The 70,780-nt window shown below is 46.2% G+C and overlaps 2 protein-coding genes and 1 pseudogene across 6 annotated transcripts; 1 reads left to right on the top strand and 2 right to left on the bottom strand.

Annotated features, from left to right (window-relative positions):
• Positions 1 to 7,659: 7,659 nt before the first annotated feature.
• Positions 7,660 to 13,454, top strand: LOC118836200 (T-cell-interacting, activating receptor on myeloid cells protein 1-like). The gene is made up of 5 exons (XM_036743553.1): positions 7,660 to 7,693; positions 7,949 to 7,984; positions 8,203 to 8,475; positions 11,539 to 11,838; positions 12,856 to 13,454. Exons 1-5 carry the CDS (start codon positions 7,660 to 7,662, stop codon positions 12,957 to 12,959), a joined length of 747 nt encoding a protein of 248 aa, XP_036599448.1. The 3' UTR covers positions 12,960 to 13,454.
• A 16,573-nt stretch (positions 13,455 to 30,027) lies between these two features.
• LOC118837528 lies at positions 30,028 to 31,016 on the bottom strand (annotated as a pseudogene).
• A 9,231-nt stretch (positions 31,017 to 40,247) lies between these two features.
• Positions 40,248 to 51,020, bottom strand: LOC118837524 (V-set and transmembrane domain-containing protein 1-like). 5 transcript variants are annotated; one of them, XM_036744461.1, is made up of 10 exons: positions 46,904 to 46,996; positions 46,613 to 46,648; positions 46,122 to 46,394; positions 43,322 to 43,621; positions 42,868 to 42,897; positions 42,564 to 42,668; positions 42,339 to 42,366; positions 42,125 to 42,192; positions 41,998 to 42,035; positions 40,248 to 41,852 (listed from the first exon to the last, which is right to left on the bottom strand). In XM_036744461.1, exons 1-10 carry the CDS (start codon positions 46,935 to 46,937, stop codon positions 41,721 to 41,723), a joined length of 1,044 nt encoding a protein of 347 aa, XP_036600356.1. In that variant the 5' UTR covers positions 46,938 to 46,996; the 3' UTR covers positions 40,248 to 41,720. The 5 variants fall into 5 exon arrangements, 4 of the variants coding, with proteins under 4 accessions (XP_036600356.1, XP_036600355.1, XP_036600357.1 ...); XM_036744460.1 differs by lacking the exons at positions 42,339 to 42,366; positions 46,904 to 46,996 and adding exons at positions 48,833 to 48,998; positions 50,905 to 51,020 and having other exon boundaries at positions 42,564 to 42,897; XM_036744462.1 differs by lacking the exon at positions 42,339 to 42,366.
• Between the last annotated feature and the right edge of the window lie 19,760 nt (positions 51,021 to 70,780).

Genomic DNA, 70,780 nt, shown 5'->3' with positions numbered 1-70,780 from the left:
GTGAGGGAAGGCTCTCTATGGCCTCAGCACAGGAAGGGGACCAGTCACTGACACAGGAAGGCCTCACTTTCCCCTGATGTTAACATGACCACTCTGAGTAGGAGTATCGAGTGAGTATTTCTGGAAACCAAAGCACAGGCCTGGGGGTCACTGGGGTTCCTTCAGTGGAAACAGGACCAGGCTTTCTGGGGAGGGGGGATTCTCCTGTCACTTCTTCTTCCACCATTGTTCAGGGATCATGGAGGAGCCTCCCCACCACCATCTCTGTCCTGATGCTCTAGGATGGAGTAGGAAGGCCCCGTCTCCCCCAGGTCCCCCTGGGCACCCCTGGATACAGATGTGACTCTGAGGGCAGAGCCCCCCATGGTAGTGGGGTACAGGGCCTACCCATCCCAAGGACAAGTTAGGTCATGGTTGGAGAGCTGGCAGGGACCTCAAAGGTGATTGAGGGTTAGAGGCAGCTGGGGGTACAGCAGATAGAGCACTGGGTCTGGACTCAGAAAGATCTGAGTTCAAATCTTGGCTTAGACACTTGCTAGCTGTGTGGCCCTGGGCAAATCACTTAACGTCCATCTGCCTCAGTTTCCCCATCTGTAAAATGGGCACAATAATAACAGCACACACCTCCCAGGGTTGTTGTGAAGGTGACACGAGATAATTACAAAGCATTGGCATGGTGCTTGGCACACAGCAAGCGCTGTATAGATTTTAGCTCGGGGAGCCCGAGTGATGTGTCCAAAGGCATGCTCAAAGTCCCTGCCAGAGGCGACATTTGAACCCCAGCCCACGAGCCCAGAAGTCGTGTCCTTACCGTGCTCTGCTGCCCCAGGCCCACCCTTGTCCTCTGTCAGCCTGCTCTCATGATCCAGAGGTCCTGGCCGGGGGTTCAGGCCCAGCCCTGCTAGTGACACAGCCCATGGGAGTGTCCTGGGCCCCAGAGACCAGATCAGGCCTTTGGCTGAGCTCCCTGCTCTGCTGTGCTCAAGGCTTGGGGGCTCATCCTGCTGGTAAGTACGAATGGGTCGGCCGTGGGTACTGGAGGGTGAGCGCTCCTTCAGTCACCATCAGGGAGCCAAGATGGCCCCAGAGAAAGGCCGTGGGAAGGATTCTGGGCAAGGAGGGGCCCATGGCAAGGTCCTGTCTCCTACCGGCAGCAAAAATCACTGCAGAAGATCGGAGCAGGCAGTGGCAGTAGAGCCCTCCCCCACCCCGCCAAGGCTGCCCTCCTGGCTCATCAGGCCTATCCGGGCTTGGAAAAGCTCTGGGGTCATTCTGCTGGAGCCTATCAGGGCACAGCTGGGCTGTCCTGATTGTCCTGTTTGGCTGGGCATCGCTGCAGCTCCCTAAGGTATGGCCACCTTTCATGTAATGAGCAGTGAGCAGTCTCCAGTCTCTTTTACCGTGTGTGTGCGCGCATGTGTGTGTGTGTGCATGTGTCTTCCATGAAGACAAATTGGAGATATATCCAACCATGGTACAGAGAGAGACCAGACCTGAGGTTTTCTTGGTAGAGTGATCTCCCTGGGAGGAACTTCCCCTAGCAAGGCCAGCTGGCACCTTCTGTACCACCTAAATGCCTTAGAGAGTGACCTGGCGCACTGAGAGTTTCTATGACTGCCTAGGGTGGCACAGCCAGTAGAGATCAGAGACCAGGCTTGGGTTGGGTCTTCCAAGGGCAGTGCTCTGTCCACTAGGCTGCACCACCTCCTGGGCCCGAGCCCTCCTGCTCTTCAGGGTTTACAAATAAATAAATAATAAGACTGAATGAAAGAGGAAAAAGGCACTGCTGGGAAGGGGTTTGGTTTGGCTGGTATGGCAGACATCGGCCTCTGCAGCACCTGGCCTGACCACTGCATCTTTGTTTCATTTCCCATTTGCCAATAACTCCTCCCAGGAGTGAATACACCATCCCCTCTGCCCAGTGCCAAGTCCTGAGGACTCAGGGGCATTTCAAATGCTCACTGACTGAGCCCCTAACCCACCCCCTCATGTTACAGAGAGGGAAACTGAGACCCAGAGATGGACCAGGTGACAAGGGTCCTTTGGGCCCTGCCTCTAACACTGGAGCCAGTGGCCCTTGGATAGCGCTGGTCTCGTGACTGTTACTGGGCAATTGATTCTCTCCCCTTTGTATGGGGCCATGGGACAAAGCACAGAACAAAGATGCAGAGAGAGTTTACCAAAATTTTAGTGAGGCACTAGGGTCTCCACCGCTCTGCTCTTAGATAAAGAGCATGGACTCTGTGACAAGGCAGTCGGGGGCGGGGGGCAGTATGGAGCTGACCTACTGGGTGCAGGGAGTATCACGGATAGTTTGCAGCCGCCCACAAGCCCACAAGAAGGCTCCCCAATCTCCTCAATGATTCAGAGAGCTGGCATGTACAGCAGATGGAATTCTGGCCTGGAAGCCATAAAGACCTGAGTTTGAGTCCCACCTCTCACGCATCCTGCCTCTGTGACCCCCGGCACATAGTAGGTGCTTAATAAATGTCTTTTCTTCCACTTGTCTTCATTTCTGCTCTCTCCATTGAGAATTCCCAGAATCGGAGCTCAGAATAGGAGGATACCTGTCTCAGCCCCTCTACTAACATGGCGGTAAGGATGCTCTGGACCCCAAAAGGCAGTAGCAGAAAAGTTAACTCAATTTAATTTGACAAACATTTATTAGTACCTACTATGTGTCAGGCACTGTGTTAGACTTTGGAGATATCTAGAAACCAATGAACAATCCCTGCCCTCAAGGTAGTGACGAGGAGAAGGGTAAAGAGGAAGAAGGGGCTCCCTGCTGCCTCACACAGCAACCTTTTTTGCAAGCGTCAGGGACTCCTTTGTCAGGGTAGCCCAAGTTGTACTCTCTTCTCTCCATTTTCTGTCCCCAGCATCAATGCAAGCCACAGTCTGCGTTGAACTGGAAGAAGGGGGAAAGGGACTCACCCTTTTGTGCCTTGGCTCCCTGATCCAGGTCCAGCCCTGCAGGAGAGGCCACTGTGAGAGAAGGCTTCCCATTGTGTGACTTACATGTGTCCCTACTCCACCAAATATTTCATTCTTTCATTCTCTGTCAGACAGTGGAGACACTTTCCTGGATCCTGCTCCCTGTGGGGCAACCTGCTTTCAGCTCTTAATGTTGCCCACAGTTCCCAGAGTACACTGTCCAAAGGCCTTCCCCAAATCTCTCTCCTCTCTTCAGGCCTGACTGTACCAGAATCACAAAGTAAGAGAAAGGTCATCACTGCGGGAGGCATGGCACGATGTCCATTCTGATCAGAGCTGATGGGCCTCAGCTATAAGGAGAGGACAGAGCAGAGCCAGGGGCCAAGGCCAGGATGTGGTGACCAGAACTGCTATCTCCACCCCCTGAAAATGTGGTCTCACAGTTCCATCACGAACACTAGTGAGATCTGGAAGCTTCACTTCTATAACAGTTCTGCCCCAACATCTCTTTCTCAGGCATTCTGGGGTCATCTCAGAAGCACGTAGCAGAAAGAACAGTGCATTTGGAGTTGGGAGATGGGGGTTGGAATTCATGCTCTGCCCCCAACTCGCATATTCATGACTATTCTTTGGGTCCAGCCTTTCCACCAACTCCAAGTTTAAAGTGCCTACTATGTGCCAGGATTTAGTATTATAAATGCCTTACAAATGTTATCTCATTTGATCTATTCTGAAAAGCCATTTGGAATTACACAAATAAAGTGACTAAAATGTCCATACCCTTTAACTCAGAGATTCCACAACTATGTACACACCCTTAGGAGGGCACTGGTGTAGAGAAAGGTCCCATATGCACCAAAATATTGTTAGCCACACTTTCCATAGAAGCAAAGAATTGGAAATAAATTAAATTCCATCATCTTCTTTAGTCTTTGGTAATTTATTTTTTCTGAATCGTTCAATTCTGGGAGGCTGAGTAAGATTTTGCCCCTAATTTTTTATGTTTCTGTGATTGTTTTTCTTTGTTGATGCTTGTTTATGAAGACGTTGAAATGGCGCTGTGGAGAAAAGGTTGGATCTGGAGTCAGGTCCTTGAGTCCGGAAGACCTGAGATATTTACTAGCTCTGTGAACCTGGACATTCACTCTTTGTCTGCCTCAGTTTTGTTCTCTGTAAAGTGGGTAGAATAATAGCACCTACCTCCCAGGGCCCTTGTGAGAATAAAATGAGAAATTTTTAAAGCGCTTTGCAAATGCAAAAGCACCACGTAAATGCCAGCCATTATTATCATTAAATTTTAAAATGTAAATAAATATCATAAGGGGAGAAAAATGTAGGCAAGGAAAAACAAAAGTGAGCCATACAAATTTAAATTTAAAGAAAAGGTCCTACAAGTAGAATTCCTAGGGTTTGTTTTAGATCTAAACAAAAGTCTTCAGTAGGAGTGATTAAAAGAAGAGTCACCCATCAGCTAGGAAATGACTAAGTAAAGTGTGGTTCATATGTGGAGTGGAATATGACCGTGCTGTGAGACACAGAGGGGCACAGGGAAAGGCACGCGTGACCGATGCCAGGTAAAGTGAGGAGAGCCAGGAAAATGAGAGAGAAAATAACGTGATGTAATGGTAAACAGTCACCAACAATGGAAACCCAAGGTCAAGAGAGTCTGAAGAATGAGCTCAGCCTCAAAGGAAAGATATGAGAAGGCTGACCTCTGCCACACCCGAAGCCGTGGGCAAAGGCCAGGAACCATGATCCCACAGGGCTTCCCTTTGGCGTGTGCTCATCAGGCTTGGTGATTTTTTCCCCTCCTCTTAAGAGGGGAGATAGGAGAGACTTCTCTGACAGCTGGCATTTCTCATCCACTTGTGCTTATTCTGGATTTCTTTAACTTCTCCACCATGACCCTATGCTGGCTCCTTCCTCCCTTCCTCTCCCCCTTGGCTTTTCAGCTTTCTGTTGTGTGGCATCTTTCCCCACTAGGTTGTAAACTCCATGAAGGCAGAGAAACTCCATGAAGGCAGGGACTACCTTTCTGTTTTTGTGTTTCTATCCCCACTGTGCTTAGGGCCATGCCTGGCACATAGTACAAATGTTTGTTGACTACTACTAAATGTTAATTGGCTATGACCCAGTGACACTGGTCTTCTTGCTATTTCTGCTCTAAAATGCTCCATCTCCCCACTCTGGGCATTCTCCCTGGCTGAGCCCCATGCCTACAATGCCCTCCCTCCTCCTCTCCACCTCTTCACTTACTTGACTTCCTTCAACTCCCAGGTAAAATCCCACTCTCTTCCACAACAAGCACTTTCTGATCTCTCTTCATTCTAGAACCTTCCCTCCACTGATCATCTCCAATTAACCCTGTCTGTGCCTGCTTTTGTACATGGCTGTTTGAATGTGGTCTCCCCCATCAGACTATGAGCTTCCTGAGGGCAAGCCTTGTCTTTTGCCTCTCTTGTATCCCCAGCACTTAGCACAGCACATGGCACATAGTAGGTATTTCATAATTATTTACTGAATACAACTTTCTTTCCTCCTTCCCAAGGGACCCTAGAAGTCCTTGTTCCTCACTAACAGCAGCAAGGTTCTCAGCTGAAGTCACCAGGGCCTTCTGATTCAGGCAGGAGGGGATGCGTGTCTTGTGGGAAACCGTATGATGCTGCTTGAACCTAGCCCTGTGTGGCTAAGAATCCTGACCTGTTGCTTAGAGACCAAGCTTGTTTGATTTGATTTGATTTGTTTAATTGTTTCATGCTTAGCTCAGGTCCAAAGTTATGCTGACCAGAAACCCAGTGGGATCCCAAGATTGATGCAAGGAATGTAGACAATTTTCTCCTGTTACCCACCTCAAGTAACCCACATGTGCTGTCTGGGCTGGCCAATCAGCTACTGCCTTTGATGGAATCCTATGAAATATATAAGTTAGGACATGTGTTGGGATGGGGCTGCCTCCTTGTCAGCTCTCCCTTCTGCTGGACAACTTAATGAAACTTAAAAAAGAAAGTAATTTTAGTTTTGTACTCAGGCAACAGTCTCTTGGAGGTCACCGTCCCCACCCCTCTTTTCTAGACAGCCTCATACTGTTTTTCATCGTCACATGGACCCTCTGGGAATCACAGCATGGTTCCTCCTCACCCCTTCCCATCCTTCACTCTCCTGGCCATCGGTATGGACTCAAAGACGAAATGTGGTAGACGAGGCATTTCAAAGAGGCTGCGAAATGTGGGAGGAGGGGGAGTAATGTGGAGTCAGCCTAGAAAGATAGACTCGGCAGATTTTGGAGGGCTTTACATTCCAACCAGAGGAAAGTGTGTTTCATCTTAAAGGTGGTGGGGAGCGATTGAAGGTTCTTGAGGGGGCAGAAATCTTGTCAGAGCAATGCCTTAAGAATTCCCATTGGGCAGCTGTGTGAAGACGGACTGGAGAGTAGAGAGGCTGGGCATGGAAAGGTCAGAAGGAGGCGTATGCTGTGGTCCTGGTGAGAGGTTATGAGGAGCTATCTGAGGCCACAGTCATGTGAGCAGAGAGAAAGGGATGGAGGTGAGAGACGTCGATGGAGTGGGGTGAATGAGTGTTGGGACTGATTGGGGTTGGGGAGAAGCTGAGGGAGACTCCAAGATTCTGAACCTGGTGGCCTGGAAGGAGAGGGGGCCTGTGCTAGACACTGGACACTCATGAAGAGGGGGAAGGAGGATGACCAGCAGCGTGGTCTGCTTGGTTATGTTTTGGATGTGTTGGTTTGAGATGCCAACAGAGAGAATGTGGAGCAAGAAGAGAATCCACATTAAATCAAAATGACCCTGGCACTGGAAGAGGCAATAAGTACTGCCGATGACAATGGGGGTGGCTCTGACCGTGCCTGTGAGTCAGGTTAGATAGCTTAGATCCCAGCTCCCAGGCCTGGCTCCTGTGGTAGCTCAGCCCTGCACAGCCTTCCCAGCCCTTTCCTCCCAGGGCCCCTCCTTCAGTGTCTAAGCTCCCAGGCCTGTGTGCTGGGCTCACTCAGTTCTTCACAGCCTTCCCAGCCCTTTCCTCCCAGGGCCCCTCCTTCAGTGTCTAAGCTCCCAGGCCTGGCTCCTGTGGTAGCTCAGCCCTGCATAGCTTTCCAGGCCTTTCCTCTCAGGGCCCCTCCTTCAGTGTTTACTCAGTTCCCCATCCTCTTCAGCTCCTTCCTCTCACATGCCTTCCATCTCCATGATGCCCCAGAAACATGCCTTTCTCCTGACCATGCTGGCCCCCTTGGCACCTCTTCAGTACTGGGCAAAACTTTGCTTCCCCCTCACTGGATGGGAATGGGAAGGGAGACTAGGCAGCCTCCTTGCTCTCTAACACCCCCCTCCCCAGACTCTGTCTGTCAACATCACTCTGAGAAGGGGGAGGGTGCCACCAGGGGAGGGCAAGGTGGGCCCAGGAAGAAGGTGAGAAAGAATGCTTCTAGTGGGGAAGAAGATGAAAGAGAAGCAAGGCTAAGGAGAGGGGGAGGAGGGATGGATGCAGCAAGAGAAAGCCTGGAGCCGCTCCCACAAGGGCCAGACTCCCCTGCCTCCCCCATTTCCCTCACAGACCATGGGCCCTGGAGCTGGTGGTGTGACTGACAGTTGTGATCACTTCCTGTGGCTTGGGTCCCGGGAGGCACAGGGCCTAGAGGCAGCCCTGCTTCCTCCTTCTCCTTTCTTCATGACCCTTTGGCCAAGCAGCTTAGATCAGGGCTGAGGGGCCAGCATGGCCCCCACAGTCACCTCTCTGCTGTTCCTTGGTGAGTGCCAGGGCCCTAGGATGGGCTGGAGGGGAAGGAAGACTCTGAGAAGGGCCTTGGACAGGGGCTACATGGGACACACGGGGACAGTGAGGCTGGGGAGAGGTTGCCTGGGCACAACAGAGCACTGGTACCTTCCCTCTCCTTGTAGTTTGCCCCAGGATGAATTAGTGGGGTGGGAATGGTGTCCAGATGCATAACTATAGACAGTTGGAGCTGGGGCAGGATCACCTGTAACCTGAGCTTCTCCCTCAGGGCTCTGTCTGAATCAGAAGATCACATCTCCAGAGGGTGAGTCCTTCCCTTCAATGTGCCCCTGCCAACCTTCCAGCTCAGTACAGAAAACCAGCTCCAAGGCAGCCAATGCTGTGGGGAGGGGGCAAGGGACGAGGTGCCTTGTAGGTGCCTTTTCTGGACTGAAGGGGGTGACTCTGGTTGGAAGAATACGCTTTGGGGGCTGGAACAAGATCCAGGAGGGTTCTGATATCCAGGCTCTGATTCCCTTCCAGGGACACTCCCCAGACCCTCCATTAGGGCTGTGCCCAGCTCTGTGGTCCCCAAGGGAGCAGAGGTAAGCTTCTATTGCCAGGGCCCACAGGGAAGAAAGACTTTTCAGCTTTGGAAGGAGAAACAATTAATGCTCCAGATAAACACCTCCAAAGAGGAGGTTAGGTTCCACCGTGCAATTAAGAGCACTTCTGCTACAGAGAACTACAGCTGCCGCTACTTTCAAGACTCCCACTGGTCAGAGTTCAGCACCCCACTGCAGCTGGTGGTGACAGGTAAGGAGGAGCCCAGGATGACCTGGCCCTGGTGGGCCGGGCCTGGTCCTGACAGCTGAGTCCCAGGGCCCTCTCTGGGATGTAACTTCCCCCTCTTAGCCATGCAGTCCCTGGTTTGCCGCAGAGGCCACCTTTGCTTGGCCTATGGGTTCCCCTTCTCCTAGCACTCTCCTACCCTGGAGAAGAAGCAGAGCCTTATAGCTGATACCCAGGGCCCTCTCTGGAATGTCATTTCCCCCTCATAGCCCTATGAACCCTGGGTTGTTGGAAAGGCCACCCTTGCTTGTCCTGTGGGTTCCCTTTTCTTAGGACTCTCCTGGCCTGGAGGAGAAGCTGAGCCCATCTTGTTCTGGGCCCCTGGAACCCTGGACAGCTCTTGTGGTGCTAAGTCCTATGCTGAAAATGGGATAAAAGTGACACATATAAGATCATCCCTCCTCTCAAGGGGCTCACATATCCCAGTAGAAGGAAACAACACATATGGGGCACTGGTGGCCAAGGAGGGGTCTTTTGGTTTGGAAAGTTACAAAGATGGGGATTGGGCTGTAGATGACCATATTCCCTCCTGGAGAAATGGCACTGTGGATTTGATTATGGCTTCAGAACCAGAAGATTGTGATGTGGGGCTGGAGAGGAATAGCACACATGGGCCATCAAGGTTGCTGGTAAGAAGACAACTGCGATGTAATGTTTAGCATGACTGGAACCAGCTTCAGTGTATTGGGCCCCAGGCAGCAGTCAGCAGCCAGCAAAATGGGGCCCCAGGACAAGATACCAGAGCTGAAAGAATTAAATCCTTCAAGGGTTTGTCTCTGGTCTAGCGGTACAAGGTGGCTGTCAGGAGACTATCAGGGCATAAAAAAGCAGAGCTGTAGCAAAGATTCAAGGATGACTCTGAGATTGTGAGACTGGGTGGTAGGCAGGATGTTGGCGCCTTCAAAAGTGGAAAAAGTAGGAGGGTACATGGATCTAGGGGAAACTTCTGACAGCAGGGAGAACTAGGGAGGAGCTGTAACTATGAGGTAGAGGGAACAAAGAATGCCCAGGAGCTGGGAGCAGCCAATAGTATCACAATCTGCGGAGGCCAAGAAGAGGCAGGAATGGAAAAGGGACGTTCAGCTTAGCAGTAAAGGAATCGTGGCAACCTTGGAGAAGGCAGTGGCAGTGGAGAGGTGAGACCCGAGCCCAGAATGGAAAGAGGTAGGGCTTGAGTGGGAAGTGAGGCCATGAAGGCTTCAAGTGTGTAGACTGCATTTTCTAAGTATATGGCCAGGAAAGGGAAGGGAGATGGGGAATGATAGCTGGGGGGAGTGGCAGGGCCAAGTTATACTAATGGTAGAGGCATCTTGGCATGTTTGTAGGTAGTAAGTAAGGAGCCAGGAGATAGATAGGGATTCCAAATGAGAGAAAGGGAGAGGGATGACTGTGGCATGACCCCTTGGAGGAGAAAGGAGGGGAATAGAATCAAGGGCCCCATTGAGAGGTTAGCCTTTTCAAGGAGCCAAGAAGCAACAGTAAAGGAGAAGGTAGGCCAAGACTCAGAAGGGTTTTGAAGTGTGGTATTGTGGGGGATGGCCTGGATTTTGTCAGGAAACAAGTCTGACTTAAACTTTGTGCTTTCAATCCTCAGCTAGGACCATGAGGCACGATGCACAGAAAGAATTCCATACATATCTGGTGAACCTTGTCCAAGAGTAAAGGCAGGAAAATAGGGGATAAGACATTTCTTTACCGAGAGGGAACCCCCATCCACCTCTCCCTATACGCCCCACAGAGACTGACAAACACACAAAAGACACCCATGGTTAGAGGGTGTCGCCTGAATCAGGATCCAGAAAAGATGACTGAGGAATGGTCAGAAAGATAGAAGGAGAAACACGAGAGAGTGGTGGTTCAAAAACTGAGAGAAGAGAGTCTAAAGGAGAAGAAGGTGATCCACAGTGTTAAATGCCGCAGAGAAGTCAAAGAGAATGGGGACTGGGCTATTTGGCAATTAAAAGAACATTAGCAACTTTGGAGAGAACAGTTTGGGTGGAATGAGGAGGTTGAAGCCAGGTTGTAGAGACTTCAGAAGAGGGTGAGAGGAGAGGAAGCAGAGGAATCTACTATAGATGGCCTTCTCATGGAGTTTATCCAGGAAATGAAGGAGACATACAGGATGACAGCTCTGGGGGATGGTTAGATCAAATGAGGGTTTTTTTAAGAAGGGGAGAGATGTGACCATATTTATGGGCATCATGAAAGCAGCCAGCAGGTAGGAAGAGATTAAAGATTAGTGAATGAGTGGGGATGCTCGAGGGGAAGATCTGCTGGAGAAGACAGAGATCCCTTGTGCATGCAGAGGCATTAGCTTTGGCAAGGAGAGGCAGGCTACCTCTTCATGTGTTTCAGGGTACATGCTTTTCCCATGATTCTTTTTGGCCTTTCTTCTCTTTACTTCTCTATATATGAATGCTTCCTAATATTTAAAAATTATAAATTTAACTATCACCAAAAAAGAACATTTCTAGATATAAAATAGAAAAGGAAAAGAACTATGCAATTCTAATATATGCAGCTTTTTAAGTCTATTATAAGTTCAACATTTAATAAGCATTTTTTGCTCTTATCTCTTATCTCAGTTCCGAGGACATAAAGCGAACACCCTCTTTTCAAAGTGCTTCCAATCCCTTAGGGAGATACAAGACATGACCCACAAAGTGGATTGAAAAAGACATCACAATGAATAGGACATAACCTGGGAAGGCGAGAGGAGGCTCTGGGAGCTGGGATGATCTTGCAGGGGCAGTGTTTCAGCTGAGATTTGAAGGCAACATGAGTCTAAGAGTCAGGACTGGAGAAGGAGACATTGATAGCCCAGGGGACAGTCAGGCAAGAGTCAGCAGAAATGCTGTGGGTGAGGAGTGACAAGAAGGTTCATTTGGTGATGGTGGGGGGAGGGCTATGCAGAATGGAAGGGAGTGAGGAAAGCCTGGAGGGCTGGGAGAGGGAGTCCCAGCCGGGCCTCCAGTGTCTCGGTCCTTCTCAGATCTCTTTCCTAATTAGGATCCTTTTCTTTCCTAGGATTCTTCTCTCCACCAAAATTACAAGTACAGCCAGGCACCGTGGTGGCTGTAGGGGAGACAGTGACCTTTGTATGCCAGGTGTCAGGAAGAAGTAACTTGAAAAAGTTGACATTCTTTCTACTGAAGGCGGGGGTGGCTGGTCCAGTGCAGCAACAAAATCTAGAGGTGAAGATGGCCAACTTCACTCTCCCATCTGTGAAGGCTGAGGATGCTGGGAACTACAGCTGTGTCTGCTTAGTGCTGGAGGGCAAGAAGAGAGCATCAGATCCCAGTGAGGTCCTAAGGTTGGAGGTGACAGGTGAGAGGAGATGCAGGGAAATACATCTACCACCCTTTCCCCCATATCTGGGGCTATGGGGATCACAGATAATAGTGGTAACGTTCATACCTAACTTTTCTATGGCGCCTACCAGCCACTGTGCCAAGTGCTTTACAAACATTGTCTCAATTTATCTTCACAACAGCCCTGGGAGGTAGGTGCTATTATTATCCCCATTTTATTGTTGGGAAAATTGAGGTAAACAGAAGTTAAGTGACTTACCCAAGATCACATAGCTAGTAAGTGACAGAGGCTGGATTTGAACTCAGGTCTTCCTGGCCCCACAGTCTATACCCTGAGCCACCTTGCTGCCCAATGGATGCAGATGAGAGTGTAAGGATTTAACTTCAGGAATCCCCCACCCATTCTCTGTGACCTATACATCTTTCTAAAGGGTTTCCAATTAAAAGGACCGCATGTCCTCAAAGACAAGATAAGAAGGAGAGGCAGACATTCCAGAGACAGGAGGCTGAGTCTCCTCACCCCCCTGGGTTCAAGAGCAGCCCTCATTGCAGCCTGCTGGAGGATGGTGGTGATGGATGACAGGATCGATGCTAGTGGCTGGAGGGATGCACTGGGGGCAGTTTCTGTTTGGACATTTTCATCCATCAGAGCATCTTCCCTGGGAGGCAGGTTGCGAAAACTAAGGCAAATAATAGTTAAGTGACTTGCCCAAGATCACAGAGCTAGTTATGTGACTGAGAGCGGATCTGAACGCAAGTCTTTCTGACACCAGACCCCACACTCTATATGCTGAGACACCTAGATGCCCCAATGGATGAGAATCTCCAAATAGAAACTGGATGAATACTCATTGGGAGAAAAATAGAATGGAATTTGTTCAAGAACAACCCAGAATAGAAGGCTCTGAGGTCTCTGCCAGAAATTGCAGACACAGAAACAGGCTGAGGATGGAATCTGACTACCTGGGGGCTTGGGAGAGTCCTTGGAAACGTCACTGTCACTCTCAGTCTCTTTCCTTGTCTTCGACTTCAGATTACACCACGAGCAATCTCATCCACCTCGGCCTGGCAGGGCTGGTCCTCCTCATCCTGGGGGTCCTGCTGGCAGAGGCCTGGCACAGCCAAAGAGGCTCCTGAGAAGCAGCACCAGGAATGCCCTGCGGGAAGACAGGGGCTGGCCAGGCAGGAAGGTCCGGGTCGAAGGACTCTGGATAATCTCTCACCTGAAGACAAGATTCTGCCAACCTAGCAGGAGAAGGGAGTTCCACGTCTACTCCCCTTTCCTTCCAGAGGCCCCCACCGCTTCCTACCCACTTCTGACACCCGAACAATGTATGTTTCCTGGTTCTCCCAGCCCATTCCACTGGCTATCCATGGTCTCACCTGTACCAGAAAAACTTTCACAGCATCTGCTAGTGAATACAGGAAAACTGTTCCCCACATGGCCACTTCTGGAGAATTACAGGACATTTCAGGGCCTGTATTCTCACTGTTTTGTGTGGTACAGAACACAGAGTTCCAACTAGGGTGGGTCATCTAGCCTAGGTGGAGTCTAGGTTGTAAAGTGGGTAGAACTCTGAGCCTGGAGTCAGGAAGACATGAGTTCAAATCCTGACTCAGACACTTACTATCTGCGTGGCCCTGGGTAAGTCACTTCATCTCTGCCTCAGTTTCCTCAGTTGTAAAGTGGGAATAAAAACAGCACCTACCTCTGTCAGCATTGTTGTGGGAATCCATGAGCTAATATTTGGAATGAGCTTAGCACAGGGCCTGGCACATCGCAAACACTATATAAATACTTAGTTTCTTCCTCCTGTCATCTGGGTCTTTTCCCAAGGCACTGACATGGAGCTAGGTGGGGGTGGGGGAGGGCATGTCTCTTGGAGATCACCAGGGCCTCAGTGATCCTTGCATCACAGACCCTCATTCCACAGGGTCAGACAAACCCTAGAAAACAGAAAGCGTGGAGGCTGGACCGACTCCCAGGCAGGGTGCTAACACCCATAGCTACCTGTTCTCTAACCACATTGCCAGATGCCCCACACCACCACCCCTGTACCGACACATTGTTCCATTATCCCATCTGAGTCTCCTTGGATCCATACTTTGGATGATTGCTGCCTTCCCCCACAAACTCTGTCTTCACTGCTGCCTCTGGTCCTCCGAAAACGGTGCAAACATTCCCAGGCAGTCTTGTAACCAAGCCCTGCCTTCACCACAAGCCCCTAAAGCATGTAGGACGAATAATATCATCCTTATTTTACAGGTAAGGAAACCTCAGGGAAAGAAAGTGATTTACCCAATGTCACCCAGATAATACACAGTAAGCCTAGAAGCCATAGAGAAGCACAGAAGTTTATTGTGTGAGGGAAGAAAGTCGTCCAATCTACACTTAAGGAAAATCCCTTGTAGGGGAGCAAGGAAAGACCTGAGGCAGAGTCTGCTTTGAGGGCCACTGCACTAGGCCAGGATAGAAGTGATGAGGCCCTGATGTATGGGGGTGACCCTGTGAAGAAAGAGGAGCCACATGGGAGAGGGTGCTGTGCTGGTAGAAATGGCCAGTTGCTTGGACGTAGGGCTGAGGGAGAGAGAGGAGGCAAGAAACATGCTGAGGTCATAAACCCAGGAGACTGGCAGAGTGATGGCCCCCTTGGCAGAACGAGGGAGATTGGGAAGAAATCCTGGCTTCGACTCCAGGGCACACAATGCCCCTCCCAGAACGAGCTCATCACTTCTAAATTCACCCCCACACCGCCAACTCAAGCCTTGAGGGATGCCCCATCCCTCAGCCCCACTGCCCTCCTGTTGGAGGACTGCAGGGCAGAGTGCCAAACTCCTCCCGATGCCTGCCTTCCTTTCTTTATAAAGGGTAGAAACAGGGCTGAGAAGAGGCCATTTTGCAGTGGTGGTTCCCAGCATCCTTGGCTCTCAGGAGGACTAAGTCCCTCCACCTGGGCCTCTACCACACTCTGCTGCTAGAAGGGTGACAGGGCCTCGGGGAATTCAGGAATTCCACAGTACAAAGTTTTCCCTCCCACTGAAGGGAGAGCCACACTTGCCTCTGGTGGCACCACCAAATCTCCTCAAGGCATGGGCACTGGGCTTGGGGAGGGGTCCTAGGAAAGAGGGAGGCATCCCCTGGCTTCCCACTGCACCCCAGGCTAAAAGGGAGGGAGGGGCGAAATGCCAGCTGGGCTTCTGTTCTCACTTTCCATTCTGGGTAGCTCACCCTGGTTTGCATTATTAGCCCACTCCTTAGGTTGGCCAAACTGAGACTCGGACCCAGGTCCCCACCACCTCTTAGGTGGCATGGAAAGCAGTTTCTACACCCCAATCGCCCAGAATCCCCTCCAGGCTTCCTGAGACCTGGCTCACAAGACCAAGCCACAGGTCTCTGAAGGGACCTTGTGTCAAAGAAAGGGTATTGAACCCACAGTCATTCTCAGGCATTCTCTATGACCTTTAGCCACATGATCCAAGGACTGCTGGCTCCCACTTGCCTTGGGACAAGGATGTGGGGGGGCCTTTGTCTTAGCGGTGACACAGATGCATTTTCAGGAATGCTTAGCCCACACTGACATGAGGAGAGTTGACCCAGGTGGTGACCCGGTTCTGGTGTTTTAAGGGCTTCTGGGTAAATCTCTTGAGTACAATGAGCACCATGTTTCTAAAGGATGACTGAGAAGACCACTGGCACCAGGGGATAACTTCCCACCTTGAGCCATCCCTGGGCTGGTTCAAGTTCCTAGAGTGGGTGAAGGATCTCAGGAGAAGATATGGAAGCCAAGAGCAGGCAAGAGCTCTCCATAGTGCCATCCCAGGGAGGCAGAGCTTTCTGCCCAGTACTCCTCCTCTCCCCACTCCCACCCCTGATTTCACCTGCTCTGTTTATCCAGTGTACATTGGACCCAGTCATTTACACACTATCTCCCTCATTAGAGGAACGGGGACCATATTTTCTGTATCCCTATCATTTGGCACAGTGCCTGACTCATAGTAGGTGTTTAATAAATGCTTTGGCTGACTGTCTCCCACTTTATTCACTCCTCTCCCACAGGTCTGTCTCCTAGAAGGAACAGGTGCAGAACTCCCTCCATGCCCTGGGGCCCTTAGAGAGGAGGCAGTGTGGTGCTCCCTCTGTGATGTCCTCTGAGACCCTCAGTCATAGAGGTGGTTTCTCACATCTTCAGTCCCCATCTCAGGGACCACAGGCCAAAATACTGCACCCGCTACTCCCTCCCAAACTCCCATCCACATCTGGGAAAGTGCGCTCTACCCAACCCACAAGCAGAAAAATTCTCTGGACTGATGAGGGCTCTGGGTGACTGTGACCACTGGGGAGGAGGAGGAAGAGGATGGGAAAGACGTTATGCTCCTCACTGCACCTCACCACCACCACCACCCCCCAAATAAAAGGAAAAAACCAACAATCCACAATGAGCCAAACTCTGTCCTTATCAGCCTGGACTTCCTGTTCAGACCCACGAACAACACCGGGACTGATAGCAACTCTGTACTGAACCTTGTGTTTACAAGGGCCTTAGCTGCAAGCACCCTGTGATGCAGGGACTGCGTGCATCAGCTTCCTTTTAACATGAGGAAAGAGGTTCAGAGAGTGTGGACAATTTGCCCAGGTTCCCACGGCGAGCAGAGGCGTAGCTGACTAAATCCTGGGGCCTCAGGCCCTGAGCTCACCGAAGTCTGGTCATTGGAGACGCCTGCCAGCATCGGGTACCTCCCGTTCCCTGCCCCGCCACGCCTCGCCTCGATGTGGCGGGGTCTGGCAGAGGAAGAAGGGGACCTGAGAGATTCCCTTGCCCTAGTCTATCAAGAAGTGGCTTTTAATCCTTTTGCCCCCGTTCGGCAACACTCAACAACCATGAGTTGATCGGGCTCCACGCACAGAACCCTGGACTCCATTATCCAGAGAAAGAAAAGTCTTGAGGCACCTGGCTAGTGAATTCAAACCCAACCTCAGACACTTCTTAGCCGTGTGACTCTGGGCGAGTCACAGCAGCTCGTCTGCCTCAACTGTAAAATGAGAACGGCACCTGCCTCCCAGCACTGTTGTGAGGACCAAATGCAATGATATTTGTAAAGCACTTAGCCTGGCACATACTAGGTGCTATAGAACTGTTTACTCTTCTCCCCTCAATGAGGCTCAGCCCCGGCCCACAGAGTGAAGTGTTGGGGCAGAGGGACACTAACTGGGGGTGTGGCCCGAGGCTCAGCTATCCGCCTTCTCCTCTTCTCCTTCTATCCAACTTCACTAAGGAATCCATCGGCTCCCACGGATTCAGCGATCACTCCAGGTCTCTCTGCCCACCCCTCACCTCTCTCCTAAGGCTTTCTCCGGACCTGCATCATCAGCTCCCTGGTAGACACTTCCAGTGGGGTTCCGAGTGGCATTTCGAACCCAACACGTCCAAAGCTGACCTCCTTATCTGTTCCCTCCATCCTCCCCTCTTCTGAGCATTCTTCTTTTAGTCTGAGGATGCGCAACCCTCCCAGTCACCCAGGCCCAAGACTAGTCGCAATCCTTGACTCTGACCTGGTCCTGGTCTCTCCTATTCCATTCACACCCTATGGCCCATCAATACTTCCCTTTCTACGTCCACGACATCACTACCCTGCCTCATCCCTTCTCTCCTGGATGATTCTGATAGCTGCCTAGTCACCCCTTGCCTCCAGTCTCTCCCCTCCCTAGATGTCTTCAACCCAGGTTCTCTAATGGTGTTCCCACAACGGAGGGCTCACCAGGGCACTCTTCTGCTCAATATGCTCCATTGGTTCCCTAGCCTTCTGAGATAAAAAAAAAAAAAACAGATTCCTTTGGTTTTAAAACACTTCACAACCTGGCTATATACACAATAAGTTATATATTGATATGTAGTATATGAATTAGATATAAATAGTATGTATTATATAGAGATGGGCAGCTAGGTGGTGCAATGGATGGAGTGCTGGGCCTGGAGCAGGAAAGACTCCTCTTCCTCAGTTCAAATCCAGCCTCAGACACTATCTGTGTAACCATGGGCAAATCACTTAACCCTGCTTGCCTCAGTTTCTTCATCTGTAAAATGAGCTGGACAAGAAAATGGTAAAGCACTCCAGGATCTTGGCCAAGAAAACTCCCAATGGGACCACAGAGAGTCAAACATGATTGAACAACCACTGAGCTAGATATAGATATAGGTATGTGATATATGTACTTATGCTACATATTAATGTATGTTTAGGTACTTCACTCTCTACGTGCCCATCCTTGTTGTGATCATGTGACACAGACTTGTAGTGGGCCCAGTCAGAATGGTTGTGTGATCTCCTCCACCTTCATTCAGCAGCATGTGTTTAGGCACTAAGGCCATGATGGATGGGAGTGATCCAAGGGCTGGGCATAATCAGCACCAGGACAAGGGAGCCAGGCTGCAACTCAAGAGAGGAGGACAGGGTAGAGTTGAAGCACTTCACCAAAGAGTCAAGATGGGAAGGAGAGAAGAGGGAGGCCAATGCAGGGGAGATGGCTGGGGCCAGAACTGAGGGGTCAAGGGGCTGGAGGTCGTAATGAGGATAAAGAATTGGGTAAGAGAAGATAGAGGGAGGGATGAAAAGCAGAGCCATTCTGGTTGGATAAGGAGATTTCACAGTTCTAGAACATGGAAGTGGTATGTTTATGGGTGATGGCAAGATCAAGGGTATGAACATTTTAGTGCCTGATTGAGGTGGAGTAGAGGAATAGATTATGGCAAGTGAGTATGTTGAGGGACTGAGAGGTTTGGGTGTTTGAAGAAGAGTCAACATGGATGTCAAACTCCCTTGTTATGAGGGAGGGATTTGGGAAGGGGAGAAACATTGTGAGCTAGACATCAAATTCACTGAAAAAGGAAGGAGAATGACCTGGGGGCCTGTAGACAACCACTACCGGGATTTCTATTGGGTGATAGAGATGAACAGCATGAACCTCCAAGTAAGAGAGATTCCTGAGTGACAGAGGAAGGTGAGAACCAGGAAGTGGTGAAGGGGAGAAAGGAGGATTACAACTCCCCTGCCCCAACCTGTGAGCCAAGGAAAATGCTGGAAGACTCAGCCAAGATTGCAGAGAGGGTCAACAGAGGTTGGGTCAACAAAAGGGAGCCAGGTTTCAATAAGAGCCAGTAGATGGAGGGAGAGCCATAGGAGATTTAAGATAGAGAGAAGTTTGTTGCCTATGGAACATTCTCCTTTTCTGCCCAATGAGTTCAATATTGGATTCAGTCCTTCCTCCCCAACTGCTGCCCCCATACTGGGGGACTTCAGGTGCAAAATGAAACTCCCTCAAACACCCTAACCTCCCACTTCCCCTCTGGCCTCCATTCCCAAGATCTCCTCCCCCAGCCCACTTCAGCTACACACACAGATGATCACACATTTCATCTTTCCGTCACCCACAAGAGTTCCACTTTCAGCTTCATAAACTCTAAAATTATTTTACTTGATTAGAATTTTTTATTGTTTCATCTTTCTTTCAGCCTTGTGACTTGCAATCCATCCCTCAGTTCTTTTCAAGCCATCACCCCTGCACAAGCTCCTTTCTTCCCCATTTGGGCCTCTTGGTGAATAACTCCATGTAGGAATAATCTGGCTAGCAGCTACTGTGGCTGTGTAAAATCAACAACAACCAGCACACAGAGGGCCGCTAACACGGGTTCTTTTGATCTGCTTCAATGAGGAAAGTAACTTTAAGGAGTTAACAATCTTACTTTAATCCAACATATATATACACTCACTTAGTTCAGGAGGAAAATTCAGCAACCTAAACTTCAGAGCAAACACAAACAAGTTACAAACATACACAATATAAACAGACCAAGTCACAATTCATAGTTACCAGGAAAGCAACACGATCTAGGTTAACAAGCAGGGAAGGGGGGGTGGGGCTGGCTTTTAAAACAGCTGCCCAGAGTCCCACGCCACTCTTTCAGTGACTTAGAGCCCCCAAAAGTCCAAGGCCAACCTTGGATCTTACATACCCGTGTCAGGGCCCAAAGGATTCACACCTAATCAGCAAAAGGGTGTAGGCCTGGGGCTTTGCACCTAGTAAGGCTTAATCAAAGGCATTTGATTTCTTTAGCATTTCTAAAAGAGAAAACAGTAAAAAAGTCTCACCTTCATTACCAATACACTCCAACTCTATATAGTCCTCTATTCTCAAAACCCTTGCCCTTTTATCCAATTGTTCTGCCAGGTTCCACCTTTGGGTTATTCCTACCATCTACACCTTCAAGTCAAGCCAATGGTTATGTATTAAGCACTGTGGTGCAGTAGATAGAGTACTGGCCTGGGAATCAAGAAGACTCCTCTCCCAGAGTTCAAATCTAGCCTCAGACTCTTATGGGACAGCCACTTAACCCTGTTTGCCTCAGTTTCCTCATTTGTAAAATGAGCTGGAGAAGGAAATGGCAAACCACTCCAGTATCTTGGCCAAGAAAACCCCAAAATGGCATCATGAAGAGTCAAGACACAACTCACAACAAACTGTGTAGCAAACACCATGCTCTGCACTGAGGATATGAAGAAAGGAAAAATGGTCTTTTGTGTAATTAGTGTTTGATAGGCAAGGGCTACTCTGGTGAGAGTAAACTAAGGACTACTTTCCCCCTGTCAACCAAAAAGTTTGGTTAAAGGAGGCAAAGAGGCTAGGTGATACATAAGTTCATATTGTTTATTCCCCTAAAGCTAGCAGATACCTGATCATGGAGTCAAAAGGAAACTTCTGACTGACTGTATTGGGGATCCTTGAAGAGTTTGGCTTTTGTTACCTTTGATTAATTCAGTGGATTTCATTTCATTTCTTACTAGGTGCTAAGCCCCAGGCCCAAACCCCTATTAGGTGCTATGTGGGTGTGAATTGGTAACCAAGGGAGGCCTGATTAGATCTTTGCTCCTAAGTTTGCCTCAAACCCCTAATCACTATGTGGGTGTGAAGCTCCCAGGGTACTAAGGGGAGGTGCTAACTCCAAAGCCAATCATAGGAGCCTAAATTCTGGTCGCTCAGATGACATTTGATAACGTCTGAAACTGTATGAAAAAGGGAAGACAGCCATTTGCTCAGGGCTCTCACTCTTGGTGGTGTGCTGATGTGGAGACTCCAGGCAGCTGTAGCTAAGAGCCCTCCAGCTTATAAACTGGATGTTGGGACTTTGAGAAACTCTGGGAACTATGAATTGGGATTTGAATCAGACAAGGTCTGTCTGTCGATGTTTGTAATTTGTTTGTATTTGCTCTGAAATTCAGGGTGCTGGCTTTTCCCCCTAAGTGAATGAAGTCTGTATGCTGGATTAAAGTAAGATTGTTAACCCCTTAAAGTTGCTTTCCTTAGTAAAACAGATTCAAAGAACCTATGCTGTCACCAGTCTTGTTGTTGGGTTTCTGTTGGTTTTTCACCCCCACAGCAGCTACTAGCCAGATTGTTGAAACACTGACAGAAGAATGAGAAGGTTTAAATACTCTTTAGAACAATCCCAACTCCAGTTTATGGTCGCCATATCATGAGAAAGGAAGTTTCTTAGTTGAATAACTAACTCATAAATACAGTAAGACAATTGACAAAGTAGTGTCAGTTAGAAATTAGGATCCCAGGATGTTTGTGCTTCTCCTGTATATGCAAATGTCCCTAGAATGCCAAGATAAGAGAAATCCCCTATTCTGCTTGCAGACATCCTATCACCAACAGGAAAGACACTCCTTGTCAACCTTATCTGGTCTTTGAAGTCGCTGACACAGAAAGGGCATTTTTAGAGCAAAGTAAAGCAGTTTGGTTGATTAGTTCAGGCTTTGGATCTTATTGGGGTTCAAATAATCTGAAAGGATTGTCATTTCCTCCTTTTGGTCAAAGGTGAGTGAAGGCAACACTTGTAGACCAAGGAAGGTACAGGACTCTTCTTCAGGGGATGGGGAAGGAAGTTCTAAAAATCATTCCTTTGTTGACCAGAGAGATGAGCTTAATCTCTGCATCTGGAGTGAGCCCGGCAGAACGAGGGAAACAACCATGAACAGCATTATTTTGTTTACAAAAGTGGTGGAACATTTGTGGGTCAAACTCAGCCCAAGTCAGACCCTTAGTAACAGGAGAGCAAGTATAGTAAGCATTCCAGCAGCAGAAAGTAGGAGGGATCTGAGCGAGCTGCCCACCCTGAGGGAGAGGCTTCTGGTGGGGAGGGAGCTTTGCTTCTCACAGGCCTGGTCTGGACTCTTGGGAAAGCTGTATACATCTGATGGCTTCCTTTTCAGGCCCCTTTGGATCCTGGAGGGCAAGTTCTCCTATGGGTGCAGACGTCCACTTGTGAGCAGGGGCAATATTTAGATATCACAGATGGATCTAAGAGTCCATATCCACAAGTTGGCAGCTATGGGAGTGGTCAGACAGAGCTGACAGGGCTCCCAGAAGACATATGATTTGATAATTGAGAGAAAATAGCACAAAATAGCTAACATGGCTAACAGCACACAGAAATGGTTCCATTTCCCAGCCACACAGGGCTACATTCAGACAGTACAGTTTTTCTCACTATTCACAAAATTGCATAATTACATTAAGTCAGGTTCAGATTAAACTACTTACATGGCTCACAATACACTAGTTTTGATTTACATGTCACATGTTTACACTTATACATTACCTAACCAAGAAAACTTAAACATGAACCATACAAAGCAATGCAATCATTATTAACAATGTTAACTGACATTAAATTCCCTCTATCCCAGTTTTCTATTCCTAATGTCCATTTAAGCAGCGCTTTTTGAATCCCTGATGCCTGATGTAGTTATCTGGTCCCTAGATATCCTTTCTTTGATAATAGGTTTTATTCTTAGGACAGTTCAGAAAGGGAGTTCTGCTTCTCTGGTTCAGGTCTAGAAGTTCCCAGATAATTCTGACAATATAAATTAGTACAATCACTTAAATTTGGTTCTCTATTTTTGAAACATCAGAGAATTTCAGTTTATATATCATTTGCTGTTTCTATCCTTACCTAAATCTTTTAAAATGTGAAAGTTCAACCATAAAATGGGCTCATCTACCTTTTAAAATTATCAGACAGATACTTTAATAAAGGAGAAATAATCTCATTTTTACCACTATCTTATACAATTTTGTGCAAAAATCCAAATTTAAGATCTATTTACCAAAACATGATAAATTTTGGAAGCCAATCATATACATCTGTATATAATTCTTAGAGGAATCAGTCTGATCCTGTTGCTTTTCTCAAAATTTTGCTTTCCTATTTGATTAGACATCTGTCACATGGCATCTTTGTCTAATCATTTCCTCCTTTTGGAGGATGTTATTTCTATATTATATTTATACTTACAGAACTTCTTGATTATGGAAATTTGCTATGAAAGAAAGAGAGGGACAATGCCATATCTCCTAACAGAAGGAAAGAACTTCCTTAGCTCTGTTTGATTCCAAACATGTGTCATATCTGATAGCCAATCAAGTAGTTACTAGATGTTAAAGGCAGGGCTCAAGATTAATCAGGTGCCTTTTCAGAAAGGAAATAGCACATTTGGGAAATACAGTTAGGAAGATCCTACCTAGTCCGTGTCCAAGGTTGTCCTCAAAACTCTCCTCAGGCACAGACATCCACCTTTAACATTTCTCAGCCTACAGCACATGCCATTCTACTGTTGGCTTCATGACAACTCAGACAACTATCCCTATAATCAGAGCAGTCCCATAAAGTCTTAAATAGCAAATAAATATGGGCTTGTATCCTTCAGACAGGGCCATCTCAAATTTGATTAAGCTATTAATTATCAAATCAAGTTACATAATTTTTCTGTCTTCTTAAGATACTTCCTCACACTCTCTCAACATAACAACTATCTAGGGACAGGAGGGGCTTGGATAACCCCCATTTGTCCCCAAACCTTCTAAACTGCCTTAAACAAAAGCGATTCCTGACTTTGATCTCACTACTGAATAGATACACATTTTTGTTTCTCACTTTGTTTAGCCTTCTCTAATTATACTCAGGCTGGGAGAAAGAGAAAGTTCAGGAATAAAATCTTTTACATATGATAAGTTCAAACACTAATTTTAACCCTTGCTTAGGCCATGGAAACGTTTTCTCTAAAAATATTTCCCCTTTTTAAAAACAGCTAAAATTTATCCTGATATTAAGAAGAATAGTCACTAAACTTTTATGAAGAAAATAGGTTGGAAACCTTTAAAATGATAGATATCTCTTCCTTGCTCCTTCAAGCAAAAATAAACCTTTTAAAATTGGAATTCATTTTCAAAGTATTATAATAAATGAAATCCCTAGATATCACGAAGTGCCAAATTGTCACAAAACCCTTCTGTACATAATTGACAAAAATTACAAGAGGAGATCCTACAGAGTCTTAGTTAACAATCTCACAGATGCTGTAAGTGATAGCAAAACAATTTCAACTGAAACTTCCTTTTAAATAAAGACAAAATGTGGAAGTTAATGATTTCTTAAATTAAAGCATATGGTCAAATAGAGTACCTCCTTAACTCATTCATCATTTTTCTCTAACAGTACAATTTCTTAACAACATTTAGGTAAGAGAAATTGCTTTAACACCATTTCTACCACACAGTGGACTCTCAAATTTCACAATCTAAAAAAACTTTAGAAATACACTAATTTTAGAAATAGAGAAACAATAAACTTCAGATGATATCAATTTCATTTCCAGATTATCACATATAAAAATTATTCAACATATTACTTTGGGTATTTAAAACTACTTCAAAATGAACAATTACATTAAATGGGAGAGAGATAACAATAATGTTGTTTCTAACATATGTCAATCATTATGTTAAGCATTTTACAATCATTATATCATTTTGATCCCATAACGACAACTACTATTATTTTCTCTCTACAAATCAGGAAACGGGACAGAGATAAAATACATTTTTTTTTTTTGCAGGGGGAAGACAGGGCAGTTGGGGTTAAGTGACTTGCCCAAGGTCACACAGCTAGTAAATGTGTCAAGCGTCTGAAGCCGTATTTGAACTCAGGTACTCCTGACTCCAGGGCTGGTGCTCTACTCACTGTGCCACCTAGCTGCCCCGATAAAATACGTTTTTGCAACTGGAACAGACAAGTGTGAAGTTTACCAAGAGCAGAAGCTTGCATCGCATTGGTGTTAATTCTCGGAGGCGGGGCTTAGGGAATGTTAGCCACAGGATTGACCTATCCACCTTTCCCTTCCCTCCCCCCCTCCACCCCGCCCAACTACTTACATAGCAGCATTTACTGAGCCTGGGGCGGTGCGCAGCTGCTGAGACAGGGTGGGCAGAATGACATTTCCAAATTTTGCCGAGAAGAGTGCGTTACAAGGTGCCCAGGAGCACAGGACTGTTAAGATCACTGCCAGTCTGTGAGTACCATCCCTCGCCTCCTCTTGCCAGGTGGGGAAGGGTGATTTAAATTTTCCCTACAATTCTCTTGCACTATATTCTCTTAATCTCATCCGGGATGAGAAGGATTAACAGGAACGCTTGTGGCTGTTAAAAATCCCCACACTGAGATTACCTCTTAACTCTGGGGAGGGAGCAGGGAATGCTGAGCAATCAAGATGGGGGAGGGGGGAGATGTTTTAGCACGGCTGAGTTCCTGGAGTTACCCAAAGTCTCTGGAGGTCTCTCCCGTAATTCCAACTAATCCGTTTCCAAAACTTTTAATGATTAATCCCAGAATCTGCTAAAATGCTTTTATCTGTATCTGTTTTCACTGTAATTCCAAGTTGCTAGACCAGGAATCACAAGGAAAAGAGTCTTATGGTTTTGTTTGTTTGTTTCCTTAGCTGCAGCCCTTAGAAATCTCTGGCTGCCTGCACTTTAAATTTTACAAAGTAATAGACTTATTCATAGCACACATGACACAAACACAGAGACACACACTGACAGACAAATTGACAGGACACATGCAAATAGAAGCAGTGCACAGTTAATGATAGAAAGAGAGGGGATTAGAAGCTTGTTAAAAATCCCCACCATGAATTAGCCATTATTATGGGGGGTAAGGAACAATTTGCAAGGATTCAAGACCTGACAGGGTAGGGGGTTGGATCCTGCAACCTTTGCTTGAACACCTCTATGGTCTTTGGTGGGAGGGGAAGGGGGGGAACCTCACTGCCCTGATGTATCTGACTTTCTGTAACCTTGAGACGGGTCCTACATTCAGATTTCCAATGCCCTGGTCTCTTGCAACAGTGACAAACACCAGGGTTGTGGTCCATTATCATGTTAGGGGTGGGTTGTGGGTTTGGGATGGGAGCTGTTTGAAGATCTCTTTTTGCTTTAAGGTCCTCCTCAGTCTGTGTTGCTAACATCTGTCCAAGCTGGGAGGCAAGCTCAGCTATAAACTGTGGGAAATCCTTAAGGGAAAGCAGGGAGGGAGGCACAGGCCAGAGGAAGAGCAGAGATTGGAGAAAGACCAGCTGGAGTTGTTGGGAAAGGGGGAGAGTGGGGTGGAGGGAATTAGCCAGCACTGCGGGTGATGCTGAAGCAGCTTTGGAAGCCTTAAGGGAAAAGGCTTCTGCCTTTTGTTCTTGACCAGCCATCTCAGCAAACCCACGATGAAAACATTCCCACCCTTGGCTAGATGTTTTGTTGGCCTTGGAACTTAATTTGGTTTTAAGATAAAGTAACTTTGACCAGTCAAAAGAGTCCAATTTTAGAGTAGAGCAAAGCAGTTTGGTTGATTAGTTCAGGCTTTGGATCTTATTGGGGTTCAAATTGTGTGAGGTCAATAAAATGTGAAGACTTCACATATATGTATAAATATATATCTATGTGTGGTGTTAAACCTGAAAGTTTGGTTGAAGAAGGCAAACAAGCTAGGTGATAGAAAAATCCATGTTGTTTATTATTTTCCCTTAAAGCATAAGCTAGCTTACTTGTACATACAAGGAGTCAGAGCTTAAGCTCTGGCTGTCTGAACAAAGGAATGAGAAAGCTTATATACGTTATTTTAGCAGACCCAGCAAGCCTGTGTTACCTCACGTTTATGACCCCCATGTATGTTTAACCATGATACAAAAAGAGGATTTTCCTTAATGGAATAGGTTTGTAAAGAATGTTGACAAAGGTCAGTTAATATTCTCTCTTGAGGTTAGGGTCTCATCCTTTAATGGCTAACAGGTAAGAATGTCCTTAGGTCAGTCTAATCTCGTCTTGTTGACAGTGGTAAGAGTATTTCCTGAGCAAACTCTAGAGAACAAAGAAGCCCAGGTCCTGGATCTTCAAGTGGGTCATTAATGCAGGCTCTGGGTCTTATTGAAATGACAAAGATGACACAAAATAGTATAAAATGTTCCATAGTTGTAATCATTAACTAAGGGAATGGGAATTGGAGTTTCTGTCCCTTGATTTCCCACTTCTTTGTCTAGTTTTTCCTGCTCAGATTGTAAGCCCACCTCCCAGCCAATGGTGAGAACGGTCAGAGGTGGGCGGGAATTCTCTCTGTTAGGTATACTTATTGGTGCTTTGCCCCTTGTACTCTGCCTCCCTTGCTGGTTCTGTTCTGTGCTGGCAAAAGATGCCCCATTCTCGCAAGAACTGAATAAAATTCAATTTCTGTTCCCACCTTGAGGTGGCTCCTTATTAGTATTATTTGGTGAGGGTCAAATATCCCACACAAAGTAATCTGAAAGGATTGTCACCCCTTAGGAGTGAAAAGGAAAGGGCCTTTCCTCCTAAACCCAGACAGGGATCCCTAGACCAGAGGGTTGGCAGTTGGCTATAATTTCAGCCTGATAATTCTCTTGGAGTCTGGAGGAGATCCTGTTCACAGGCTTATCTCTTCCCTAATCACTCCTGGCTCCTTATTTTACAATTGGTTTTCTGGATTTTGTTGGGTTGGGTTTTTCCCCATTTTTAAATGCATTGCAATTTTAGCCTCAGTCCTTATTTTATGCAGTATTTTGCATCTGCAGTGGAGTCATTGTCTTTTTTTCAAATGGTAATCCTTCAATAGGGCTTTCCATGTGAATAGTGGCCTCTGGCTGGGAGCTGTCCATCCTCAATGGCAGCTTCAGTTAGCACCAGCTCTTTTCCTTTGTTTGCCATTCTTGGCCTTTCCTTTTTTCCCCTACTTAATAGTATTTTTTTTTCAATTACATGTAAAGATAGTTTTCAACATTCACTTTTTTTTCGATGGGAAAGAGATTGTATTGAATGGAAACTAACTATGCTGACTAGGAACCATTGCTTTGATTTCCTTTTGGCTTATATCACTTGACTTTGTAGAGAGAAGCATGGAAAAAACAATATTACAATGACAACATCTTGGAACGACCAGGACAAACTAAAACCTCAGATTAGGAATTAGTCTTTAGCTTTACAGGTTCCCCAGGGTCTCTAGTTTGACTTCAACAAAATATAAGTGACTTTCTATATTTAACAAGTTGTCCGCTGGCTCCATAAACAATAGTATCTGAATCCTGATCACACTGAATTGTGACCTGGCAAAAGCTGGACATGTAGTAGGAAAGACAATCAGCAAATGAGAAAAGCAGTGTCACAGATAAGTGACCATAGAGTTGGTTCCACCACTGAGGGAAACAACCAGAAAGGTGAAGAGAATGGTTATAAAGAGGAACCAGAGCAGGTCAACTGGTCTGACCAGTCTCCAAGCAAGACTAAAATTTCTCCTTCTGATCAACAGTGATTTGCCCTGTACTCTGACCGCCTAAGGAATGCTGGGTATCTCTAATTTGGGAGTGGTTTTTAAGAGTTCTAAAAGCAGCATCTTTACAAGGCAGAGCTGTAAAAAGCTTTGGGGACTTGACTGGTAAGAGCAGAGGTATTGAATGGGATGGATAATTGTGAAGACTTCACAGGGTATGTCTAAGGGAGTAGGAGAGGTTTGGGATTTGGCCTTGTGATTTTGGAAGGTCAGAGCCTGGAGCTGTAGGCATGCCCTTCCCCCTCTCTCTCAGATGTTAGAAGATAATGAACTTCCTGTGAGCTATTTGTTCTCTGCTCCAGGAAGGTCTCTTCTCTCCCCCCACCCCATTTCTTCTCCTAGACTTTCAGATGCCACCTCGGCAGTTGAGTTCTGATAGGTAAAAACCTGAATGGACCAGATCAACCTTGGTCCTCTGTGTAGATTTCCCACCTAGACTGTAAGCCCACCTCCCAGCCAATGGTGAGAAGGGATAGAGGTGGGTGGGAATCTTTTCATTAAAGAGTATAAATTAAGGCAGGTTCCGTTTCACCTCACCTCCTCCATTATGGAGGTGTGCCCAAATCTTGCAAGGTTTGTAAAATAAATTTGAAATGTTTCTCCTAATGATGTCTCTCCTGTTATTTAAAAATCCTGTCCCAAACAGTATAGAGCAAGCACTCTCCCATGGGGACTAAGAAGAAACTTGGGGATGAAAGGGAGCAGTACAATACCTGAGAGGCAGCTGAAACATAAGGAGGTGGCTCCCTCAAGCTACAGGACAGAAGATGTAGAGAAAAGGAGAAGGGATGAATTGGAGTGGTTGTGTGTAGGACAAAAGACCACTTCTCAAATTAATCAAGACAAAGACTTGGATACCTTGAAAGCAGAAAGGAATTTATTACTTTCTCATGAGAAAGGGTATAGCCCCTTGCTGCTCAGAGCAGCACCGGGAGGTACAACTTGGGAGCCATGTCTCTGCCTTATATCCCTAAGGCAACATTCCCTTCCCTAACTCTCCGGAATTTTCTAACAAAGGGCAGTGGAAAATTAAAGGGTCTTGCCCAGAGAAAAAGAACAAAGAAGGTTTTCTGCCACATCTCCAAAAACAGGCTCTTGTGCTGTATGCAAAGTATGTTTCTGCCAGGTCAGCTGGCTGCAGGTGCTGCTTTGTAATGGAGTGTGTTCTCAACATGAAGTATACGAAATTATTAACCCTTTGAGGAGGCTTCACTTCCAAGAGTTCGTCTCTCACAGTTGCAACAACATCCAGTACCTTAAGAAAACCAGAAATTTCAGGGGTAAACAGCAGACAGCCCAGTTGCTTGAGTAGTCTGCCACTAAATTCTTTTGCCCCAAGGAATTCCCATTTCAAATTCCACTAAATTAACCCTTCTCTTTCATGCTTACATAGTCTGCATCCACAGGATGAACAGACACCTGTGGACTTTGTTATCTATCGCTAACTTCAGTCCAAATCCAAATGGGGTCATCTTTGCTTTCCTTCCCTTCATACAATCTGCTATTTCTTTCTCAGTGCCAGAGCCACTCCAACTGCTACGGCCAACATGCCGACAGCGGCGGCAGCACTACCATACAGCAGGATAAATTTGCCCTCTGGTAACAAAATGTGCTTCTCTTCTCCAGCAGAAGATGTGTCTTCAGAGAGGCCCTCCTTCCTTATTTTTATCTCTCTTTCCTGAGGTAGTGTTTTCTTCAGCTCTAGGGTAGGTTCCCCTTCATCAGCTTTGGGGGTTGATTTCAATGGACGATGACTCAGCTTGGGGAACTGCAGTCCAACCGATTTCTCTTTTGCTGCTCTGACCTCTTCTTCCTCAAGTTCTACAAATGAAGATGTGGAAGGGCTGGTTTTCTCAAGAGCAATAGTCTCTGTGACCTGTTCCATCTCTAACAAGGAAGTGGCAGTGGTGTCTGGAAGCAACAGGGCAGGGGCACCCTGGAACTCCTCTTGTATCTGCAGTGCCACAGAAGCTGACACTGCCCCTTTTATTCCCTCTGGTATTTCTTCTTTCTCCACATGCACAATATCAGAATTAGAAGAGCTGTTCTCACTTCTTTCTTCACCACCACCATCACTATCCAAACTCTTAACCTCTTCAGGATCCATAGCTATCTGTTGCCAGGACTCAGGACCCAAGGATACTGGCAAGTTTTCTGCATGCCAACTCTGACTGGCTGACAGCGAAACAGACAAGCTTTCTGACTGCCAGGAAGGGGTCACAGTTAGAGATTCTGGAGGAGTCACCTGTGCAGAATTGTCACTGGTTAGGATATAAATATCATTGCTGTCCAATGCAGTAATTCCAGGGTCCTCCTCTTCTGACTCCACATTAAAGACAGTGCCCCACCCTCCGTGTTGAATTATATAATTTGGAGCACAGTGCTCCAGATACATCACACCAGTCTATATCAATGCACTAAGATGATCCTGTCCTTGTCTTGTCAATTCCATCAGCATTTGTTGTAGTAGGATCACAGGCACCTGGCCGGAAAAAAACTTGAGATTAGCAGTCTTCCAAGGTCAGGGATCTGACTGAGGTTTTGGGGTGCTGGGACCCCAAAAAAGAGACATATAGGTCCTGCATGAATGAATTCAACCTAAGCCTTCTTTCAGCCATTACTAAAAATCTACCATATTGGCCAGACTCTTAAGAAATCTCGGCATTGGCTAAACTCTTAAGGAACCTGAGCCATTTTGAGTTCTAACTTTTTTATCCTTCCTACCTCCTGTAACAGCAATTCGGCTAGCAGGGGCTGTGGGGGTGAAAGACCAACACAAGACCAACAACAAGAACGCTGCCAGCACAGGTTCTTTTGATCTGCTTTACTAAGGAAAGTAACGTTAAGGGGTTAACAATCTTACTTTAATCCAACAGACAAGTATCATTCACTTAGTTCAGGAGGAAAAGCCAGCACCCCAAACTACAGAGCAAATATAAACAAATTACAAACATATGTTAGAAACAGACCAAATCACAATTCATAGTTACCAGGAAAATATCAACATCTGGGTTCACAAGCTGAGAGGCTCTTAAAGACCACTGCCCACAGTCTCCACATCAACACTCCTCCATGGGTGGTTTTCTCAAGAGCAAAGCCCCAGACAAAATGCTAACCTTGGAGCTTTTATACCCTGTTCAGGCTCAAAGGATTCACACCTAATTAGCAAAAGGGCATGAGCCTGGGGTTTAGCACCTAGTTAGCAAAAGGCTGTGGGCCTGCAGCTTCACACCTAGTAAGGCTTAACCAAAGGCATTTGATTAATTTAGCATTCTAAAAGAGTTAAAAAAGTCCCACCTTAATTAATATTACACCTCCCCAAGACAGTAAGCAATCTGATATACATGCACAATCATATTAAACATATTTCCACATTAGTCATGTTGTGAAAGAAGATTCAGAGCAAAAAGGGGAAACCATGAGAAAGAAATTTCTTAAAAAAGATAAAATGGTGTGCTTCTATCTGCATTCAGACTCCCAGGTTCTTTCTCTGGGTGGGGATAGCATTTTCCATCATGAGTCTTTTGGAGTTGTCTTAGATCCTTACATTGCTGAGAACTAAGTCTATTAAAGTTGATCATCACCCAAGGTTGCCATTACTGTGTACAATGTTCTCCTGGTTCTGCTCACTTCACTCAGCATCAGTTCATGTAGAACTTTCCACATTTTTCTGAAATCCCCCTGCTCATCATTTCTTACAGAAAAATAGTATTCCATTACATTCATATACCACAACTTGTTCAGTCATTCCCCAACTGATGGGCATCCCCTCAATTTACAATTCTTTGCCACCATGAAAAGAGCTACTATAATTATTTTTGTACATGTGGGTCCTTTTCCCTGTTTTGTGATCTCTTTGAGTTACAGACCTAGTAGTGGTACTGTTGGATCAAAGAGTATGCATAGTTTTATAGCCCTTTTGGCATAGTTCCAAAGTGCTCTCCAGAATGGTTGGGTCAGTTCACAACTCCACAAACAATGCATTAGTGTTCTTGGCCTTTCTTTTATACTCGAATGCAGTCTCCTCAGGCTAACCACTTTGAATGGCTGCTCCAAGTTCTGCAAAGAGCTTCTGGGAAGGATTTTTCCAGCTTAGATTTTCTTTTTTGACCCTAATTAATTGTTTTTCCTTGGTAAAGATATTTGGTAAAATTTCTATGCAGACTATTGTAAATCATTTGGCAAGCTGACTTCTAGAACTCTCCTATCCAAGAGGAAAGTTGTAAATCCTGTTGCTGTTTCCTTTATCTTTTTTCCCAAATACTTTGCTTTATTTATTTTGCAATGGGAGAGGAATTTGCCTTCTATTATTGTACAAGACAGATTTTATTTTGAATTTTCTTTTTCTCCTAGTGGGAATGAGCAGATTTTCTTTTAAGACCTGGATAATTTTGCTTCTTTCCTGATTATATTCCGGACTTGTTTCCCATGGAATCTTTCAAAGAAGCCCAGATTCTTTTCAATGTTTTCTTTTTCTTTTCTTTTTGTTTTCTAAGATTGCCAACCCCAGAGTTTGATCTAAGAAAGATGAACAGAATTAGTTTGTATGTGTGGTTTATTTCTCTCAAGCTGGCAGCATGCATGTGGAGATGCAGTTGAAACTGAGCTCACTTTGGGGTCAGGCTACACAGATTATAAAGACAAAAAGAAACCACAAAGCTGGGTGGGAATGGCCATGTCATGGCCCAATAAGGTAGTGCCCCTTTCCTCAGGTTTGATTTTCCCATGAAGGGGTAGTTTCAGAGAAGTCTTGAGATACCCCAGGATACAAGGAAGAGAGTCAGGATGGAAAATCCTCAGAGTTCTATTGTGGTGGGTAGATCCAGAATGTAAACGGACTTGTTAAGGCAGCTGTAGAGTTTGGGTTTTGGCCTTAAAGTATTGACAGGGAAGGCAAGGTTTACAGGGGCAGAGCCTTACTCTTCCCCCAGAGGGTGGGAAGGGGAGTTCTAGTAGCCCTTGCTTGTTTGACCAGGGTTCTGCCCTGTTTTCACAAGATTTAAAAAGTTTATCCAAACTAGCTTGGCTTTATTCCATACCTGATTGGTGATTTGTCTGTTCCTACGTCTTATTGCTATGATATGTGTTTCTAAGCAATTTGGGAAGTTGCTATAGGTTTAGTTGATTTCTATATATTAATGTATGAAAAGGCAAAAGTGTCTTGTAAGCAAGAGCTGTTTCCTCCTCATCCTCAACTGGTCTAAGTCACCTATTCTAGTGTTGGCCCCAGAAGCAAAGCAAGGGAAGGCCTGACCCAGGATCACGTCCATCAGATCATCACCAGAATAGCAGATTCACCCACAGTCATGACTGAAGAGAAGGAAGTCATATCTGAAGAAATTGTTTCCTTACAAAAGTTACTTTATGTATAAACATTGTGAAAAATAAGGCAATAAAGTGCAACTGAAGTATATGTGTCATTTAATACAACTTATCAATAGCCAGTAGAAATGTATCTCACATTCCACATCCTTTCTTTTTTAAAATTTATTTTATTTTTGATTTATGGAATAAAACAAGCAATTCCACAATATGGTATAATAAAACTGCATGAAACTGCAAATCCATCATGAACAACTTGCTATTTCTTTTAAATAAAGATACATAAATAATATAATAATATATTATATTACCTATGTTATATATAATAATATATTATTACCTATAATATATTATATATCATAATATGTTATATTACATATGATATATAATACTTTATTATGTTACATTTAATATATTATGTATAATAATATATTATATTACATTTAATATATTTATATATAATACATTATATTACATTACATATATTATATATAATAATACATTATATTACACATAATAATATATTATATATAATAATAAAGACAAAATAAGTAAAGATAAAGTTATCATGTAAAATTTCCTTCTTTCCCTTTTTTTCTTCCCTCCCTGCCCCCCTACCCTAGAGATGGTTACCATTAGACACAAATACGTATATATGAATAAAATATGTCAAAATTATTCCAAAATCATTCATTTATCTGTTCTTTCTATGGATACGGAGGGCTTCTTTCTTCATATGTCCTTCATAATTAATTTGAGTATTTATAAGAGTGAAAATGGCTTATTGACTCAAAGTAATATTGTTGTTAATTTTGTCAAGATCCATCAATTTTATGTAAGCAGCTATTCAATTTTATCAGTTGGTTAGGTAGCCATAATTAACAGAGACCTGCATGCAGGGAATAGCAATGTTTATCTGTGGTGTCTCTGTGCCTGATATTATGAAATTATGTTGTTACATAGATTTTACAGGTAGAATTTTGTTATTTAACCAATCTTTAATATGAAATTGAGATTTTGTGGAAATATATTTTTCTTATTGTAGCAGCTCTGAGGGATAGTTGGATAAAGAATGGAAGTATACCCAAAAAGAGTTGAAGAAAATATGTTAATGATTCAGTCTCTGAGATGAAGAAATCAGTAAAAGCAATTCGGTAAGATACACAATGATACCTATGTTACAATGGTTTGGAAAAGAGGAAACATGAAGAATACATGAAATTCATTTTTAATTGTTGGAGGATCATGAAAATTCACAACCATAATATGTAAATGGTAGAAAATTTCTTGCCAATAGCAGTTTAAAACCTCTTTTGTCCTGACATTTATAATCAAAACATGAAAGCTATGTTGATAAGCCTCTTAGCTTTTTTCAGTAGAAAGAACGAGATTCGAAAACATGTAACATTTAGTCATTTATTTATGTGAATAAACAAGAAAGTCAAAAAGCAAGTGGAGTGTTATATTTAGTAAGTTATCAGACTGTGAAATAGAGACACTGAAAATACTGCGGAAAAATTCATTTTACCGTGTGTCCAAACCCTTGTCAAATACATGTTTAGAGACAATTCCATTAAGAAGTTAGCAGTGTACATGATGTGCCCAACGATGTTCAATTGGCTATTGTAGAAAAAGTTCCAAAAAGTGTCATTTATAGGTGGTATTTAAATGAGACAAATGATCTTTGAAATCTAGGAAATTTAGAAGTTGTACTTATAAGACATATGCATGATGGTGATATGGAAGAGAACTTACTATTTTATTATCGGTTAAGCAAACATACAATTGGAGAAGACATTTTAATCTAATTAACTCATACTTTGGAGTAGGGAAAATCAGTTGGTCCTCTTATTATGGAATTTGCACAGACAGCAAAATCAACGACTGGGAAAACTGGGGGTGTTGTTTCACATACTAAAAAAAAAATGTGGAGAGTCACACAGGAAGGGCAGAAGGAAGTGCCTTGGCTGGAGACTCCATCATCCATCTCCATGACTTTGTGCCCAAATTGCCTCTCTCTGAAGCCCCAGTTCCCCTTCTTGGAGTGGCAGTCCTCTTTACTGCCCCATCAATGCAAAGCCAAAGTGACATAGATACTGAACTCTAGAGTGTGGAAGTCAGGGCTCTCTGCCCCTCTTTTAGGTTGGTTGGGCTCGGCTGACTCCCTGGAGGTCTTCAGATTCAGGGAAAGATGGCCTAAAAGGAAAGATGCCCAAGTGGCAGATCAGTGAATGCTATCAGAAAGAGTCAAGGAAGAATAGTGGAGACAGGAAACAGGAAGCAATGAAAATGGAGAGCAAAGCATTTGGTGAGCATCATGGAGAAGACTGAGGCTTCTCTAGGGAGAGGAGAATGGGAAGGACTCACCCACATCTCTGTGTCACCCCTTAGACATATCTACATCTGGGATAGGGGAAGGATCCCATGAGTCCCTGAGCTCCCAGGACCAGCTTGTCTCTCAAACACATCCCAGATCCTGCCCCCTTTTTCACTACCCTCTTCGGGAGGGAGGGAGGTGAAGCAGAGAGACTGGGGTACATCTGGGCTGTCTGAGAGCCTGTAGGGAAGAGACCAGGAGAGAGGCAAGAAGAAAACTTGATACCTAGACTCATCATCCTCTCCCAAGCAGAGTATCTGAGCAATGTGGGAGGTCCAGAGTGGCACCAGAGATTTGGTCAGAGGAATGGGGGAAAAAGCAGGCATCCTTAGCTTTCAGGAACATCTCCATATGTGTTTCCTGAGATGAGAGGCAGATGGACAGACAGACAGCGGGATTAGTCACAGGACTTTAAGATTTTGAGCTGGACCACTAAAGGTCATCTCCACCAATCATCTCATTTAACAGAGGTGGACACTGAAGCCCCAGTGGACTCCTAGCTCCAATCCTTATGCACCTGAGGGTTTCAGACCTTCTCCCCAAACTCACAGCATTGGATGTGATGGTGCCATAGGAAGATTAAGAGGAAGAGGAGGAGGAAGAAGAGGAGACACACACAGCTGAAAGGGACAACAAAGATGATTCTGGACTCTGAAACAGGAGAGATGGCTCATTTGTGTCCTAGGGTGGCCTCACCTTACCCCTCCAACCACCCTGTACTCACCCTCCATCAGCATCACCCTCCTCCAGTAGACTGTAATAAGCCCAACTCTTGAAACCAGGAAGGTGAAGAGACGTGGTCTGTGTCTGAGAACAGGGACTCCTGCTTTCTCTCATCCGTTCCAGGTTTGTCTTTGGTTCCTGGAAATCAGGTTAGATGTAGGTCATGGAGGATGGATGGGGGTGAGCCTGGATGGGCAGAAACCTTTAGGTTCCCATCCATAGTCCCAATGCCATGACACCAGTGGTTGGGGGAGGGTTAGAAAAAAAATCTGTGGTCTGATATATATCGTTCAGTCATGACTTTTTGGGAAAGGGGAACCCCACAGAGGAGATGGTAAAATCCTCATTTTCCCCTCTGATAGAAGGGGTAGGAACCTCCCTCCAGACAATCCCCTGGGACCCAGGACATGGAACTTCAGTCAAGATGCCCCCCACATCCCACTGCCCTTCTCAAGGTCCCCTGGATTCGGCCCCAGCCCCTCACATCGTCCCCTCCTAAACGTTCCTGCCCTGTCTCAGCCCAGGGTCCTGGGCCTCTGCACCCAGGGCTTGTGCCCATACTTTCACCTGTCTCCCAGATCCATAGGGCTTCACTGGGCTCAACCCTTGTTCTAATCTGGTCTGTTGGAGTCAACACAGCTGGCGTTGTCAGTCTTCAGCTCTCATGGACAGGAGGTGGGAGTCAGCCTGTCTCCTTGCCGGGGTCCTTTGAGCCAAAGACTCTGAGGTCCCTGAGTGGTGACTGGAGAGTCACATGAACCCATAGGGCCACCACAGGGCTTGGCAGAGCTGACAGGGAAAGTTGGGGGAGGGGGGAATCCTGGGAGAAGGGGACACCTGAGGCAAGGGACTGAAGCCCTTCCAGGATGCACAAGACTCCAGTTCTAGCTGTGAGATTAAGCATCAGCTAAGGGCCTGGCCTCACTCTCCTCTCTGTGGTGCCTGTCCTAGATGGTGATAGCTCCTCCTCCCTGAGAGTCCAAGCTTAGTTCCTGTCTTGGGGTCTGCCTTCTTCCTAATGGGACTGAAGGGTCCCCTGGCACCTCCTCCCTTCCCCCAAGCCTTGCCATTTCCTAAGAATGAGAGCTCTCCCAGAAATAGACCATGCAATGCTGTTGTGTTGCCTGTCCTGGGGCTGGAGTTTGCATCTCCTCCTGAGTTATTCCCACGTGGCCCTGTCACTTGTCACCGCCAGCTCCAGGACACTGCTGGGGTCTGATGCTCTGTTCGGATCCTTCACAGACTCAATGCAGCTCTCAGTCCCCCTATCCTGGGCCTTCCCAGACAGAACAAGGAAGCTGGCCTGGGTGCCTCCTGGCCTCCGGTGCTTTAAGGGAGCTGGAAGCTTTTAGCAGGAAGAATGTTATTCCCCCAGAGAGTGATGACATCATGCCAAAGAGGGTCTCATTCTCCCCTAGGGCCACCGCGGTATTGGGCCAGGCATATAAGGAGGGCTTGGAGAGGATTCCTGGGGGAAAAGGTGACCTGAGAATAAAAGAAGCAATTCCCAGCCTCCCACATGTCTTGATCCAGATCCGAGAGGGATGATGGCACTGGCCCCTGTGGGATGCCAGTCGTGGGGCTCCAGGCCTTCAGGACCCTTACTCTACCTCATCTCCCATCTCTGTGCCCAGCACAGAGCCCCACACTGTCAAATTGGGCTACTCTGATGGATGGAGACATCATTGAAGGATGCTGATTGCAACCTGCTTTGCCTATGTGACCCTCACCCATGTCCTCCAATAGGTTCATCCCAGTTAATCCACCCAATGTGCTAGGAGCTTTTATTGCTTGCTCTCATTATCTGAATGGTACCAGCCTGGCACTAGTGTGGGGTATATAAACGTATGATCAATTGAGTGGAATTCCCTGTTCTCAAGAACCTGGCATTCTGGGAGAGTGGCACCAATTAAGCACTTCACAAACCTTTATCTAGCACCTGCTGTGTACACTTCACAAACATTTACCACTTACTGTATGCACTTCACAAACCTTTATTTAGCACTTACTGTGTGCAGGTCACTGAAGGAGGTGTTGAGAGACAAGTTTAGCCAAGACCCTGTGTCTGCCTCAGGGAGCTCACAGCCTAGGAGGGCAGCTGTAACCAGAGCTGTGATCATAAGAGGGAGAGCTGGAAGGGACTTCAGAAATCAGTCTGCCCTGATCCTTCATATCAAAGGGGATAAGGAAATACCAGAGATATGACCACAAAGCCTGAGTCTTGGAGTCTTCATTTGGATTCCATACATACAGTGTGACTCAGTGTACTGAATAAGCAAACACACCTTCTGTGCAGCTCCTATGTGGATGTGATTATTTCTCCAGTGTGCAGAGATGCCATTGGGCTGGGTAAACTACGCTTCCATGTAAATATGAGCTGAATCCTGGGACCCTTCGGATCATCAGGTCACGTCCCTGCCAGTGGACACCAACTAATTCACTCAGGGTGGAGAAGGGGCATGGTGCCAACAAGACCCAGGTGAAGCTGGGGGAGGATGGAGGAAAGCCTCTAAATGATTCTCAAATCTATACTTCCTGCCCCAGAGTCTTTGCTGAACTCTAATCTCACATCTCCAACTACCATTCAGACATCTTGAACTGGATGTCCAATACACATCTTAGACTCAACCGGTCCAAAATGGAACCCATTGTCTTTCCCCCTAAACCCTCCCCACCCCTCCCAACTTCCCTATTATAGTCAAGGTCAACACCACCTCCCCAGTTCCTCAGGCTCCCCACCTAGGAGTCATCCAGGGCTCCTCATTCTCTCCCCCCCATATCCAATATGGTGCCAAAGTCTGTCAATTTCACCTCTGCAGCATCTCTGGTCAATTTCACCTCTCAGGTCCTGAATATGGGCCCTTTACTGCTCTGACTCTACCACCCCTTCATCCCCTCATACCTGGGGGGGCTGCTGGTGGGTCTATCTGCCTCCAGCCTCCCCCCACTCTGGTCCATCCTCCATTCAGCCATTAAAGTGACCTTCCTAAAGTGCAGGTCTGACCGTGTCACCCTCCCCACACATACACTCTGAACAGACTCCAAAGGGTAATATTACAGCAGCAACTCAACCACAGAGCCCATAATCTACCATATGAAACTGTGAGAAAGGGAAGTAAGGTGTAAGAAGACTGGAAACATAGCAGGGAGGAGAGGGTTATGTTGGATTAAAGAAACAACCAGAGAATAAATAAATATTTATTTATTGTATTAAATAATATTTTAACTTTTCCCAAACTGCAGGTAAAGACAATTTTTAACATTCATTCGTTAAATTTTGAGCTCCAAATCTTCACCCTCTCTCACTCCCCACCCCCTGCCCTAAGATGGTAAGCACATATTTCCATATCGGTCATGGACAGGGATTTATTTAGCAATTCCGTCAAAAGAAAGGAAGTGAGGCTGGTCTGGTGTGACCTATGATGAAGCCAGGCTGGCTCTTCACAATCATTGCTGCCCTTTCTCAAAATTCACCAACTATCTCTTTAATAATCCTTCCTAGAACTTTCCCAGAAATTGAAGTTTAGGGGCCTTGTGGCCACTGGGTGGCACCATTGTGCATAGAGCGCTGGGCCTGGAGTCAGGACAACTCATCTTCCTGAGTTCAAATCTGACTTCAGACACTTATTAGCTGCATAACCCTGCTCAGGTCACTCGACCCTATTTGCCTCAGTTTCCTCATCTGTAAAATGAGCTGGAGAAGGAAACAACAAACCGCTCCATGATCTTTGCCAAGAAGACCCTGAATGTCACAAAGAGTTAGACACAACAGAGCAAACACAAGCTAAGTTCTCTTTATCCAGCGTGTATTCAGGAGCTAAGAGGTGAAATTGACAAGCTTTGGCACCATATTGGATATGGGCGGGGGGAGAGTGGAGAGTGCTGGATGACTCTTAGGTGGGGATGGAATGACCAAAAGGGCCGGGGAATGAGGGCAAGAAGAGCTGGCCACCCCAGGTCACTGGGAAATGCAGCAGCAGCCAGTCTTCCACATTTGAGCACAAGGGCAGTGGTTCCACTGTTCCTTGTTTGAACAGGGCTGGGAGGAGGAACAGTAGCCCCTAGCCACAATGACACAGGAGACTACTGTTTGGGCCCTGGTGAATTGGGGTGTATCTACTGAGAGGCAGGGATGGCGGGCTCTTCCTGAGGAAAGTCCCTCCCTGTGGCCCAGGAAAGTAAGCTGGGGAATGGATTGGACCCTTCTGGACTCTTCTCCCCAGTCTAGTGCCTCTTTCTTTTAGATCCCCAGACTGGAGTGTGTCAAAACATGGTCCTCCCCCAAAGGCACCCAGAGCATGAGTTTAACGCCATTTAGTCACTATTCAATGCCAGCACCACCAGAATAAAAAGGGTGCTCGTTCACTGAGTAAAGCATCTGTCTTGCAGATGCTTCACATACCAACATGAGGGATTTCACAACATGAAGCTTGAGCTGCTTTCTCCCAGCAGCTCAGAACAATAGCATTAGGAGGGACCTCAGAAGTCATCTAGGCAACAGAAAACCTAGTCAGAATGGGTACGAACTGGTACAGAAGGTGCCACAGGTCAGATGATGGGAAGCCAGAGGGATGTATGAGGCCTGTGTGCCAGATATTCCCCTGGGGGCACTGGAGTGGAAGAGGAAGATCTCTTGGGTTGAGTGGCCAAGCTTTACACACAAATTCAGGTGTCCCAGGTGCCAGCCCACAGCTTTCCCCTCATTGCTCCTGAAGCTCCAGGTCCCCTTCTTGGGGTGACAGTCTCTCTACACCCCCATCAATGCAAAGCCAGAGTGGCATAGACGCTGGGCTCTGGGGGTACAGAAGTCGGGGCTCTCTGAGCCTCATCGAGGGCAGCTGTGTTTAGCTGAGAGTAAGTCACTCCCTGGGGGTCTTCAGATTCAGAGCCCTGAAGGAAAGATGCCCCAGAGAGGGATCAGTGAATGCCATCAGAAGGAGACAAGGAAGAAATGCAGGGCCAGGGAACAAAGCATTTGGTGGGAGTCACAGGGAAGACTGACACTGCTCTAGAGAGGAGAGCAGGAAGGACTCACCCGTGTCTGTATCCGTCTCCCCTTGGATACGTCTTCATCTAGGATAGAGAAGGGTTCCATGAGTCCCTGAGCTCCTGGGACTGGTCAGCCCCCCAGACCCCTGCCCCCTTTTCACTGACCCACTTACACATTCTCTTCTCGGGAGGGAGGGAGGTGAGGCAGAGAGGCGGAGGGCTGCCTGCGCTGTCTGAGGGCCTGTGAAGAGGCAAGGAGATAACTTGGCACTTGGACCCATCATCCCCTCCCAGCCTGAATCTCTGAGCAATAGGAGAAGTCTCAAGTGGGGAGAAGGCCCTGGGGAGCTGGTCAGAGGGATAGGAGAAGGAGCTGGGCATCCTTACCTACTGGGAGAGTTTCTACGTGAGCTTTCTGTGAGGAGAAACAGATGGACAGATGGACAGACAGACAGACAGACAGGAAGCAGGATCAGTCACAGAACATTAACATGGAGCATAGGAAAGGTCTCATCCCACCTTCTCATACAGCAGAGGACACTGACACCCCAACCCTCATGCCTGGTTTCATTCCTCAAGCCCCACGGGCTTTCGATACTTCTCCGAACTCACTGTGTTGGGTGTGACAGTGACGGTGGCAGAAAAGGACCAGGAGGCTGAGGAGGAGGAGGAAGACAGAGACACAGCTGACAGTAACAATGAGGAGGATTCTGGACTCTGAAACAGAAGAGACGGCCATTCCCAAGATTCCACTGGGCCATGGCTAGGCCCCCAGTGCATCCCTCCAGCCACCGGCATCGATCCTCCCATGCATCACCACCATCCTCCAGCAGGCTGCAATGAGGGCTGCTCTTGAACCCAGGGAGGTAAGGAGACTTGGCCTCCCATCTCTGGAATGTCTGCCTCTGCTTCTTACCTTGTCTCTGAGGATGTGCAGTCTTTTTACCTGAAAACCATTGAGAGAGATATATAGGTCACAGAGAATGGAGAGGGGATTCCTGAGGTTGAATCCCTATATCCTCATCCCCATTCATTGGGCAGCAAGGTGGCTCAGGGTATAGACTGTGGGGCCAGGAAGACCTGAGTTCAAATCCAGCCTCTGTCACTTACTAGCTATGCGATCTTGGGTGAGTCACTTAACTTCTGTTTACCTCAATTTTCCCAACAATAAAATGGGGATAATAATAGCACCTACCTCCCAGGGCTGTTGTGAAGATAAATTGAGACAATGTTTGTAAAGCACTTGGCACAGTGGCTGGTAGGCGCCTTAGAAAAGTTAGGTATGAACGTTACCACTATTATCTGTGATCTCCATAGCCCCAAATATGGGGGAAAGGGTGGTAGATGTATTTCCATGCGTCTCCTCTCACCTGTCACCTCCAACCTTAGGACCTCACTGGGATCTGATGCTCTCTTCTTGCCCTCCAGCACTAAGCAAACACAGCTGTAGTTCCCAGCATCCTCAGCCTTCACAGATGGGAGAGTGAAGTTGGCCATCTTCACCTCTAGATTTTGTTGCTGCACTGGACCAGCCACCCCCGCCTTCAGTAGAAAGAATGTCAACTTTTTCAAGTTACTTCTTCCTGACACCTGGCACACAAAGGTCACTGTCTCCCCTACAGCCACCACGGTGCCTGGCTGTACTTGTAATTTTGGTGGAGAGAAGAATCCTAGGAAAGAAAAGGATCCTAATGAGGAAAGAGACCTGAGAAGGACCGAGACACTGGAGGCCCGGCTAGGACTCCCTCTCCCAGCCCTCCAGGCTTCCCTCACTCCCTTCCATTCTGCATAGCCCTCCCCCCACCATCACCAAATGAACCTTCTTGTCACTCCTCACCCACAGCATTTCTGCTGACTCTTGCCTGACTGTCCCCTGGGCTATCAATGTCTCCTTCTCCAGTCCTGACTCTTAGACTCTTGTTGCCTTCAAACCTCAGCTGAAACACCACACCATACCCCTAAGATCGTCCCAGCTCCTGGAGCCTCTTCTCCCCTCCCCAGGTTACATCCTATTCATTGTGATGCCTTTTTCAATCCACTTTGTGGGTCATGTCTTATCTCTCCCTAAGGGATTGGAAGCACTTTGAAAAGAGGGTGTTCCCTTTATGTCCTCGGAACTGAGATGAAAGATAAGAGCAAAAAATGCTTATTAAATGTTGAACTTATAATAGACTCTTTAAAAAAATGCCACTGCTTTCTCCAAGGTTGCCACGATTCCTTTACTGCTAAGCTGAATGTCCCTTTTCTGTTCCTGCCTCTTCTTGGCCTCTGAAGATTGTGATACCATTGGCTGCTCCCAGCTCCTGGGCATTTTCTGCTCTCTTGACCTCATAGTTAGAGCTCCTCCCTAGTTCTGTCAGATGTTCATTGCATCTCCCTTAGATCCACGTACCCTCCTACCTTCTCCACTTTTGAGGGCACCAACATCCTGCCCACCACCCAGTCTCACAATCTCAGAGTCATCTGTGAATCTTTGCTACAGCTCTGCTCTTTTGTGCCCTGACAGTCTCCTGACAAGCACCTTGTACCACTAGACCAGAGACAACCCCTTAAAGGACCTACTTCTTTCAGCTCTGGTATCCTGTCCTAGGGCCCCATTTTGCTGGTGTGGCCAGAATGGCCTCTGTTTTCTTTGAGTGACTCAGTTTATCTCATTGAGCCTCGCTGGGCCATGCCTGTGAGCAGAGAACTTCCTGTGTGATAAGTCATGGGGCTGGCTGAGGGGAGATGTTGACTCCGGAGCCATGCCCTATTGGATGTTAACCTAGGGGAAGGGGCCAACTCAAGAACCAATCAGCCCTGATCATTCAGGCGGCTCTTGATGATGTCAAAAACTCTACAAGAGGGGAGAGGACAGCTTGAAGACCCCTTTTCCTTTTCCAGTTGGAGCCAGAGACGCCTACAGCCGAAGCTGAGCTGCCAGTAGCAGAGCTGCCCCACATGTGGAGCAAGGAGTGCTGAGCGAGGACTGGAGGCCAGTAGGTAATCTTCTTACCGTAGAGGGGAAGCATTTATATGATTTTACTTTATACCATCATGTTTCTCTGTGGCCTCCTGGTTACTCTTGTGAGGCAGACTTATTGGGCCTGGAAGCTTTTGATCAAAATATCAAAATGGGGACGCTGGATGGTGGGTCTGTTACTGTGGAGTTTAAATACATGCTTTATTTCTTCTGCCTTCTACCTAGAGAATTCCTTATATCCTGCGGTTCCGAACGTTTCAGGCATATATGAGGTTCTCTTTGAAATCATAAATTCTGCCTTCATACTACAGCTGTTTGCTGACTGCTGCCTGGGGCCCAATACAGTGAAACTGGTTCCAGTTGTGTTTAATGTTACATCCCAGTTGTCTTCTTACCAGCAGCCTTGATGGCACATATGTGCTATCCCTCTCCAGCGCCATATCACAAGCTTCCAGTTCTGAAGCCATAATCAAATCCACAAGTGCATTTTCTCCAGGAGGGAATATGGTCATCTACACCCCAAGTCCCCATCTTTGTAACTTTCCAAACCAAAAGACCCCTCCTTGGCCACCAGTGCCCCATATGTGTTGTTTCCTTCTACTGGGATATGTGAGCCCCTTGAGGGCAGGGATTGTCTTGGATATATCATTTTTATCCCATTTTCAGCATAGGATTTAGCACACAACAGCTGTCCAAGGTCCCAGTGAGACCGGGACAAGGTGGTTTCTGTTTCCTTTGAAGGTCAAGAGAGCCCAAAGACCAAGGGATTCAGGAGTCAGATAGGGCACCTCTTCAGCAAACCTGGGCCTATAGGCATGTGAGGGGACAAAGTAATATCTCAGGGAGGGCCCTGGGTGTCAGCTATGAGGCTCTGCTTCCTCTCCAGATCAGGAGAGTCCCAAGAAAAGGGGACCCTAGAGGCCAAGCAAAAGTAACCTCTCCAACAAACCAGGGTCTGCATGGCTATGAGGGAGAAATGACATCCCAGAGAGGGCCCTGGGTATCAGCTATAAGGCTCTGCTTCTTCTCCAGGGTAGGAGAGTGCTAGGAGAAGGGGAACCCATAGGCCAAGCAAAGGTGGCCTCTGCGGCAAACCAGGGACTGCATGGCTAACAGGGGGAAGTTACGTCCCAGAGAGGGCCCTGGGACTCAGCTGTCAGGACCAGGCCCAGCCCACCAGGGCCAGGTCATCCTGGGCTCCTCCTTACCTGTCACCACCAGCTGCAGTGGGGTGCTGAACTCTGACCAGTGGGAGTCTTGAAAGTAGCGGCAGCTGTAGTTCTCTGTAGCAGAAGTGCTCTTAATTGCACGGTGGAACCTAACCTCCTCTTTGGAGGTGTTTATCTGGAGCATTAATTGTTTCTCCTTCCAAAGCTGAAAAGTCTTTCTTCCCTGTGGGCCCTGGCAATAGAAGCTTACCTCTGCTCTCTTGGGGACCACAGAGCTGGACACAGCCCTAATGTAGGGTCTGGGGAGTGTCCCTGGAAGGGAATCAGAGCCTGGATATCAGAACCCTCCTGGATCTTGTTCCAGCCCCCAAAGCTTATTCTTCCAACCAGAGTCACCCCCTTCAGTCCAGAAAAGGCACCCACAAGGCACCTCGTCCCTTGCCCCCTCCCCACAGCATTGGCTGCCTTGGAGCTGGTTTTCTGTACTGAGCTGGAAGGTTGGCAGGGGCACATTGAAGGGAAGGACTCACCCTCTGGAGATGTGATCTTCTGATTCAGACACAGCCCTGAGGGAGAAGCTCAGGTTACAGGTGATCCTGCCCCAGCTCCAACTGTCTATAGTTATGCATCTGGGCACCATTCCCACCCCACTAATTCATCCTGGGGCAAACTACAAGGAGAGGGAAGGAACCAGTGCTCTGTTGTGCCCAGGCAACCTCTCCCCAGCCTCACTGTCCCCGTGTGTCCCATGTAGCCTCTGTCCAAGACCCTTCTCAGAGTCTTCCTTCCCCTCCAGCCCATCCTAGGGCCCTGGCACTCACCAAGGAACAGCAGAGAGGTGACTTTCGGGGCCATGCTGGCCCCTCAGCCCTGATCTAAGCTGCCTGGCCAAAGGGTCATGAAGAAAGGAGAAGGAGGAAGCAGGGCTGCCTCTAGGCCCTGTGCCTCCCGGGACCCAAGCCACAGGAAGTGATCACAACTGTCAATCACACCACCAGCTCCAGGGCCCATGGTCTGTCAGGGAAATGGGGGAGACAGGGAAGCCTAGCCCTTGTGGGAGCAACTCCAGGCTTTCTCTTGCTGCATCCATCCCTCCTCCCCCTCTCCTTAGCCTTGCTTCTCTTTCCTCTTCTTCCCCACTAGAAGCATTCTTTCTCACCTTCTTCCTGGGCCCACCTTGCCCTCCCCTGGTGGCACCCTCCCCCTTCTCAGAGTGATGTTGACAGACAGAGTCTGGGGAGGGGGGCAGTGGAGAGCAAGGAGCCTGCCTAGTCTCCTTTCCCATCCCCATGCAGTGAGGGGGAAGCAAAGGTTTGCCCAGTACTGAAAAGGCGCCAAGGGGGCCAACATGGTCAGGAGACAGGTGTATATGTGGGGCATCACTGAGATGGAAGGCATGTGAGAGGAAGGAGCTGAAGAGGATGGGGAACTGAGTAAACACTGAAGGAGGGACCAGGGAGGACAGGCCTGGAAAGGCTATGCAGGGCTGAGCTACCGCAGGAGCCAGGCCTGGGAGCTTAGACACTGAAGGAGGGGCCCTGGGAGGAAAAGGCTGGGAAGGCTGTGAAGAACTGAGTGAGCCCAGCACACAGGCCTGGGAGCTTAGACACTGAAGGAGGGGCCCTGGGAGGAAAAGGCTGGGAAGGCTGTGAAGAACTGAGTGAGCCCAGCACACAGGCCTGGGAGCTTAGACACTGAAGGAGGGGCCCTGGGAGGAAAGGGCTGGGAAGGCTGTGCAGGGCTGAGCTACCACAGGAGCCAGGCCTGGGAGCTGGGATCTAAGCTATCTAACCTGAATCACAGGCACGGTCAGAGCCACCCCCATTGTCATCGGCAGTACTTATTGCCTCTTCCAGTGCCAGGGTCATTTTGATTTAATGTGGATTCTCTTCTTGCTCCACATTCTCTCTGTTGGCATCTCAAACCAACACATTCAAAACATAACCAAGCAGGGCACGCTGCTGGTCATCCTCCTTCCCCCTCTTCATGGGTGTCCAGTTTCTAGCACAGGCCCCCTCTCCTTCCAGGCCACCAGGTTCAGAATCTTGGAGTCTCCCTCAGCTTCCCCCCATTCCCAATCATTTCCAACACTTGTTTACCCCACTCTGTTGACATCTCTCACCTCCATCCCTTTTCTCTCCCCTCACATGACTGTGGCCTCAGGTGGCTCCTCATAACCCCTCACCAGGACCACAGCATACGCCTCCTCCTGACCTTTCCATGCCCAGCCTCTCTACTCTCTAGTCTGTCTTCACACAGCTGCCCAATGGGAGTTCTTAAGGCATTGGTCTGACAAGATCTCTGCCCCCTCAAGAACCTTCAGTCACTCCCCACTGCCTTTAAGATGAAAGAAACACACTTTCCTCTGGTTGGAATGTAAAGCCCTCCAAAATCTGCCGAGTCTATCTTTCTAGGCTGACTCCACATTACTCCCCCTCCTCCCACATTTCGCAGCCTCTTTGAAATGCCTCGTCTACCACATTTCTTCTTTGAGTCCATACCAATGGCCAGGAGAGTGAAGGATGGGAAGGGGTGAGGAGGAACCATGCTGTGATTCCCAGAGGGTCCATGTGACGATGAAAAACAGTATGAGGCTGTCTAGAAAAGAGGGGTGGGGACGGTGACCTCCAAGAGACTCTTGCTTGAGAACAAAACTGAAATTACTTTCTTTTTTAAGTTTCATTAAGTTGTCCAGCAGAAGGGAGAGCTGACAAGGAGGCAGCCCCCTCCCAACACATGTCCTAACTTACACATTTCATAAGATTCCATCAAAGGCACAGGACGCAGTATCTGATTGGCCAGCCCAGACAGCACATGTGGGTTACTTGAGGTGGTAACAGGAGAAAACTGTTTACATTCCTTGCATCAATCTTGGGATCCCATTGGGTTCCTGGTCAGCATAACCTTGGACCCGAACTAAGCATGAAACAATTAAAGAAATCAAATCAAATCAAACAAGCTTGGTCTCTAAGCAACAGGTCAGGATTCTTAGCCACACAGGGCTAGGTTCAAGCAGTACCATAATGGTTTCCCACAAGACACGCATCCCCTCCTGCCTGAATCAGAAGGCCCTGGTGACTTCAGCTGAGAACCTTGCTGCTGTTAGTGAGGAACAAGGACTTCTAGGATCCCTTGGGAAGGAGGAAAGAAAGTTGTATTCAGTAAATAATTATGAAATACCTACTATGTGCCATGTGCTGTGCTAAGTGCTGGGGATACAAGAGAGGCAAAAGACAAGGCTTGCCCTCAGGAAGCTCATAGTCTGATGGGGGAGACCACATTCAAACAGCCATGTACAAAAGCAGGCATAGACAGGGTTAATTGGAGATGATCAGTGGAGGGAAGGTTCTAGAATGAAGAGAGATCAGAAAGTGTTTGTTGTGGAAGAGAGTGGGATTTTAGCTGGGAGTTGAAGGAAATCAAGCAAGTGGAGAGGTGGAGAGGAGGAGGGAGGGCATTGTAGGCATGGGGCTCAGCCAAGGAGAATGCCCAGAGTGGGGAGATGGAGCATCTTAGAGCAGAAATAGCAAGAAGACCAGTGTCACTGGGTCATAGTCAATTAACATTTAGTAGTAGTCAACAAACATTTATAGAGAGCCTACTATGTGCCAGGCATGGTGCTAAGCACAGTGGAGATACAAACACATAAACAGAAAAACAGTCCCTGCCTTCATGGAGTTTACAATCTAGTGGGGAATGATGCCACACAACAGGAAGCTGAAAAGCCAATGGGGAGAGGAAGGGAGGAAGTAGCCGGCACAGGGTCATGGTGGAGAAGGCAAAGAAGTCCAGAATAAGCACAAGTGGATGAGAAATGCCAGCTGTGAGAGAAGTCTCTCCTATCTCCCCTCTTTAAGTGACAGTTGAGGAGTTCATGACACCACCCCAGTCAGGTGGGTAGAAGAGGCTGATGGGACTTGGGCAAAGGGGAAGGGATGGGTTTTAAAGTGTAAGAAGACTAGACACTAGGAGGAGGAGCAGGTTGAGAAGGGCTTTGAATGCCAAACAGAGGATTTTATGTTTGATCCTGGAGATGAAAGAGAGCCATTGGAGTTTATCGGATAAGGTCACTGATATAGGCAGTGACTTTCTAATATCAATGCAGGGCAGGACTCCTTTGGTCCAGAGATGTTACTTGTGTAGGGACGTAATGGGACCTTGGGCTGCATGAAGAGGGACATGGCTTCTAGGAACAGGGAAGGGATCATCCCACTGCATGCCTCCAGGATCCCACTCATTTGGACTACTATTATGTTCAATTCTGGGCACCACAAAGAAGGATATTGATCATCTGGAGGCAGATAATGATATTGAAGGACTTTAGGTCCCAGTTAGATTAAGATCAGTTCAAGTAACTGAAAATGTCTGGCCTGAAGAAGGGAAGGCTCAGAGGGTGGGGGATGGGAGGGATGAGAGCTATATTTAAGTATTTAAAGGGCTGTCACAGGGAATGGGCATTAGATGTGCCAAATAGGCACTGGAGACAGAACCAGTTTGCCAAGAGATAAATTTGGCCTTGATGTCAGGAGAAACTCCTCACAATGAGAGCTGGCTCATTACTGGGCTGCCTCAAAAGGAGGTGGTTTTCCCCACACTGGAAGTCCCCAGACAGAGACAGGACCACGTGCTAAGAATGCCATAGTGGAGATTTCTTTAAGAGGAGGGGATGGCTGAGACGGCTGATGAGCTCCCTTCAAGTTCTGAGAGTCTGTGATTCTGTGGTTCCTGAACCCAGAACTGCTAATCCTTCCCTTCTGTTTATCACCATGGGTGCATTTCACAGCCCTGGAAAACTAAGAAACAGTTGAAGTCTGAGACTTACACTGGATGGATAAAAAAGGTAGTTCTGTCCAATCGTGGGTCATGGTGCTGCTGCCTTCACTCATCGGTAAGAGATCACTGCTGCTGCTGCTGCTGCTTTGGCAAACAGGCTGGCAATATCAAGTCTAGGAAGGGGGACAGATATCCATATCTGCAAAGACAAGCAATGAGGAAGTGTCTCTGGCTCCAAAGCATCACAGCAAGTGTAATCCAGACCACTCTCCCAAAGAGTACATCTCTCTGGCCCTATAGCCCAATGGGAATATGGTATCTGGCCAAAAAGACTCCTTACACCAAAAAAGATGAAAGTAAAATTCTACACCTTGGTCTGAAAAATCAAGTTTACAAGCTGAACATTGGGGAGATTGTGGCTGGACATCATCGGTTCATATAAAAGAAAAATCTGAGTTTTAGTGGGCTGCAAGTTCCATGTTAATTAAAAAATGAAGTGCAATAGGGAATAGCTAGGGTATAGGGAGAAGAATTGCAGGGGAGGTAGCCAGGAGTTCACAGGAGGCAGATTTCCACAAAGACGCCATGACCTTAGATGTCCTCACACAAATGTGCAAACTACAGCAGCTTGGTTAGGGTAGTTCTAGCCCTAGAAAACTATAGCCAGTCATAGGCAGACCCATGCGAATTAGATGATTTTGAGCATCCATATTTCCAGGTAGATGAAATTTCATGGGGAAGTCCCCAGTCCATGGAGCATATAGGATTACAAGTTACTTGGGAATTAGGGGGCCCTGCTGACCACACCTAGAGAAGCCAGAGCAGAATGGTTTCTTTGTTATAAGCACAATGAAGAATCATGCACTACTGATGCGGTCCTAGGCATCCCCATTAGAATCTAAGAAGCTTCTTATAGGCCTTTCTGCATCCTTGGATCTGGGGGATCCTTTACTCCTTGCTATTTTCCACCTCCCACTATGCCTACTTTTGTCTCCAAGAAGGAATAAGGGGAGGCCAGGAGGAGGGCTGGATACTTAGCCAGATTTGTCAAGGTATAGTCTTATAAAGTGACCCCCAGGGGGAGGGAACCTCATCCTGATTCACCCTAGCACTGAGTCAGGTCCCCTAGACAACTGGCTAGCCGTATCTCCCCTCAGGACTCTGAGAAAGGAGTTTTGAGTAATGAGTTTTGGCTGTGTGGTCAAGGCTATGGTGGACCCCTGATTCTGGTGTTAAACCTGAAAATTTGGTTGAAGGAAACAACAGAGCTAGGTGATAGAAAAATCCATGTTGTTTATTATTTTCCCTTAAAGCATAGCGGAGCTAGCTTACTTGTACGTACAAGGAGTCAGAGCATAGGCTCTGGCTGTCTGAACAAAGCAATGAGAAAACTTATATACATTATTTTGGCAGAGCTAGCAAGCCTGTATGACCTCATTTTTATGACCCCCATGTATGTTTAACCATGATACAAGAAGAGGATTTTCCTTAATGGAATAAATTGTAAATACAACAAATTAGATAGTTGTCAAAGTGTCAGTTGGAATTACTACCCCAGGATCTCTGTGTTTAATTGGCCATTAACATTCCACAACATAGTATATGCCCATAAAATATTAAGATAAGGAAAAGTCACATAATTCAAGATAGTGTCTGGGGTCAAGGTTTTCACCCTTAATGGCCACGGACAGAGCAAGGAATGCTCCATCTGGATTTTGTTGATATAAGATAGAGATATCTCTGAGCTTACTCAGAGAACAAAGAGACTGTTAGGATCAGGCTTTTCTTCTGGTTAAGTAGTTCAGGCCCTGAGTCTTATTGAAATTACAAAAATGATATAAAATAGTATAATATTTTCCACACTGGGTAAAACAAACCAACACCAAACCTGCAAATTTGAGAATAAATTAGGGTAAGGCAGCAGAGAGGGAGGGACAGAGACAGACAGACAGACGGACCTGCTCCCAGAACACAGTTGGGGCTTACTGAGAACACCTCTGCTAAGCTTCCCGGAGACAGTCCAGCATGACTGCGCATTGCCTGTGCCCAGAACAAACTCTTCTCCTCCAAACTGAATCATCTTCCTGTCCCTACTTCTCTCTTCTTCCCAGAGCCTGTGCATCTGCCCTGTAGGAGTCCCTTGTCCCTTCTCTAGAGCCTTATACTGCCCCAGAGGTCACCTTGGGGAGACTCCCCCCTTACTGGGTCTCTCTGCAACCACCATTGGCCCTGCCTTCACCATGCAGATATTCCCTTTGTAGACTCAAGCTGGACATGAGTTTCAAAAGTTTCTCGAGTCCTTGAGGGAAAGAGACAAAATGACCATACAGTACCTGGAAATCTTCAGAAACACCAAGTGACAGAGACCAGAGGAATTTTCTTGGCAGGTGTTGGCCAGTGCCTTGGGGAAAGATTCTGAGTTATTATGGGATTGGGAGAAATGGGGAGCAAGACTATAGTGATGACAGCCCCCCCACTCTCCATTGCACAATTTCCTCCTAAGATATTGTGGACCTGCTTTGGGGAAGCCAAGAGGGAACAGCTCCTTCCACCACATGCTGTGGCTGGCCCCAGAGGCTTCTCCTTCCTTCCCACCACATAACTGAATCTGAGCTAGCCAGGCTACTGCTGGTGATGCCTCCCACTCACCTCCCTGCTTGGCACAGTGAGCTCCAGGGCCAGGCTACAAGAGTCTTTTCTTCCTCCATGTAATGCCCACTAATAGTGCTTGGTCCCCAAGGCAGCATCATGGGCTTTCCCCTCTTCTTGAAAAACACTCTCACTTGGGGCTTTCATCAGCTCCCATGAGAATACAGATGATTCCCAGACCTATGTATCTAACCTTACACTCTGTCCTGAAGTTGAGTCACCAAGTGCCTTTTGGACATCTTGAACCCGATGTTCCATAGACATCTCAAACTCAGGATGTCCAAAATAGAATTCATTACCTTTTTTCCCCCAAACCCTTAAGTGAAGCATTTAATAAGCACCTATTGTGTGCAGAGTGCTATACTAACAGCTGGAGATGCAAATAGAAAAATTAGATAATCCCTGCTCTTCCCAAACTCCCATTCTGTTGGGTGAGACAACACTAAGGGAAGGTTTAAGCTCCAAGTCAAAGGGTCCCTGGTCCTTTAGGAGCAGCAGCCAAGAGGATGACAATAGCTCTCCTTTCTTAGACATATCCACTGATAAAATCCTATGGATTTCTGATGCTGAGCCATTTGACAGGGCCAAAATTCTGGTGAATCAAAGTGCACAGGGGAAAGTTTTGTCTTTGTCTATCTTGCTTTGTGCCTGAGAGAGGAAGTTCAAACCCTGGTGTATAGAAACCTTCCTCATCACATAGATCAGGGAGGGAAATGGACACATATGGGAAAGAGGAAACTCTGGGAATTTTTCTGTTTTTTTTTTCTTTTCTAGATTTATTAAAATTGCAGCAACCCATGTGGTGCATGTCTGGACCAGTGAGTGAAGAGGGAAGAGAAACATAGAATAAATTACTTACTCCCCGAACTGCATTGGAACAGAGCCAAGATAATGGTAGCAATTCCTCTTTTTAAATATTTCTTCTTATCTACATATAAGGACCTGGGAGCAGTAACTTATATCTGAGCTGGAGAAGCCCCTTTGTCAAAAGGAAGAATTCCAAAGTGCTTACTGCCAGAGAGGGAACAACGCAGGCTTGGGGCACGTTCTGGGGTCTATGGAAGCTATTGTAACCTGCTAAAAGATAGGCCTTCTCGGCCTTGGTGACAAAGAGGGACCTACTGAGTGTCACCTGCTGGCTCTGGTGCATTCTGATTAATCCCAACCTCTTGGCTAGATTTTTAATTATGTAACCGCAGAATTGGCATTGAAAGTTATGCTGACTCAATGACCCATTGTTCTCAGGCCAGCTTGTCATTGTTGGGGGAGGAGTCACCCCAACGCCAGCTTTGTTTTTCCTGCTATTCATCATGTAGTAAGTCACCCCTTCCCTGTCTGCACCTGATAAACATCACACAGCCATCATGGACAGGCAATTGGGCTGGTGCTGAGATGGAAGGGGCCATTCCCTTTTACTGATGTTGACCTATCTGAGTTGTCTTTATCTCATTACAGAAGTTATCAAGAAAAGCTGGCTCCATCTTGAATCCTTTGGTGACCTCCAGTGACCAACCCATCACTATCAACACATTACTAATCAGGATCATTTAATACTATTTTATATCATTTTTGTAATTTCAGTAAGGGCCAGAGGCTTTTATTAATGATTAACCGGAAGAAGAGCTAAACCCAAGCTTCTTTGTTCTCTGAGTTTACCCAGAAAATGCCTCTTCTTATGTCAACAAGCCCAGATGGGGCTGACTAGGAACGTTCTTTCCTCTGTCCATGACCATTAAGGGTGAGAATCTTGACTCCAGACACTGTCTTGAATTATGTGACTTTTTCTTATCTTAATATTTTATGGGCACATACTATGTTATGGAATGTTAATGGTAAATTAAACACAGAGATCCTGTGTTGTAATTCCAATTGACACTTTGTCAACTATCCTGACTTATTGTATTTACAACCTATTCCATTAAGGAAAATCCTTATCTTGTATCATGGTTAAACATACATGGGGATCATAAAAGTGAATTAATACAGACATGCTGAATTGTGACTGTTCTTAAAATGTACATAAGCGTTCTCATTCTTTTGTGTAGGCAGTCAGATTTTGTCTGGCTTCATACATGCATGTATGTCTGCTAACTTAAGGGAATAAATGAATAAGTAATATAAAATTTTCTATCACCTATCCTGTTGTCTCCTTTAACCAAACTTTCAGGTCAACACTACCTTGATGTACTTTTAATAAACTTTTAATTTTCTTTTCCTTAGTTTTGCCTTGTTAATCTGGGTGAAATCCCCCAAAAAGAATTTTTCTTTTAACAAAGGATTCACTAATGGCACCCCCACCAGGATATGTCAAAGATATTATCTATGAGAGGTCATTGTCCTTGCCCTAGTCAGCCCCTTTAGATGTTGCACAGGTCAGTCAGGACAAAGAGCGTTCATCAAATGGTGGAAATTAACACCAAACATAGGGGTGTAAGAGGGAGGGAATGGGAGAGGCTCTGCCCATATGGTTTCTGGGCATGGGTCTGCATTTACACTTGTCTAGGTATGGCTCTCAGGGAAGCAAGAATAGATATCTTGAGTCCCTTTGCTTGCCCTTCTCCAAGGAAAAGCTGAATTCCTGCCAGGAGTCAAAACAGGACCTTGAGATCAGAGGCTGGCCATTCTGCTCTCCTCAGAAAAGAGGGAATGTAACGAGATGAAATTATATCTATCTGTTCCCCTGAATATTATCAGCCATGGGGAATTAATTTTTAGGTTCAAGCTACACTCTTGATGTGGAAGGAGGGCCCCAAACCACATAACCAAGGCTTGATCCCCTTCCCACCAGATGATAGTTTCACAATGAACACATGTAGCAAATAACAAACAAACCCATTTATCCAAGCTGATAGCAAATAGAAATCAGACAAGGCATACATATTAGAACAGGGCTGTCCAGCCTTAGGTTTTTATTGAAACAATAGAGAATATATTTTGATTTGCCATTTTAGTGAGAGCTCTGCAGTAGCATTAATGTAAATTTCTATGCTTGTAGGCGGGCTGCATAAATCTCACTGTGGGGCCACATTTTGGACAGCCCTGTATTAGAATATATACCATATTAAGCACAGAGTCAATGACCTCTAATGCTAGAAGTGAGCTATCTCAGTTCAGCTGAAAGAGAGGGAAGGAGAGAGGGAGGGGAAGACAGAGACAGAGAGAGAAAGAGAAACACAGACAGAAAGACAGAGAGACAGATGGAGAGAGAGAGAGAGAGAGACAGAGGGGGGAGAGGAGAGAGAGAAAAAGAGAGAGAGAGAGAGAGAGAGAGAGAGAGAGAGAGAGAACCACTTGTTATCCAAGGGGAAATTCTCCAAAGTCTCTCATGCGGTAAACGGGGGATTAGAATGTGACCAAGGTGACAGCTCCTCTCCATGCTCACTTTTTCCCAAGATCTTTCTCTTCCCTCAGGGGCCTAAAAGGAATCCAGAATTGCGTGGTTTTCTCTCCCGAAGCTCAAGCCCGAAGACCAGAAGTTCTCTTCTCTCCAGCTCTCACCAACTTCCCCCATCATAAAGACACAGATCACTGAATAATCAATCCCCACCAATTGAGAGAGTCTCCTGCAAATGTTATTTGATCCAGAGATTACAAGGGCAAAGAAAATAAAGTCTACACAACACATTCTAAATGAAACCTTCTGCTCTTCCAAGAATCAAGTCACCCACATCCCATTATGCCCTCCTGCCACTTTCCCAAAAATGTCCTCTGCCCAGCACTCTACTCCAGCAAAATACAAATGCCTTGAGAGGAAAGACTTTCGCTCTTGCGCTTGGACCTTCAAACACAATGTCTAACACATAGTAGGTGTTTAATAAGTAGTTGTGGAGCTGAATTGCACGTTTGAGTGAATCGGTGATATAATGAATGTGGGTACTCTTTCAGTCACTGCAAATCAAAGTCACCCAGACCTCATTCTGAGGGACTCCTGTCTGTGCCCCCTTGTTAATTACTCATCCACCAGCTTCCAAATGTTGAGGTTCAAAAAATCAGCAGTTATCTTTAAGGGCTGGGAAGACAAAGTCAAGAAGTAACATCAGGATGACTGAAGAGTTGGTTGAATTCCCTCATTGGGATCATGATAGGGCAAAAAAAAAAAAAAAAAGCTTTTCTTCAATTAACAAATTGCCAACAAAGGGGTCATTTTGAAGTAGAATGTAAGCTCCTTGAGGACAGGGACTATTTTATTTTACTTTATGTCTTCAGCGTGAAGTTCAGGGTCTGATGCATAGCAGGCACTAAATAATGACATTGGATTGGATTGAATGTACATGCAAAGGGCACAAGACACCAAGAGAAATGAGAAAGAAACGGTGGGAACGTGGGCAATCATAAGCACAATACTCTCACCTAGGACTGGGGAGAGGAAAAGGATAAACACTAAAAACAGGGAGGGGTGGAACCTACAGATTTGATTCCATCAATATGGAAATTGGTGAATGTTGTAGATATTTGTTGAAGCCTCTTTGAGGGTAAGAAACAAGGGAGGAAAAGAGAGAAACTTCAAAGTAGAGTGATAACTAAACTACAAATTATAATTAATGTAGTAGGTACGTATAGGGTGAGAGTTTTGGTGTCTGTACAGACTGGGATTTGAATTGTATCTGTTATCATAGAAGTGTATCAAAGTGAGTTTCTGGGTGTTAGCCTGTGTGTGAACTAACTTAAAGAAAGTAGATTTTTGTTTTACTGAAAAGACAAAGCATAGAGATGAGTATGATGGAACAAAACCCAAATTGAATAATTAGATCCTCAAATGCTGATGGACTCAATTCCCCTATAAAAAGAAAAGAGTTTATAAAAATGAATCAAAACACAAAACTCAACAACATGTTGCCCATAGGAAACACATCTAAGACAAAAAGATATTTCTGGGTTTAAAAGGAGAGGTTGGGGGGAAAGTCATTTTATAACATGGGAATTCCAGAAATCAGGGATTGTGTTAATTATCTCAAATAAATCTCAATCCGATTGCCAGAGAAATAAATGTAATCTATGTCATAATTCAAGGGACCATAAACAGTGAAAATATATCAGTTGTCTGGGGCAGCTAGGTGGCACAGTGAGCAGAGCACCGGCCTTGGAGTCAGGAGTACCTGAGTTCAAATCCTGCCTCAGGCACTTGACATATGTACTAGCTGTGTGACTTTGGGTAAGTCATATAACCCCAACTGCCCTGCCAAAAAAAAGAAAATATACCAGTTGTATATGAATATACATATGCACATATATAGTATGTGCTCTGCACCTAACAACAAAACAACTAATTTTTAAAAGATATTAAGTAACTCATGAAAGGATTTAAGAAATGTGAATGGCATCAAGTTTTATATTGTTGGGTGCAAAGTCAGCTAGGTACACAGTAGAAAAGGTGCTAGGCCTGGAGTAAGGAAGCCCTGAGTTCCAATTTGGACTTAGAAACTTATTAGCTGTTACCTAGAGCAAGTCACTTCAGCTCTGTTTGCCTCAGTTTCCTCATCTGTAAAATGATGATAATAGCACCCACCTCACACGGTTGTTGTGAGGATCGGATGAGATAATAATTGTAAAACTCTTAGCACAGCGCCTGGCACATAGTAGGCACTTAATGTTTCTCCCCTCCCCCACCCCCCCACATAAGGGAGTGGTACACGGGGAAGGGAATTTTGCTCTGGGAAATCAGAGGGATGGCAAATTGATCCACAAGGTAGTCAACTGTTACAGCCTTTCTAGACGCAGTGATGGAATTGAGTGGACTACTGTACCCAGCTACACCAATGGACAAGCATACGAAGTACGTATTAAGAGCCATGCACTGTCCAAGCACCGAGCGCTGCGGATGTCTGACCCAGCCCTCAGGGAGCTTGCACTTACACAGAGAAGACGACATGTAACTGTACAGAGTGTGACATTTTCTATCGTGGTCATGCCCTTGATCTTACCATCGCAAAGAAATGTGTCACCGCCATGTTCATGAACTTTGGGATTCCCTGATCTGATCCTAATCCCTTGTCACTTTACCTCCTGAGGTGCATCCCCCTGAAGACCCCAGCCTCGTCCTCCGACATCACTTAACTATCAAAATCTCCCCCAATCGCTTCTGTTATCCTTTCTCATGCTGATTCCTTAGAAGGCAGCAGTTAAGTGTTAGGCCCAAATTTTTCTGTGTCTTTTGAAAAGAATTGTAATAGCATTTAAAATCTCTGAGACTAGCTATTTAGGCTGGCGTTACAGACGTATCCCCATCTCCACTAATAAAATATAGGTCTCTTGGGAGCAGGAACTGCTTCATTTTCATCTGTGACTGGCCAGCACCTTGCACAGGGTTGTGCACACAGTAGGTGCTTAATAAATGTCTGTTGATTCATGGGTAGCCTTTGGTGATGTAGTCACATTTCCCTTGGCTGTTTTCTCTTGGGCATCTCTGGAGGCTACTGCTGCTTTCTGATGTCACCAGTTGTGACCGGGATGGGGCTTCTTCTGCTTAGAGGGAGGAGTTTGTTGGCACTTTATTGCCCCAAGGTGACAATTCTTCATCACATAAACCTCCTAACCATTTATCTAGCTGCAGAAGCCCGTCCACATTCTAAGTCCATTGCTTTCTATCTGCCACTATTCTGGGGGTCTCAGTTTAAATTTTTATTTGAATTATGGTTCAAAAATCCCTTTAAATCCCTTTCATGAGAGAGGATTCTGGGAAGATGGAGGGGGTAGGTCAGAAAATTCCAAGCTCTCAAGATTTTCCCCCACCAAAGAGAGAAAATAACACCTTAGGGTGAACAAAGCCTGGGTAAAAATAAATAAGGATAGGGCCACAACAGGGGACTTCCTGGGACAATTTGAGAAGATCAGAAGGAAAATCCCAGGACTAGGTTTGGTCCCTGTGAAGAGTAAACACGGCCAGGCTAGGGTCTGCTTTAACAACAAATGGCAAGCCCTGGGGTTAGTTGGTTTGAGAGGCTGCCTAGGCCCCAGCCACTGGAACTTTAACCCCCAGGATAGTGAGGGGAGTTAGGTGTCTGAGCCCGGGAAGATCAAGAGAACCTCTGCTGACAAGGAACACCAGATCCAGTTCTGTGCTTCAGAGAGCTGTGATGGGAAGGAAGCAGCACTAGGCAGAAGCAGTGGGGCAGAAAGCCCCTGGCTGTGAGTACTTACTGGAGCCTGAAGGTTTGGCTTTCCTTCCAGGCTAGAGGAGAGAATTGAAGATCTTGGGCTAGAGGTACCATCCCCCATACCCCAGGGCTAGAGGTGATTACAAAATTTAAGCTATTACTACACAAAAATGTACAGGCAAAGGAGAAAGAATCCAACCATAGAAAGTTATTATGGGAATAGAGAAGACTGGGTTCATCTTCAGAGGACACTGAAGCAAAGAAACCCTCTTCTACCCCAAAGAGTAATGTCAAATGGTCACCTGCCCAAAAAGAATTTAGAGAAGAACTTTTAAAATACTTTTAAAATCAGATGAGAGAAATGGAGGAAAAATTTTTTTTAAATAATCCAAGAAAAACAAGATTATGAAAAGAAAATCAACCGATTAGAAAAAGAGATCCAGAATCTTAAGGAAGAAGATGACACCTTGAAAATTGGAATTGGGCAAGGCAAAGCCAGCGAAGTTATGAGAGATCAAGAAATAATTAAACAAAATATGAAGAACGAAAAATAGAAGAGAAAGTTTTCACATCTTATGAGAAAAACAGTGGATCTGGAGAACAATCAAGAAAAGAAAATATAAGAAATAATTGAACTACCTGAAAGTTATCATCTAACAAAGAATCTTGATACAATAATACAAGAAATAATTAAAGAAAATTGTTCTGAAGCATTAGAACAAGGGGGGAAAGTAGAAATAGAAAAAAATCCATCAAGCACCACTTGAAAAAGATCCTCTGAGGAAAACTCATAGGAATATTATACACAAATTCTGAGACCCCCAGCTCAAGGATAAAATATTAAAAGCAACAAGAAAAAATCAATTTAAATATAATGGTGCCACAATCACAAGACCTAGCTACAAAGACATTAAAGTACCACAGATCTTGGAACACTATATATCAAAGAGCAAAATAACTGGGGCTCTGGCCGAAAATATCATACCCAGCAAAGTTAAGCATAATCTTGAATGAAAAAAATGGACATTTGATCAACTGTCAAGACTTTCAGGACTTTGTTAAAAATAAAACCTGAACTTAATAGAAGATTTGACATACAAAAGCCAAGAGAAACATAAAATACATACCAAAGACCGATCACAAGGGATTCAATAAGGACAGACCACTTACTTTTTATATATGTAAATGTAAAACATATATCCAAGATTGCTATTAGCAATAGGGTAGTTTGTAAGAAAGATTGGGGTAGACCTGATATGATATGACTTTAAAAAGTAAAAGTATTTAGGAACAGCTAAAAAGAGTAATTATTTTATACAAATGAGGAACAAGAAGAAGAATCGATACAGAGAAATTAGATGGGGGAGGAGGAATGGATAGTTCTGGTAACCTGCTTTCATTGGGAATGGGTTTGAGAGGGTACAATACTTATACATCTGGAAGAGTATAAAAGTCTTCTAAATTCAGAAGAAATAAAATGGTAAGGGGATTGGGAGGGGGGAGAGGACAAGGGAGGGATCTCTAGAGGGGAGGGTGAGGAAATAGGTTAAAGGGGGTATAGAAGGGAGCTTAGACCAATGGGAATGAGAGGATAGCGGAGGGATCTGTAGAGGGAAGGGGGTGGGAATATGTTATAGGGGACTATAGGGTGTTTAGATTTATAGGAATGGGATGATAGGGGAGCGATCCTTGGTGGGGGATAGACAAGTAATAGGAGGGCAAGGTAGTTGGTAGAAGTGACGTAGAAGAGTCAGGAGGGATAGGAAATGAGACATATGCACAAACATAAAAACAAAGATCAGGAGTAGAATTTGTTAGAGAAAATATATTTCTATATATGTATGTATATATGTATATGCATATGTATGTATCTATATTTATGTAGTAAAATATCTGCATTTAATTATAGCCTTCTGGGGAGGGGGGAGGATGAAAAAAGAACAAAGTAAAAAGTGCACAGCACTTACAAGGAAGCAAACACAATGTGTAGTATTTATCATACAGGCTTTCTTGAAATGAAAATGTATCATTACATATTTTGAATCCTCTTATGTTCTGCTATGCACATGACATGCTTTTTTTGCTTTTCTTACTTTGCATTTAAGTCCCAATATTTAAGTTTGTGATATGTTTTTTTTTTCTTTTCTCTATTCTGTATTTGTGTTCTGGTGTTTGAGTCTAAAATAAAATTTAAAAATAAAAATAATAAACATAAAAAATAAACTCCTTTCATATCCTTGTTTCAAGAACTTTGGTCCCTTCAAATCATCCTGTGGATTCCACTCAGCAAAACTCTAAAGGCAGAACTGAAGGGATTCCTTGTAACCTCCATAATGCTGCTGGTGCCACTTGAACCAAGTTGGAGGCAAAAATGGGCCAGATGGGATCATGGGATTGGCAGCTTCATTCATTCCTATCATCTATCCAAATCCACTGTACTCCCCACATGATCAATTATCTACCTCGTTGCTGACTTATTTGATGCATTTTGGAAGTGAGGTTTTTATATATTTGTCATTGTTCAGTCATTCAGTTGTGTCCGACTCTTTGTGACCCCATGGGTCATAGCATATTAGGCCTTCCTATCCTCTGTTCTTTGAATCTAAGCTCCCTATTTGAATCTAAATTCTCTTAGGTCAGAGACTGTCTTACTTTTTTTTCCTGTATATCCCCAGCATTTAGTACAGTATCTGGCCAATGGCAAGAGCTTATTTTTTTCATTCTTTCATTCACCTTTGAAATTCTGTTATAAGGATCATGGGATTATGTCAAAAATCAAATTAAAGAGACAGTAAAAAAAAAAGTTATTCAACATAATGACTGATATGACATTAAAGCATTTGGGATGTAGATGAAGTTGGGTTTTTTTAATTTTCCTGAATTCATATGTGAACAAAAGATAAAAATGAATAATGACATGAGTTTATTTTTGGATGCTTGGATGGGTTTTGTCATGATTGAAATTAAGGTAAACTGAGGCACAAAGTTACAAGCACATTCAATTTATTGGTAAGGCTAACAATTACCGACAAAAAAGGTCTTTCAGCTCTTCAAAAAGCCAAAAGACCATGAATGAGGGATGACAGATTATTTTTACGAACAAGAGAAGGAGTATCCAAAAATCAGAAGGCAGCATCATAGGTAGGAAAACCAATACAACTGGTTACAAAGTCAGAAGTGTCATAAATGTGGGGGGTGAAGATGGGCTGGACATTCGGAATGCAGAGCTAGCAACAACCCCTCCTTCCATCTTACCACTATGGAAAGTTCCTTGTGGGGTCCACCTACATGGCTAATTGGTGTCACAGTGATAATGGACTAGATTTTCTTGAAGAACAGCCAGTGTTGCTGAGATAACAGACCAGACTCCCTAGCATCCACCCGCATCCTTCAGGGATAGCAGACTTCCTTTACATGAGAATGAAACAGTGATTAGCAGGAGAACTGAACTTCTAAACTTAACTCAGAGACAGTGAGTGATTATGCAAAATGTCACAGTGATACAAAGTGATATCAATTACAGAATGGAATCAATTTGATATTCTCAGTGGTCAGTCTGTAATATCATCACTGTGAGTATTCCCTTCAAAGCTGAGCTCTAGATCCCGACTCGGTAATGCCCTCCTTTGCATTGCTGGTCTTGTCCATGTCTTCCAATAGATGCTCAGTAGAAGGTCCACCTAACATACTGGTGGCCTTCCTCTCCACTTCATAACACGATGTAGATTCAGATGCTGGTGGAGTGCCCAGGCCATGAAGCCATTACACCTCACGCATACCTCAGTGACTGGTCCAGCTTCCTTCTCACTCTATCTATCCATTAATCTTATGATATCCATGAAGCCACTTCCTCCAGGAAGTTCTTAGACCCATGGATAATACATGGTAGAAGGGCAAGGGACCCCATCATTTGGTAAATGAAGAGATTGGGGCCCAAGGAAAGGACGTGACTTGTCCGTGACTTCCCAGGGAAGGCTGTCTCCGTAGTGTGGCGCTGCCCTCCCTACATTACAGTCTGCTTGTCTTGTCATGTGTCTCTCCATCATCTCTGAGTCAATCAATCAATGGATGAGTCAACAGGCATTAACTAAGGTCTTACTGTGTGCTGGGTACAAAACAAAAATGAAAATGACTTTCAATTGAATTCTTCAGAGACTGCAGGGAAGGAGGGCACTTCACAGAGAACAACTTACAGTCGCAGATGGTGCTTTTGTTGGGCAGAGGAAGAGGAAGCGGCTTGGATTATAGCAAGGAGACCTTCAAGCCAAGAGGTCACCTTACATAGGAGGAGAAGGAGAGGAGAGTTTAGAGTAAGGTTTACGCCAACAATGAATGCTATCCACAGTTCAGGCATTTATGTGCAGACATCTCAGGGATTTGGGGTTTTATTATTGCTGTCTCTTTTCTTGCCTTTCCTCTCCTCTATAATCTTCTGGTTATTTCCACTGCTGTCCTTCTCACAAGGTAGCTACCCTTCATGGAGGTTTGCTCATTAATTCATGAGGAGCTTGAAGGCCACTTAAACTTCCAGATCTTCTTCAGGTTGAACCACTTCCTCACCATGCCTCCCACATCTCATACTTGTGAACCTGACTTTTCAACCCTGAGTTGAGGATTGTAGGACTTAGGAGTTTAGGATTCTCTTTATTTATGGAGAGAAGCCTCAGCAGAGAATCTGCCATATCCCTATAATGCTTCAGGGTCAAGGAAATGTACTCCTTGGAAGACTGGTCTGAAGTTCATGAGAGCTTCAGGCATGGAGTTCTGTCCCTAAGCCTAGTCAGAGACCCAAGGGGAGAGTGTGACCATCTGAAACAACCAAGTAGATGGTTTCTGATCTGAGGTGGAGTAGTGGGGCTGAGGCGGGCTCCTGGGGCCATCGGCTGGAGTTGTACACGCATGGTGGCTGGAACCGTACAGACATCAGCCTGGGTAGGAGGAAGATTGTCTTTCAAAGTCCCTTCCTAAGTCCAGGGGCTGCAGACTCCTGTCTTTCAGCTCCTGGTTTAGTGACTGCACTAAAAGATTCCATTTTGATTCTTGCATTCTTTTTCATCTTCAGTTATTAAAGTGGCACTAATTGGACTTTACAATTCACCAGTTCCTGTTACCTTTTTGAAGTGTTTAAATCTGCCAGAAGGAGGCAAATTTAGGCTTAGCCCACAAGAAAGGGGCATAGCCCAGCAAGCCTGACGCCTGGGTACAGATCACTTTGTGTCATCCACTGGGCAGGCCTTTCACATTGTCAATGCTCCAGCCTCCCAGATGCTGGGCAGTATGGACCCACTGATCAGCGGAGGCCCCCAGGTTTCTAGGGGCCAGGAGTTGGCAGATGGGGGGAAGGCTTAAGAAGGTGACTTGGTCTTCTGGGTGGAGAGGCCAGCAGTTTGGTTACTGGCAGGGATGCATAACAAAAGAGATCAAACTGGGTAAGGGAAGCAGAGCACAGGTTGGCTCCACCTAGTGCTTTTGGGTTTTCATCTCAGTTGATTTTCATGGTACATAAGGGTATGGTATGGGGGAAGGTTGGTAGGAATCTCCTCAACCCAGCATTTGTACTTTGCTAACTGGAGCCCTGGAATAAGAATTAAAAACAAATTTTTTGAACAGGATTCCAGTAAGCATTAGCCTAAAAGAGTCAGAGGAAGCCACCAAAGAGAAGCATTCCTTTCACAACCGTGCATCTGGGTACCTCTTTGAGAGCTCCCAGGGCAAGCTTACATTCCAAAAGGAGAATCAGACTGCTCTGCTTTGTCCTAGAGGGCAGAAGCAATGACAAAGGGGACATGTGGCCATGGGAAGGTGGTTAGGGAGTCATGTTTAGGCCTAATGTCAGGGAATGCCTCCTAGTTACTAGAGCAATCCAAAAGATCGGCGGGCTGCCTTGGGGGAAAGGGGGAAATTACCCTCCTTTGAGGTCCTCAAGGAAACGCTAGATGAAGTCATGAGAGGGAACTGTAACAGACTCTGGCTGGACTATCTGACTTCTTACTGCCCTTGTCAGTCCCTTATCATATTCTCTCATTTCCCTTACAAAGGACCTTCTGGGCCTACCCCCTAACTCACACTCAAGGATTAGGTTCCATTGGGAGTGACACCTCTAGGCTCAAGACACACTTATGGGTCTGCACTCCTAATACTATGTTCATGAACCCCCACTAACGTACGTATCTCCTATAGTCAGCCAGGAGACACAATGAGCACAAAGCAAAGGCATTTACCTGGGATAGCATTACAAGAACTACAAAGCATCATTCCCCACTCCCGCCACAAACCTGAAATGGAAGTGCTGGGAAGAAACACTGAGGCATGGGAAGCCCTCCTGCAACCGGTTCTGGTCAGCTAACCAGTGCGGTCCAGGAGAGGCTCTTTGACTGGCTGCTGGGACATCCAAAATGGATGCCCTGTTATTCTCGTTGTTCGGTCGTGTCTGATTCTGTGACCCTGTGAACCTCTGTCCGTTGGGTTTTCTTGTCAAAGATACTGGAACAGTTTCCCATTTCTTTCTCCAGAGGAAAACAGAGGTTAAGTGACTTGCCCAAGGTCATACAGCTAGGAAGTTTCTGAGGCTGGATTTGAACTCAGGTCTTCCTGACTCCAAGCTTAGTTCTCTATCCAGTGTGCCACCTAACTGTTCTTGGGTTCACCCTTTTGCTGATAGTGTCTGGTGACACTAATGTAGAGAGGCCTTGGATCCCCCTCCGTAAGGTCCCTATGTGGTCCCCTGATTAACAGGCGTTGGTCATTTGCCTTGCTGTCTGTGAATCCAGAGGCTTCAACTCTGAGAGTTTGGAAAGGTCAGGAGAGTGAGCTTTCCCCATGCGGTCAGCCGATTCAGCATGGATGCCCTGAGAAGCAAGGAGCGGCCTCATGAAGCGATCGCTGGGACCTGGCCCCATGGGAACCGAGACAAAGGCTCATCCAAAGGGGATGCCACCTTTGGATACGAATTTGGCAAGACTTGTGCTATGTGGAAACTGTGCTAAGTGTGAGCCCACACTGTCAAGAGACCAAGGTGGGATAGGGGAGAGTGTGGCCCCAAGATATCGGAGCAGGGGCAGGGCTTTCTTGGGGATGCTTGGACGTGGGGTTTTGCCCCATCTTCAAGGTGCCTATATCCTTTTGTAGAAGCTAACTGATGTTAGGGGTTAAATGGAACTGAGGTACTCCTCGGTGGCAGGGAAAACACAACCAGAGGGGTCTCGCGCCAAGAGCATTAGAGGAGTTATTCCCCAGGCTGTCAGAGGTGCCCTAGGACCCTGAGTGGAAGCCGCAGCAGCCTGGCTCTGAGAGGGTGAGCCAGAACCTGCAGACTGCATTGAAGCACCTTCTCCAAGGGAAGGGGAGGCAAGGAAACCGAAATGGGGAAACTGGAGAGGAGGAGAGAGGAAGGGAGGCCCACTTGGGGCACCAAGAAATTCCAAAGAAGGTCACAGATGTTAGACGTTCCCTATTTCTCCAGTTTCAGTGGGTGCTAGGTTTGGGGGTGGAGAAGGCAGTGTTGTCATCAAATCATGTGGTCTGAACCCAGCCCTGCTGTCTCTTTCTCCTTCCTTCATCCAGCTGTGGCCAAGCAAATTGGGTCAGGGTTGAGTCATGGTTGAACATGGCCCCCAAAGTCACCTTTCTGCTGTGCTGTAAGTGCCAGGGCCCCAGGCTGGGCAGGAGGGGAAGGAAGACTCTGAGAAGGGCTTTGGACAGAGGCTACATGAGACACATGGGGACACTGAGGCTGGGGAGAGGCTGCCTGGACACCACAGATCACTGGTATCTGACCCTTCCTCTGATCCACAACGAGTTAGTTGGATGGGGTGGGAGTGGGCCCCAGACACATAACTATAGACAGCTGGAGCTGGGGGCAGGATCACCTGTAACCTGAGCCTCTCCTTCAGGGCTGTGTCTGAGCCAGAAGGTGAGTCCTTCCCCTGTCAACCTTCCAGCTCAGCACAGAAAATCACCTCCAAAGCAGCGAATGCTGTGGGGAGGGAGGACCTTGTGGGTGCCTTTTCTGGGCTGAAGGGGGTGACTTTGGTTGGAAGAGTAAGGGTTGGGGGCTGGAACAACACCCAGGAGGGCTCTGAAATCCAGGCTCTGATTCCCTTCCAGGGACACTCCCCAGACCCTCTCTTAGGACTATGCCCAGTTCTGTGGTCCCCAAGGGAGCAGAGGTAAAATTCTATTGCCAGGGCCCACAGGGAAGCAAGAGTTTTCAGCTTTGGCAGGATAAAGAATTCTTACTCCAAATAAATACCTCCAGAGAGGAGGCTGAGTTCTGCTCTCCAATTAAGGACACTCATGCTTCAGGCAACTACAGCTGATGCTACATGCAGGGCTCCCACTGGTCAGAGTTCAGTGCTCCCCTGCAGCTGGTGACAGGTAAGGAGGAACCCAGGATGACCTGGCCCTGGTGGGCAGGGGCTGGTCCTGACAGCTGAGTCCCAGGGCCCTCTCTGGGATGTCATTTCCCCCTAGTAGCCCTACAGACCCTGGTTTGTTGAAGAGGCCACCTTTGCTTGGCCTCTGGGTCCCTTTGTCCCTGGACTCTCTTACCCTGGAGAGGAAGCAGAGCCCACCTTATCCTGGGCCCCTGGAACCCTGAACAGCTCTTCTTCCTTAGGACCTTTCTGCTTCTGTCTCAGGCTAAGGAAATCCTTCCTGGGGCTGATGCTGATGCTCCCCTTAACCGTTGGGGTGGGGACATAGAATAAAGACATAGAATCTCACAGCTAGAAAGGACCTCAGTGGCCATCAAGTCCAACTGCGTAGATGAAGAAGACTGTGGAGTTTTGCTTGGTGGGGGCCACCCATCTGGGATGCTGTTACCTCTTCCAGAAGTTTGATAGCCCTACAAGCTTTCTCTGTAATTTTGCAACCCCCCTGAATTATCTGGGCAATAACTACCCCCACAGGCTGATCAGAGGCTGCAGGCCTTTCCACTGCCTAGATCCCCTCTACCATCATCCTAAAAAAACTCCCTTCATCCATTCATCATCGCTACTTATCACCCCATCTCTGCTCTTTTTGTGGCTAAACTCCTCCAAAAGGCCTCCACTTCCTCTCCTCTCTCTCCCTTCTTAACCCCTTACAATGTGGCTTCTGACCTTATCATTCAACCCAAACTGCTCTCTCCAAAGTGACCAGTGATCTTCCAGGTGTCCATTCCAGTCCTTTCTCCTTGTCCTCTCTGCAGCCATGGACACTTCGGATCACTCTCTTCCCATGGATACTGTCTTCTCTGGAGGTTTTCTGGACACTCCCAGGTGAAAGCAAGCTCTCTCTGCTCAAACGTTCTAAGCTTTTTCTGGACCCCCTTACCAACTTAACTTTCTCTCCCATGTAACAGTTGTCCGAGTACTTGTGTTGCCCCTATTTGAAATATAGGTTCCTAGAGGGTAGGGTCAAGCCAAGGCAACAAGCATGTATCAAAGGTTGTGTTGGTAAGCGAAATGGGCTCTTAGCACTTAGTTCAACAAGTGCCCTTGAAGAGTTTGGTTTGTTTCCTTTGAGTAATTCAGCATATTTCATCGAGCCTTACTTGGTGCTAAGCCCCAGGCCCAAACCCCTATTAGGTGTAAAACCTGTGTGGGTATGGATTGGTAACTTAGGTGGGGCCCAAGGTGGGGCTAACTCAGGGGAGGGCCTAGTTTACGAATGAGTTTGAGTGATAGGTTTGGGACATCAGAGGCTCTTACAACACGTGGGTTTAAGTCGACTCTTTGTGACGATTTTAGGTCACATGGGTGAGTGGCACGTGTGACTCACCCCTGATGCTGAAAAAAAATATAAAACCAGGGGTTGGCCTTCTCTTCTTGGGAGCTCTTTCCCACAGCAGTGGTGCCACGTGTGACTCTGGGCCAGCCCTTGTTCTGAGCTCCCGGGCTGAACCTAGATGTTGGTAACTATGAATTGTATTGGGTCTGTCTGTTGATGTTTGTAATTTGTTTGTATTTGTTCTGAAGTTCAGTATGCTGGCTTTTTCCCCTGAACTAAGTGAATATTTGTATGCTGAATTAAAGTAAGCTTGTCAACCCCTTAAACGTTGCTTTCCTTATTAAAGTAGATCAAAAGAACCTGTGCTTTTGCAGTGTGCTGGTAGCATTCTTGTTGTTGGGCTTCTGTTGGTCTTTCACCCCCACAACAGCTGCTAGCCAGATTGTTGAAACAAAGATGTACTATGTGCTA

The sequence above is a fragment of the Trichosurus vulpecula genome, chromosome 2 (genome assembly GCF_011100635.1).
Source record: "Trichosurus vulpecula isolate mTriVul1 chromosome 2, mTriVul1.pri, whole genome shotgun sequence".
NCBI lineage: Eukaryota > Metazoa > Chordata > Mammalia > Diprotodontia > Phalangeridae > Trichosurus > Trichosurus vulpecula.
This window is presented reverse-complemented; position numbering and strand designations above follow the sequence as displayed.

Coding starts and splice junctions, on each gene's coding strand:
- LOC118836200 (XM_036743553.1), top strand. CDS start 7,660: ATGGCCCCCACAGTCACCTCTCTGCTGTTCCTTG. Junction 7,694..7,948: donor CACCTCTCTGCTGTTCCTTG/GTGAGTGCCAGG, acceptor CTTCTCCCTCAG/GGCTCTGTCTGAATCAGAAG. Junction 7,985..8,202: donor GAAGATCACATCTCCAGAGG/GTGAGTCCTTCC, acceptor ATTCCCTTCCAG/GGACACTCCCCAGACCCTCC.
- LOC118837524 (XM_036744459.1), bottom strand. CDS start 46,937: ATGGCCCCGAAAGTCACCTCTCTGCTGTTCCTTG. Junction 46,649..46,903: donor CACCTCTCTGCTGTTCCTTG/GTGAGTGCCAGG, acceptor CTTCTCCCTCAG/GGCTGTGTCTGAATCAGAAG. Junction 41,853..41,997: donor GGAGACGGATACAGACACGG/GTGAGTCCTTCC, acceptor TCTTTCCTTCAG/GGCTCTGAATCTGAAGACCC.